Source organism: Ischnura elegans, chromosome 3, assembly GCF_921293095.1.
Source record: "Ischnura elegans chromosome 3, ioIscEleg1.1, whole genome shotgun sequence".
NCBI lineage: Eukaryota > Metazoa > Arthropoda > Insecta > Odonata > Coenagrionidae > Ischnura > Ischnura elegans.
Window position 1 is genome coordinate 116,464,190 of NC_060248.1, and position 72,089 is coordinate 116,536,278.

Consider the following 72,089-nt stretch of genomic DNA (forward strand, 5'->3'; position numbering starts at 1 on the left):
CATGAGTTCACTGTATCAATGAAGGAAAGTTATGTTACTAAAAAAAACTACATAATATGTATGCATTTGCATATTATGAAAAATCACTCCAACCCAGACTCAGTTTTATAGGTAGACACATAAGTTACAGCATTGCAGCCATTCTGAAAATTTAATTGATTTCTGACATGTCCTTGCCTTCTGCTCTAGTGATCTAGAATGCCTATTTCACTCATGATTGTGCCTACGTAATAATTTTAAGTAGCTTAATTTTCCAATGAAATAAAAATCATATCGTCCTGGTTATTGGCTATTGCTAATAAGTGTTAACTCCTATGCATAAATTTGGGTAGTTTCCATGGTAAAAATAAGGCCCCTCAGTTGAAATCACAAACTCATAGGATCTCACAATTAGGAATAAAAAAATGCAAAAAAACAAGTTTAAGGGATTGACATTAAAAAATTATTCTTCAATTTATTTCAGTTTGACCAAGTAATAAAAACTTCATTAAGAGCACGCCAAGGTGTACAGGCTGTAAGCTGCAATGTTGAGAGATTTCATTTAAAACACAATCAGTTACAGCCAACATCAGGCCTCATTTTTTCACCTGTCATGCATAGCAATGAGGGAAGACAAAATAAATTAGGAAGAAAAACTAACATTAAGAATGATGCAACATTCTCCCAGTACAATAAAGTTATCGATATCACAATGAAATCACTTTTCAAGCATCAGAAAAATAAAAGAATTACAACAAAAGTATAAATCACAGGAATGCATAAATTGAAAAGATAAAAGCAATTGGTGATCAAAACTTATGTCAAAGATTTTTTTCACCTTGTCTGAATCAACAGCTGAAGTCTGCTTGGATTCTTTGGTTTTTATCATGTATATATCATCATTATAAACCACATACACCAGAAAGAGTTATGAATACATGAACCACAAATGGCAATTATGTACATTATGAGCTTTCAAGCCAAAAAATGAAAAAGGTATAACAACAGGATATTATATGTTAACAGTACGCAAATATTTCTTTACAATTCCTAGTCTGCAGTTTCACCATCACAGTCATGTAAGGTATTTGCAGCAAAAGGCAAAACCAAAGCCATTTTCAATCATTAAGTATTATTAACTTATATTAGAAACTAAAAACTGTTCATGTACTTTAGATGATTCAATGTTATAAAAAAATAATGGGCCAGTTATAAAATGAAGGTTCAATGCAAACATCTCACTCTAAGATTAGTATGCAAGCATGATATCAATGACTCTCTATACGAAAGACATAGACTAATGATTTGAACATTTTCAGCATGATTCAAGCAGTATAACTTTATGCAAATTTTACTTTATAGTAAATAAATAGATGATTTAAAATAAAATATCAATTAATTTCTCAACATACATTCTAACAACACCAACAACAAAAAAATCATTAATTTAAAAATATCTAACACTTTCACAATTCAAGCCAGTCTTAGGAATTATCCTTTAACAATGATTTTTATCATTAAATGCACTGAAAGGCAAATCATTTAAGTTCTTTCCACTCGATGCCTCAATTTTTTGTCATATAAAATATTGTACCAATAAGTTTATATTAAAAGACCCTATCTTGAACAAGATATAATTGCTTGTACATAACACATTCACAATTAGTGCAATGGTAAGTAAATCTAATACTAGATTAAGGTTTAATAGTTGATGAAGAAATTAATCTGTTCACCGGAAAAAAATTAATTTAAGTGAACTGATCCTTCACTGCTCACGAAAAATTTTCAACAAAATAACATATTAAATAAAGAAGCCAACCAAATGACTTGATTCAGATCCAAGATTATCTTCCACATTCTTCTCATAATAATGTATTCACTGACAGTCTCTGTGGTCTTTCAAGGAGTGATCAGAATTTATCACCCAAAACCACTGATGCACACACACCTCACAGGTCCCAACTGAATAGGTGGTGCTTGACAAGCATATCCCTAACACCATCTTTCAAAGGCTGTAACTGTTGTGAATGGTGGGAACGACGTGCATGAGGGGGCAGCTCCCAATCAGGGCTAAGGCTAAACGCAAACTGAGAGAGAACCCTCAGTTCACACTTCACTTGAACCCAACCAGGACTGCACACAAAACTCCATGGGTGAAACCTGCAAAATGAAAAGATTTCGCTCATGATAATCATGCAGTTATTCGACAATGAAACGAGCACGCAGGTTTGATTGATTTAAATCACTTGATTTTTATTTAAAAAAATCAGGTGATTTAAATCATAATGTGATCTATATGTTTGATTTTTAAAGAGTCAAGAAAAGAAAGCTGTAAGTGTATAATTTTGATTTTTATTTCTTAATTAATACAATGAATCGACAGTTATTAGCACAATGGTGGCTCTTAAATAGAAATGATACTGTAGGAATGCATGTAACGTGAAAATTAAAAAAAAATGGCTTTGGTTACAATACTAGTGTATCCGTTGAAAAAAAATTGTTTTCTGATTTAACTTCTAAGCGTAGGCACCATACAAAGTTGCAATTACAGAATTTTTCTAAACTTCATATGCTTTAGAACCGCATAATATTGCACATTTGATACTTCTAATGGCAATTTTATATTATGCTGGTGTAATTTTTAATTTGATATCATTGGCATTTCCATAGTTCTCTCCCCTGATTGACTAAATGTTGTATTAAGTTTAGAGTATGTTGCCTCTTATTGTTTCTGCAAACGATCATTCTCCAATATGCTGCCCAAATAGTTAGTTTTGCAGATAACTGAATTTTTGATAAATGGAGAATCATAAAAATCTCATTTAAATCAATAAAATCCGATTTAAATCAATAAAATCTGATTAAAATAAAAAAAATCAACAAAAATGATTTTTTTGAAAAAAAATCATGATTTTTATCAACCCTGCGAGCACGGTAGAAACTTACTCTAAGATGATTGTCCGTCCGTCTGGACAATTAATACAGAGAATTACATCACATAGAAAGAGATCATTACGTAATAGGAGGAATTGGTTATACAAAATCAACGTAAATGAATCCACTGCTACAAAATCAAACAAATGTCCGAATTATATTGGAATTTTTTATTTCAAATGTATTTAAACAGTTTTAAAAATGTATGCACAAGAGCTTGAGTATGAGCGAAATGAATTTCCTCTAACATGCCTAACCTGCAGATCATAGAGTAAAACCTCTGAAGATGAAATATCTATTGCTAATGGCTTATTTTTTAATGATTAAATGGGATTTAGCTTATTTTCACTGTAAATTCTCTTTCCTGCTACTTCAGAGAACCATTATCGAATCAATCAAGAAGTTCAGAGGATAATGAACTACCATGATTGTTTTCAACTTTACATGTTATGACGTACACCCATGTCTCATATAGCGCAAGGGATGCGTTCCTTGGGGTCTTTGCGCTATACGAATTTGCGTTATACGAGAGCGTTTTAACATTGGGAAGATAGGGATGCGTTCCTGGTAGCATAGGTCTTGGGTATTGAATTTCCTCTAAAACATATATATTCCCATAAATAGCCTTATAAAACATTATTTATATAAATTTTTATAGTTTAAAACATATTTAAAGATAGTATGCACGCATTTGAAGACTTTTATTCACGTTAAAAAAAATTCTTACGAGCTTTTGAAATTCCCTCCTGTCGTGCGGGTGGGCTAACATCTGCTATCTCAGGGGTTCGTAATGCATTGCCGGCAGTTGACGATTTTTCAGACCAGTCTAAAAACAACTATTTTGTCACCCAGGCCCTTTTGTCGCTCATCGAAATGACAGGCAAATGCTACTTTGAATGCCATTTCATAGCTAGCGGAGTTTATGAATGATAAATCATTTTAATTTGAAGTCCTCCGAGTCATTAGCAGCTACATGAAACAGTCTTTAAATGCCTTGAAACCTGACCCAGGTTTTCCTTCCCTGAAAATGAATGAACGAGAATGCATTCTTTTCCAAAAGAATATCGTCTCGTCAACACTAAAAACTAGTTGAGGGGGAAAGGAGCCACTTTCAATCACAGCTTGGAGTTCATCAGAAAATGTTGTGGTGACTGCGCTATCAACACTTGCAGATTCACCTGATATCGCCGTGCCGCACTGAAAATACCTGCTTGCCGTTTAAATTCTGGAACCAACCGGAGCTTTCACTAAATGTCTCGGAGCGATTACCACTCTCGTCTTTTTGTACTGATTCACTATGAACTTTCCGTATGTGTAGACCGCTTGGTTGAAGTTGGTGCGGCTGAGGTCACTGATGTTTTAACTTCGTATTTATTCAGAATAAGGCATCGTGCGTTTAAACTTCCGCGCAATATCGCTTTGACGTTCTCCATTTTCAAAGCAATTGACCTATATCAATTTCTCTTCTAGGTTTATGGTTTTTCTTGATTTTTCTACCCGCATTCCTATTTTTTGCCATTTTCTCTTGGTTTTTACTCTGCATGGCTCTATCGAAATCACCTTCTACTGCTGAACTGTATTCTTGAGACGCGGAGGGCCTACGACTGCGGGGAGGGAACGAAGCTATTGTGTTTGAGACTCTATACCGGACCCTTTTATGTGTTGATGCTATTCATACGCAACTCGGCCACCGCTCCATTTCTCCCCCGTGAATACCGATGGCCTTGAAGGTTTTAGCGTAGACCCTCTACCTGGAAGTCAATCGCCCGATAACCTATGACGGCAAAAATTACGTCTCAACCAGTATTGCTTAAAAAAACTCATTTCCACTAGCCCCACGCTTAATTTATGATCTAAATTAACTCATTCTGTTAAGGAGACGAGATAAATTACTTCGGTAAAGGCCGACTATCTGGACCCAATGACGAGTAATGCTTTTGGCCATTGCACAGCAATAGATTTCGATTAATACATAAACAAATTAGAAGATTTGAAGCAAGCAATACTATTAATATGCGTAAAATGATAGCAATTTCGTGTGTACTTAGCGCAAGTTCACGTTTTATCACGAGAGCGTTTAAGATTTTTGATTAGGCTACACTGCGTTGCAATGTTTCCCCGAGGAACGAATTTGCGCTATATCGAAATTGCGCTAATCAAAATTGCGCTATACGAGACATGGGTGTACTGTATTCAACAATCACTTACTACCTAAGACTCACCATTTCTGAACAACAGGAACACAGGAACATAAGACCTCAAGCCACAGGTGAAGAACTTGTTCGTTGAGTCCCAAGCAAATCAAACTCCTGAGCTTGACATCCATTTGAGCATGAGCAGAATCATGAGTGAGGTTGATAGCTTGCACACATCTATACAGCAACTTAAAATTAGATAAAAAATAACCGTTAAAGAATAAGCATAAATATAAGAATAACATATGCTTACTTATCATAAAAATTATGAATTCAAACTTAGAGAAAGAAGCAATGCTCACACCACAAATATGCTAGTATTAACTTTAACACTTTGAGTGCTAACGGCGTAATATTACGCCGCGCGAGGTGTTGCAGAATTTGCGGCCGGCGTAATATTACGACGGGCATTTTGCTTACATTGTAGCGGCTCCCGCCTCAAAGTTACACCGCTGGTATTACTCGGATTCATGCATTTGCTCTTATAGGTGAAGTTAATGCCACAAAGTCATATATTTCGTCATATTTTTTCCGTCAAGACAAAATGTGTCCGAAGGCTCGAAAATCCCTACCTCGTTCGTCATTTGTGTGTCCTTTCGCCAGTGATCACGGAGCGAAATCTCGCCGACGAAGACATTGCCAATCCGTTGAATTGTTTCGACAGCGATGATAGTGAAAGTGATTTTGAGGACTCAGAATGCGATGCTGATTATATGCCCAGCAAAGATAGTTCAATAGGTAATTTCCATTTCTTGCGTTTAGTAACGCAACCCGCGTGACCTTTTTTTGACTTCTTTTATATATTTTTTTGCGCAATATTTATTCGTACAATTACTGTTTTCATTGTTTATATGATATTTATTTTAGAGTCTGAAGGTTTGAACGAACCAGAAATGGTGCAAGAACTAAGTAAGCGAGGAGAAGTTCAAAAAATGATGTGCAATCGTTGAGGTGCACCTAGAGGCAGACGGTCAACTAACAGACGAGCGGGCCCGGGAGGTATTTGGAGTGATATTGACGCAGTTCCCAAGGTTTTTATTTGGGATATGGAACTTAGCTACTTTTCGATCCTCTATTCTAACGATAACCTTTCCATTATTGAAGTATGTAATCTTCACTGGTGACTATGATGTAAAATCAAATTCTGGGCTAAATAGTTCAAGTGAGATGATGGATTTTTTGAACATTTTTTGACATCGATTTGATAAATCGTATCAAGGAACATACGAACTTATATGCAAGGCAAAGAATTGCAAAACTGAGGAGAGGAAACTTACTATCCGCAAATGGCAGATTGCAATCCTGGAAAACAGTGACTCGAGGTGACGTAAAAAGGTTTCTTGCCGTTATAATGCACATGAGATTTAGCAAACGTCCTCGTATCCCTGATCATTGGAGCACTGATCCCGTCTTGGCGTGTGGCTTCTGTCTGGTGTTTTCTCTAGAGATAGATTTCTTTCAATCTTAGGAAATTTCCATCTTGCGGACAACCAATTATTCATTGAAAAAGGCGTAGACGGTCACGACGCCCTATTCAAAGTGCGTCCATTACTAAAGGATGTTCGAAATAAATTTCAAAAATCCTACCAACCTGCGGAGGATATAACTGTAGATGAAGGAATTTGTCCCTTTCTTGGTAGGTTTTGCTACAAAGTGTACATGCCTCAGAAGCCAAGCAAATATGGAATAAAACTCTACATGCTCTCAGAAGCAAGCAGTGGTTTTGTTTGGAATGTGGATGTTTTTCATTGCCACTTTTGGCTACGCTTGCTAATAAGGGTCACACATTATATACAGACCGATTTTACACAAGCATTGCCCTGGCCCGTGAATTGGAAAGCCTTCAAACGGGATTAGTAGGTACTATCATGAAAAATAGGGCGGGGATTCCAATGGTGATAAAAAATACTCGCCTATCTCGTGGAGAGCATGTTTTCGCGCGACAGGAAAATATATTAGTCCAGCGTTGGAAAGACAAACGTGATGTGTTTCTGCTCTCCACTTGACATAAAAGTGACATGATCACTTTCAAAGATCGCAGAGGAAGGGAGAAAACTAAACCTGCGATAGTAATAGATTATTACAAGAAAAAATTTGGTGTAGACCTAAGTGATCAACTAATTCGTTACGGTGCCCTGGATCATCGATCAGTGAAGTGGTGGCGTAAGCTGGCAGTCCACCTAATAGTTATGGCAGTGACAAATAACACATAATCATGTACAATCAGTTAAGCCAAAAATCTGTTGCAGTCACCTATTTTACGCAAAAAATTTGTTCAGAGTTAGTTACATTGGAAGACGAATCGCCCCTTGAAAACGCCAGAGCCGAGATAACTAGAATATCTGAAAAGCATTTCATTGAAAAAATTCCCATACCATCAGTACAAAAGAAGGCTCAAAAGAGGTGTAGGGTGTGCTCCGAAAAAGGGCGAAAAACAACTGGGAAAGCTGCCAGAAAATGTACTTCCTAGCAGTGTAATGCATGTAACATTGGTCTCTGCATAGAGCCATGCTTCCAGCTTTTCCACACAAGGAAGAACTTCGCGATTTAGCTATATAATTGGATTTTTATTATTGTTCAAATATTGATTATGATCATTTTAAATGTTGATTACTATGATAATTACAAATATTGGTAATTACTATTTCAAATTAGGGTGTTGTGATTATTTTATAAATAAATTTATGAAAAACAATGATTTTTTCAACTTTTTGAAAATTCAAATATGGGCTTTTTTTTAGCTTCTGCAGTTTCTTTATGCATTATGATACACAAAATATTTCAATATGAATTCAAAAGATAAAAGTATGGTCTTAAAACTAATGCTATTCACTCATGCATATCTTAAAAATTCTTTTTGTAACATCGCTTTGAAAAGTGCAAAAAATAGCCAGCACTGGGGTAAAGACCTGGGGCGGAATTCTGTACACCGTACCGACGATTGTCGCTGTCGGTAAGCCGGTCCTACCGATAAGTCTCGGTACGAGCGATTCAGGAGACACGTTTTACCGACGATTGTCGTTATCCCACCGACAGTTGTCGGTAAACCCGTCGGTACATACCGACGATTTCAAAACGCTCGGTAGGACCTACCGACAAATTTTTAGCAACATGGCGGACTTTTGTTTACACTTTTCGGCCTAAGCTGACGATTTTAAATCATAATCTACGACGCTAGATCCGTGTAAGCGCTCTAATTGTATGTTATTTATAATAAAAATGATTGATTAAACACTTGAAACGTAAACTTTACATAGGGAGAGCAGTATTTAACTTTGCCAATGTTACACGTATATTACATTATGCGTTCCAACAGCGTAAGGTCTTTTACATTATAAATATTCCGTAATTTTTAGTATGTAACGTATTGCTTTGCTTTTAAATTACTCACAACAAGACACGATAGGTATCTATTGTTGATTCGTAAAGTTTGGATCCGAAATTAATTTATATTTTCAATAAAAACGAATGCCTATTGATGCACTTTCAATGAAATATATACGTGGACATTTCGTTCACTTTCATATTAACTTCAATACCCTATGTGAGCATCTGAGAATGGGGTTTATAATGAAAATACCTCTCCTACCTTCGTAAGTACTCTTGAGAGTATCAGACAGCAACGACGAAATAGAAAAAGCATATTGCTACTATATTATAATAATAAGAATATAAATGGCATCACTTAACTCCTCTCACTCTTTGACGTCGTTACCGGTGCACAAAACTTCCCGTAAAATTAATGCTGAATTTACTTCACCATAATAACCAAACACCGTACGGGACTTCAAGATAGATTTTCATTATTACTATAAGAGCACTGAGTAGGTACGTACCGTGTATTCCATCGGTAGAAAGGGGCAAATAAAAAGAATGATTGCACGAAACAAGGAAACATTTAATGAATTATTCATCATAAAACTACAAAAATTTCATTTCAACACGAGAAAACCTTAATACTTTCAACGGTATTTCACAAATTAACACTGATCAAGCATATTTAGTCAAAGTCATATCAACGCAAAGTTTGAAATAACACACAAATGGTATCAAAATGCAAAAGTATGCAGTTCCAAATAGATAGCGTAAAGTATGTCACTCAAGTTCACAATCACAACACTTGACGCAATGATACTGATGATACCTTCCGTGACATCCGCGGAATCTCGGTGTTTTTCTCAACGAATGTATTTTAAATAGCCCAAAATGTGAATTCAAGCGACAAAAATGTTTTCTAATTAAATAATTACCCTTGTGGAAGTATCGGACTTGCGGCGAACAATGAGGCAAACGATGTAAACAAGCCGTGGCTCAAGATGAAGGTACATTGTTACAATACTAATAAAAATAATTTCGTCACTGCTAATCCCAAGAATACAATTATAATAAGCGTAGGTGAACATTTATGTAGCAGACAAAGTCCTCTTCAAGACAATTATACTTGAAAATTACAATACATTGAGCACCAAATGTTGCCGGTGTTCTTCTATCAACGACCGTTGAATCCTTGAATATAAAGGCTCTTTTACTTGGGCTAGAAAAAATCCGATGGTAAATACAGCAAAATCTCGGAATACAAGCCACATCGCACCAACGGGAGTAAGAAATTGTGTTCGCAGAGTGATTAAACATCGTAAATATCTCACAAAGCAGTGATCAACTCTGTTTAACTTCTTCGCGGGCTGACGAATAACAGATGGCGTTTTCGGAGCCTCATTTGTTTAATGGAAACAAAGGAGAAATATGATTGGTCGAGGCACCTAGCCTCGCGTGCGGGTGCCACTTTCGTACCGACAAAAGCACTACGTCACGAATTTGTCGGTTGCACCGACAATCTGTCGGTAGCGGCGTTTTGTGAATCACATTTCTATCGGTGCTACCGACGATCGTCGGTAGCTACCGACACCGACGATCGTCGGTATCCGTGTACAGAATTCCGCCCCTGGTGATATTCACCCAGCACCCAAAGTGTTAAAGTAATTACATAAGGCAATATGTAACAATTTTGAAAGCTCAACCACAATGCATGAAATGTTATGCCCTTTCTAACTAGTTCATAGAATAGTTCTCATAGATTCAAGAATGATAGCTTTCACAGCCACTGAAACATTTGAGAAATACAACATAACTGGAATAGAATACATAGATATGAATGCAGAAAGCACTTACTTCTTCTGGAGTTAAAACTTTGCCATCTTCATCAAGGCGATATGTTTTACATAAAACAAGTCTACTATAAACAGATTCAAAATCTCGTTCCACCTCTTTGGAAGCAGCTTCCTCGATAAAGAGCCAAGGATGGCAAGTACCTCCTGGTGGATAAGCAAATCAAAATATATGAGAATAAATGTCCTTCATCAGATATTACTCATGTAAAGACACTAAATATGTACATGTAAACCTTGTTAACCCTAAATTCAGGGTCTTAAATATTGTGCTTCTGTGCATGCTGAGGCATAACATTAAGATAATGACAAAGATCTTTGTGGCCATTTCACGGAATTTTCAAAAAGAATGCATAGATTTGGCAGAACTTATGGTAATAATCAATTTTTGTGATAATAGCAACTTTGTCCTCTTAATTCTTTGTTAAAAGCAAACATATTTATGGAACACACAGAGAAAACAGCAATCAAGTACACCTCCCACAAACCATAGATTTGGGTGAGATAAATATATGATGCTTTATTATTTGGACGCACGGCAAGAATTTTATAATTGTTTGAACGGTATCAACAACCATAACAACAACCAAGTTTACAATGGAGGTGGAAGAAGACGGAAAACTTCCATTCTTGGACATTCTTGTGGAAAAGAAGAAGAATGGAACATTAGGGCACACAGTATATCGAGCACCGATAGCAACCAATGCCATATCTCATCATCACCAAGCCTAAATAAATGAAGTGGTCAACACCTTGATTCACTGCTCCCACAAGGTAAGTGACCAAAACAACTTTCCCGAAGAAAGGCAGAAACTAAAGGCCATCCTGCGGGGAAATGGATCCGACGACAGAATTACCTCACGAACATTTAATGAGGTCCTAAAAAAGAATTGCGAAGAAAAAAACAACACCGCAGAAGCCGCAAACTCCTCAAATAGGACCTCAGCAACCCAACAAAAGCCTTCCTGCCATACATAAAGGGGACCACTGACAGAATAGGAAACATCCTACGAAAATTTCAGATAAGGACAATCTTCTCTCCTCGCATGCAGATAAAACATCTCTCAAAACCATCATGGATAGAACTCCACTACAAGTCGAAGGGGTCTACTGAATTCCTTGTCAGACCTGTTGGAAAAACGACATCAGTTTAACAGGTAGATCAGTCAAAACACACCAAGAGAGAGCATTTCGACTGTCAACGAAGTCCGCGGTAGCTGAAGAGACACAATCGACCTTAAAGAAACAAAAACTGTTGCTAAAGTGAAAGGTTTTGAACAGAGACTCATCAGAGAGGCAATTGAAATAACTAAAGAGGAAAAGAACAATTTTAACAGAGACACCGACCTTAAAATAAGTCGTACTTGGCAACCCATAATCCAGAAAAACACTTGACAACCTACTCCTCCAACCTCCCGCTCCCATGCCCCACCCCCTGACACAGATACCAATACATATGTATTAATAAAAATTCCTACTGCATCAGATTCCCTTGAAAAAATGACCAGCATCAGCTGGAAAACGTTGGGGCCACCCGAAAACTGATGCAGCCACATAGCCCAAAAGTTTTTATTTGACATTTGTAAAATGCCATCACTAAAAAAATATTTATAGCCAGAAGATAAAACAAACTGAGAAAAATAGTAACTCCCAAATGGTAAAAAATGACACCAAACCAGCCAGAAGTCCAACAATAGTGACATTAAAAATAATTACCACAGGGCCTTTACTAAGCAATTATGCATGAAACCACTGAAAAATATTTTTCACGCAAACTGTTAAGGCTTTAACATGTCCTTCAGGTAGTAATTTAAGAATGTCTATTTCTCTTCCACAGTGGAACAGAGATACCTTCACATATAACGAGGAATAGAGCTAAACCATACAATTGAAAGATGCTGAAACTATTGATACATATAACAGAGAACCAACGAGTGACCCACTTAAACTAAAGCAATAACATAAGGACATTTGAAAACAATACCTAAAAATGAAGGCCTCTTCATTCCATGTTCCAGGACCTGCTTTATTGCAGGGCAAAGTGTACCTCGAACTAGGTCAGTCACTGCTTGTGACACACTGTCATCGCCAGCACAGGAGTACTGCTTGCTTCTTTCATCCAGCAATTCCACAAATTTAGCAGGAAACCAGCCTAAAAGGTAAGGCAATGGAATTATCAAACTTTGGATGTAATAAGACTAAATTTCTTCATTAAAGAACACTGGTAATTTTCCACAACACTATAAACTTGGTTTCAATCATGTATCCAGTCCCATTTAGACATTACATAATTGCAGATTTGAAAGAAATTATCATGAAATGGTGAAAGCCTACCTGATCCTCTTTGTGCCCAAAATTATTGTATATTAAGGAAATTTGGTGTACACCAAAGAGTGGATAACCTTGATTGAGAGGTAATGAACGATATGATTTTTTCATGTTGCATGTCAGCCAAACATGACCCAACTCCATGACAGAAGTAGAAGGCCAAGTACACTGTCAAAGATGGAACCTTTCCCTAATTGAACATTAAGTGCTCCATATTCCCCCCACAATTTACCCCCTTCCCTGACCAATGCAGAAGAGCCGTCATCCTGAATATAAGAGATTTGATAGTGAGCTTGTTCACCAATTATCTTTTTATGTTAACTGTGATAGAGTGAAAAATAAAAACACCACTATTTTCCCCTTCGTCGATCAGATACCTACTTTTTGAGCTATTCTCAGTGAGAAATCTACACCCTTTTGCAGCCAGGTTGATTATGTCAGGAAATAATGCCTACTGAGTTCTCTGCCACTCCTTGGTCTTGTTAATGGGTTCCACGTGGTTCATTGTTGTTCAACCTAATGATAGCAATTTCTTCATTTACAAAAGCTTCTCCTCGATCACGTAAATGAACCGAAAGTCAAATGACATCATCAACCCACGAAAAGTGGGTGGCAAATTTTGTATTTTTTAAATTTCAAACTTATGCAAGGATGGCTGAATGACGAAATTTTTTTCATCCTAATTTATATTTCCCTTCCATCCACCAAAGTCTTTAACTCAATCTCGATTTTTGGTCAGAGTGAATGACCAAATTGTCAGCTCGCAAAGACAAGATGAGATAGCTTAGTCCTTCAGTGCGGTATTTAGATCATGTCTTCCACTCTGAAAAAAATGGGAAAATTTGGTGAGGCCTAACATAAGTCTTTTCTACTGCCACAAGGGAAAGAGCAGATAGAATACCCTTTGAATACCACCTATTCCTTTCTTGGAGGGCCTCAGGGAAGGATCCCATCCACTAATGGATGGATAAGTGGAACTTTATAAAATTATGAAAATCTATAGAACAAATATTGTAAGAAGTGGGTAATTTTCTGTTTACTAAGATGCCATGCACCCAAAGAAATTGGTTGATATTTACCCACACTGGTTAAAACTCTTCCATTCTTGCATTCAGTCTTCAGGGGGCAATGAGGGGATAGTGGAAGGACACGCTAGTACCTCAAGGGTGTGGGATAAGTCCACAATCAAGCAAAGGAGGGAATAGTTTGGTTGAGAATAGAGGGTTACCAATTGCCCATTCATGAAAGAAAGAGTTTGGGCCATAAAGATAAGGAGGGTTTGGCAGACTAGGTCAGATGAGAAGGTTGTATTTTCTTAAGCATTTTTCTCACAGTCACTGGTACACTCGTTTGAAGAAACTGTCTGGACTACAACATGGGCTCAAGAAAATGACTCCTTAACTGCATAATTCAAACAAATTGAGAGCATGGTGATTAATAGTTAGATTTTTTTACAGTGGTGACTCCATATTTGAAGAAAGAGAAATTAAGTGCCTCCAGCACTACGTTCCAATTCCAAATGTATACCGTATTTCTCCAAATGTAGTCCCCCCCCCCTAATTTTGAGGCTTCAGTTTCGGGAAAAGTTAAAAAAAATGCATTTGATTATTGTCCCCCCTTTACATTAACCACAGGCATTTTTGGAAAAAAGGCGGGACTATATTCAGACATATACAGTATTTGTTTACAATGAAAACAGGGAAAATAAATTTTGCTTAGTTTAAATTTACTTTAAAATTTGAAAGGGAGAGTGTGACAAACAATGGAAAACTGAAATATAAATAGCCCATTACATACAATGAATTTTCGAGTGCAATACTTTCAATAGACTGATACCATTTACATACCTCGTAATCCGTTCAACTCGCCAATCCAGCAATGCTCGTCTTTTTGACTAACAATAGTTATAATGTCATTTTTCCTGAAACCCAACTCATCATCATCATGCCTTTCAAAATCTGAAAAATGATATCAAATAGGATGAGAGGAAATCTTAAAAAAAAAACTTGGAAAACAAGTTTCAACAATTGTATAAATCAACTGCAAAATGCAAAATACTAAGCAGAATTTTGAGACTTTTAGTGAATTACAGTAGACTCTCGATTATCCGGCTGCGCTTTATCCGGGTAGCGGATTATCCGTGTATGATTTTTAATCTCGTTCAATTTTTCCGCGATTTCACAAAAAAATAAAATCGGACGCAAAATCATCGAAATTACTGCATTAATGCTAGGATACACCGGGCAAGAATTCCCTTCGTAAAATGGAAGCGATCGCGCGCTTGCTGCATTCACGGGAGCACCGTGTTCCTGTTTACCAAGCCTCGCAGTGCGCGACCGCGCTCCGAAAAAAAAGATTGCGAACTGGCAAAGAAAGCTCTCATTGAGCCCGGGAAGCACTCTAAAATAACAGAATAACTGCATAAATAATAATATATTGTATGTTTTAGGTAAATTATGAGCATTGCAAGACATTTAACAGAAAGTTTGGGTTATCCGTGTTTTCCGATTATTCGTGCCGTCTCTCCCCATCATTAGCCCGGATAATCGGGAGTGTACTGTACATATTACTTCAACACAAAATGTCAAAATTTTATCCCAACAACTAAACTAATGGTCGATTATTATAATTAATATAGTATCACATGAAAAATTACCGAGTAATGCCTTTGCTCTCCTGTGCCTGTTGCGCGAGACACTAAGGTAACTTTCATGATCTTTAGCATGGCTTTCCATAGAATAGTCAGGAGTCAATATAACTTTCGAACTTTGCTGCTGCAGATTCGGGTCAGTAGAAATAAAGTGCCTCGCAACTTGTAAAATTGCCTCCCTCAGGTCCACTAATATTTCTGCAAAATCAAAGAAAATTTTAAACCCCCAATTTATAAAAAGATAATGAACAAAATGATAACCCTAAATTTATACATGAAATGTAAAGATAGTATATGGCTGACTTTGCACAAGCAAGATGATAAAACAAGAAAAGTTTAAACATGTAAAGAACTATGAGTTCTCACACAATCTCTGTAAAACCCTATAGAACTGCTACCTATAAAATGTACACATGACAGAGTAGGTATTATTTTTATACTTCTTCTAGAGCACAAAAATAATGTTGAAATAATGAAAATATGGGGCACAAAAATCGTCCCATAGTATTCAACAGTCAAATAATATTTGAAAACCAGCATTCATGAAAATATAAATCTAATTCTTCTTGGGATACCGCGTGAGTAAGATTTTGTAAGAGCGCCGTCATTTCAGGTTCCGCCTCGTTACCCATTCTCATGGCTACCGTGAATGGGTAATGAGTCAGTACCCGAAACGTCGGCACTCTCACAAAATCTTACCTGTGCAGTATCCTGAGAAGAGTTTAAACATATTGTTTGCCAGAAAAGTGTAAAATCTTATATAAACCTAATTCTTTCCAACATGAATAGTTAAACACCGACTGAGTTTACTTCAAAGAGAATGCATCATTAAACAGGAGCCTTGTATTAGTAACAATGCAGTAATGATCACACTGTTTTAGGCAAAATACAACAAATATGTATAGTAAATACTGAGGTAAAAAACCTAACATAAAAAATCCATGAAACCTATAAAAGTTTACAAAAAAATATTTAAATCACCTTACTTAGATATCCAATCTCTAGTATCAAGCAAACACTTCCAAGTAAAATTTTCTGCAACATTGTATGTATATTGTGTTATTACAATATTATAGGAGGGAGAGAATTAAACATAGAAACATTTTTCAATATATCTGTATTCTGAAGACTGAATGCTAATTGTTAAAGATAGGCTAGCTTCCCGATTTGCAACTTCAAAGATAATTCGGTACAAAATTGTGTGATTACCTGTTTGACGAATGTTCTTCGACTTAATATCCTCTTCCCCATCTTCATCACCAAAAAGCAACACTTGCAGCATTGATTTTGATTTCTTAACTTGTCGCCTTAAAGAGAAAAAAATATTACCTTATAGCGGTACATAACACTATCACACATTATTAATAAATCCATTTTGATGGTACTTCTAACACCATGTACTTCACTCACCTTCACTGCACAAGACAGTATTTTCAAAACATTTAAGCCACTATTAATTACTCTTGATTATTTCTGCAGATATGAATGGTAATCTCCTTCATTGTAATTTATGTTGACCAATTGTACTACAAAATTAGCACTACCATGTATGCATAATTCAGTAGCAACACTGATGTCCAAATAAGAATACCAAAGGATCAAATTTGAAAAAAATAAAACAATAATTGGAACTAACAAATTCTAAAGGCCGTTTTACACGGTACACGGACTTGCGCAATCTGACGTATGTGCGAAGGCGCAATCAAAATTGCATCGTGTAAAGCGGTGAATTGCTAGAACACATGCGAGAATGCGTGGATGCGAGACGGCAAAATGGCCCCTGTTCTAATTTTGTTCATGAGTTTGCGCAATTCCACGCCATTTTAGAAATTAATGCAGCTCTAACCTGCGCAAATCTGTGCCCTGTGTAAAACGGCCTTAAAACTATGCCTGCAGTTGGGCTATAGTTAGACATGATGATGTTAACCTCAGTAACGGATACAGAAAAAAACTCAAAGGGGGGGATTGCAAAAGATATTTTGAGCTACCTGTATTTTTATTGTAATGAAAAATAATCAAGTTACATGCAAAATTTAAGACAGTTTTATTTAAACTGATTATAGGCATATACAAGACAATGCTATCTCATGATATAAAAAAGTTACATCTGCAGTTCGGAAATGCAGGCAGCCCTGTAAAGGGGGGGGGGGCACGTGCCAGCTGCACTCCCCATATGTATCTGCAACTGGCTAAACTGATTGTGAGAGGTGACATTGGACAAACTAAATAAATTTTTTCGCCATACAAACTGAAATCATTTGAGTTTGTTCTACACATGACTTATACCTTCGCATGATCTTAACTCATTTAGAGTACACCACAGGACGAAATATAAGAAAGGGAAATTTTAGATTATAAAATTTATCACGAACTGATATGGATGAAGTTCACACATACAAATTTTGAAAATTACAAAAGGTATGTAATAAAATAGGGAGCATGGTAGCCTAGTGGGTAGAGTACTAGGCTGTTGGTCAAAGGGTCCCACATTCAATTCCTCAGAGAAGCCTTCGGACACCCCTAAAATAAGATCCTCGCAGTGTGAAATGGCCCACGGAAAGGAACTTGCTCCCCCCAACCTGAATGTGTGATGACCACAAGCCTGTAGCTAAATCTGGGATCAGCTCCAACCTCATCAATGAAAATCAAACAATGACAAAAAACATAAGAAAGTTAACCTGAGTGAGTGAAACTAAAAAAATTGCTATTGAAATCTTCTTCTTAATTCCATTCTAATAAAGAAGCACCATGCTAATGATGAAATTTAGATTCTCCGCTCTTCATAAACTAACCACGGAAAATGCACACCAAGTGAAAAATGCACTGTATATGCACTGCACTGGAAATATAATTTAAAACTGTAATTGATCATCCCTAAGTATACGCTTCGCACCTTAAAAACACTTGGGGGTGAAACTGAAAAGATATGCCACTGACCAGTCCATCGCTATTTCCCAGCACAACGTCTACGGGGATCGCCTTAGCTTTCTAAGCTCTAGCTTTATCATTGGGACAGCAGTAATGTGCAAAAATAAGCTGTGTATTGAAAACATATTTCAGGCTGGACAACTTGAATGCTAAAGCCAACAAAAATCTAAAGGGGATGACAATGCAGAGCCCCTGGCAAGAATTAAAAAGGGTCTGGGTCCGTATCCTGGCCAAGAAAATAATTTTCTCCATGGAATGATGGTACTCAGAGGATTTAAATTTTTGAAAATCTGATGGAGAACAATCACCACATACTATGTATGCATTAGAATAACAAAAACACGTTCAATACAGATGAGTCAAATATTACAACTGGCTTTCCAAAATACAGGAAAAGGTTACTTTTGAAATATTTGATGGAAGAAAAAATTCCTCTGAGATTGAGTGTATTGGATCAACTCAGCAAAAATGGCAAAGAGATGTATATATAATACAAAACTAGAAATAAAAATTAGACACTAAATTAAACGCTTATAGAAACAATTTCCTAATCAGTCAGTTGCTTGCGAGAATGCCATCACTGCCTTCAAGCAGCAGCACAAAAAAGTCAGCAAAACCTATTAATAATGTTTGATGCATAAGGGGGCTTGAAATTCTGATCACTACAATAATATATTCCCACACCAAGAACCAGTTATAAAACATTATTGCATCCAAAAATCAAGCCCAACTAAACAATGGTAGCATCCATGCCATTTCACCTGAAGATTTTGTTCATAGCCGAGTCACAAAATATCTTACTCAACAAAATTTTAATCTAAAATATTATCAAAGCAAACAGAATACACTAGTATGTATTTATTTTCCAGTGCAATACAAAACAAAATAATAAAAGCAACTGTTAAAAAGCAATTTACAATGGACTTCAAATTATGATACATTATTTATATGTACAAAATATGTAAATCAATATGTACAAAAGAATGAACAGCACATGCTTAAATCACAAAAAAACTGCAACAAATAAAAGATCAAGGCAAAAATGTAAATCCTGACAGAGGTTAAAAGCGCTTTAATCTTGTACTGACAAATAAAAACTGGGTATGCAAAATATGCATTGGTTTCATAACTATGCACAGACAGCAAGAACAGAAATGAGCCCTATTCAAAAACAAAGTAAGTTAACAAACCCCACAAATTACCAGCTGTTACAAAGCCCACTGTAAATAAATAAATATGCAAATAAATGGAATTTCACAAGCAGAAGCACAAGGAAAACTGATGAACATAATTTCATATCAAATAAAAAAAGTGTACTCAAAAGAAGGGTACAGCCACCAGACAGGATTAATAATCTATTCACTACAAATGCAGGCAGTCAAGCTCAGGATATAAGATAACACATAGATACAAACTTGGTAGAAGGAGACTGAAATGTCATGCCACTATCATGTAAATATTTTCATATACAATATCCTATACCACCAAAGAAATTTAAATGCATAATTTACCAATTTTCATTGCTACTCCACAGTAAACTCAGTTTATTAATACCATAAAACAACATAACACTTGAAATATAAATAGCAACCATTATTATACATAAACAGTATCAATGGGTCAAACTCCATCTTTTTTCATGTCATTTCCCATTGTACCATTATGATTTTATTAACTCTGCTGCAATGAATTCCTAAAAATATGTCTCTTATGCATGTTGTACCAATGGTATGCTACTATGTAACTACTACTTCATAAAACTGCAATCAATAAAATACAGTGAAACCTCTATTTTACACTTTTGAATGGACCACTTACAAAAAGTGCAAAATTGAGGAAATTGTAAAATAAAGTATCATTGTTTACAGACGGTATTGTTTGGGACCTGATAAAAAGTGTGCAAAATCAGGGAAAATGTAAAATGGGGGAATATAAAATCGAGGTTTCACTGTAATCCTACCATGGGCAAGTACCATTAGTTTCAGCGAGCATGAGCGAGTACATATTTTTTAGCAAATTAAAAACACTGGATTTTTACATGGAGTGGTTTCTACCACAGAAAATGTGTCATGCACCTGAATCTACACCAATTCACTGACGATCTGTACGTGCTGGGTGAGAATAAGAATTATTGCGAAGTTCAAAGTAGTAAATAAATAATTTCACGGTACAAAGGGACCTTGTAAAATATGCAGCACGGTACATCGCAAAACAAAATTATTTATCCCAGGAGCGTAACAGGATTCAGTCAAATTGCAAAAATAAAACAAAATAAAAAATGAAAGCAGTCTTTGTTTAAAAATCTGAGATTATAAAAAATCATGTAGCATTTCCACTTCCTCTTATGGGACGCTGCATTCACTGAAAGATTAATTTAAAATTTCACATTCAGATCCAATGCCTTCAGCAAATTTGGATCTTAAGTATCACGTGAAGGGCATTATCTGCGGATATTTGGAACAGAGGTATCCGATCCGACCATCCCTAATCATAAACTTATCCTTGGATTACTGAATATTGCAGCAATCTGGTCAATTCCTCAACCTTCTCAGTTAGCTAATTTCACTAATTAATGACACATAAATGATCAAAAGTTAGCAATGACAGTTATTGGTGAACAAATGGTATAGCTTTTACGATAGTTTGCTCCATTTTAATTATTTTTTCATGATTTGAAACCTAAGCAGTTCAATCATATTTATTTCATTTTACATTTCGGGGAAACAAAGAACCTAGTAGCAGAAAAAACTCAAAACACAAACAAGGCACAAACTAAAAAAAGGTCAACTCCATGGAAAAATCACAGAATGACGTAAATAACTCCCTATTCATTCTGTGAGGGGCGAAATATATTTACTCGGACATCCCAGCTATCCCCAATCGATTTGATTTGAGAATATTTAATGTGACTATTCTAGCAGTTAAACAAAAATGGCTTTTCATGCTGATATATTCCGCCAATGGATATGCTCAATAACGCTTTTAGAGGATGAAAGAACAGATTCAGAAAACGTCATCACAATCATGCTGGAAGGATTCTCACTCATGCAAAGGCTGAGAGTATTGGTCTGTACCACAGAAATCGCAGGTCAAAACATCATCCTCCAAGGGCAATGAAACTCTTTTAGGCCAGAAGAAAAAAAGCCCTCGCTAAATGATTGGAGTGTTTGGTGTTCTGTGCAGCGGAGGCACAGTTCAGTGGCATTGCAAAGTCACCATCGATTCCGGACTTGGGAAATTTTCAGCACATCGGTGGTAAGATTTTTCAGTCTGGGACAGTGCATTCCGATGATTTGAAACACTACGTAGCTAATACACCGACATGTTTTTTTGCAGAATGAGAGAGCTTTGTACGGAGATGAAAGTGCCTCAGCAAAGTGTGTCAATAAAACTCACATGTCACTCACTGGAGAGCATAATGTTTGCGCTTGAGGAAAAGTATGAATGATTGAAGAATAGATTCACTCTTTTAAGGAAATGAATTCAATGCATATAAAACTGAAAAACCCTCCAAAAGGGAATACAACCAGCACTTCTGTGTCCTGCCCATAAGAACCAGAGACAACTGCTGTCGTATTGGGAATGTTAAATTTTTATAGGGCTTACTTGCCTAAGGCTGTTGAAGCATTGAAACCCATGTATGACAAAGAGCAATTTTCCTTTGGGTATGGACAAAGGGATGTCAAAAATCATTTGAAAGAAGTAAGGAGCTGCTATTACAAAATAAGTCATTCACTCATTACGACCCGAAGCATTCTATTGCGATAAGTACTGGCACTTCCCCTAATAGGATTTTTTAGCCATGAGAATACGAAAGAAAGAGAGATTTGTAATTTTTGATTATGCAGCACTTACACCTACTCAGCAGAAAAACAGCCAAATTGAAAGACCAGCTTTGGCAATTGTGAGTGGAGAAAAAGGCTTCTTATATATGCATACAGTCGCTATTTCGTATTAGTGACTGATAATTTGCCTTTACAGCACATTATAGCTCCTGACAAGCTTTAGCCAGAGTTAGCAGTACAGGGGGTAAACATGAGCTTGAGCTTTGAGCCTTATAGTAATCTGCCTACACCTATTCTGCAGAATTTCATAATTCAGAAGCCATGGGTCTAGCTGATGCAATTTCCATTTCCCCTTGTCAACCAAGGTAAGTGAGCTAATAAAATTTTGCGACATTTTGGGCAGAGGTCCACTGAATTTTGATTTGGTTGCTTATGAAAGTGCCAAAGACAAATATGGGTTGGAAATTATGGAAAAAAAAATTCAAGCAGACTTTACTGAAACTAAGCTATGCATGAGTAAAAATAAGCAGTTGGGACCAAAAACTGTAGCAGAAGCTCAAATAGCTAATTATGTATTGAAGAACGGGTTGATAATAAAAAAAGATAAATCACAATGATTGGTGGGGATTAAAGAAGGAAAAACAAGAAATTTAAGATATATTTTCAACCTGATATGTATTCAAGAAAAGATGAGTCAATCATTACAGAGGAAAAAATACCTAATTTTTCATTCAGCCACAATGTGAGACAATAAAGTAATTACTGATACGACATGGCTATGAACAATTGTTGACGTAACGGCAAGAATTATATCAACATAATGTGGCGACTTAAATAAGAGCTCCAAGTACCCCAGACCCGTCACCACCCAGAAAAATGAGAAAGAAACATGGTTGTCAAGGATGCCATAGAAAATATCACAGTTATTTGTTGAGGGGCACACTTAAATATTGAAGCACACATACACTGAATCAGAAATTATAATTTAGGAACCACTGATAGGCAATAGCCATTTTCGGAGTGAAAATTATATGCATTGGATAATAAGAATTTTATATATTAAATATATTTTTCAAGTGTTATGTAGTCCATGGCTAAAATAAACCACAATGAAGGGATTAACTAGTGACAAAAAGATGAACTTTGGCCTAAAAATCATAAAGTAATTATAACAAGAACATATACAAAAGTAAAATAATATGTATAAATAAGTAACATTTAGGGATTCTATCACAGCAGTGCTTCTATGGGGATTTTATGGGAAAATTCAGCAATATACATTGTGAAATAAGGTGAAAAAAAGGTAGTACGTAGTAGAAGAAACATATCAAATAGTACCAAGATGGCACTTCTTCTAGCTGCCTAGACTAGAGGGCAACAAAACCCCCACTTTGCCCGTTGAATGCAACAATTCTCCATGAGTTCAACTGCGATTTTCATCTTTTTAAAGATATCCAGACAAAAAGTCAACTGTCAGAGGTTGCAACATTGAAAGATGTAAATTTCAAAATGTCACAACTCAAAGGTCTCATAGATGGATTTTTCACTTTAAAAATGGATAAAAAAACATCACAGCTTAACATGACACTCTCAAAGGGAACAAGCAAGGAAATAAGGACATCCATGTACGTACTAACACACGTGGAATATCAACATAAGAAGTGGTCTGTAAAAAAAATGCTTGAAGAAAAGGAATAATTATGGGTGATACGAGTAAGAGGGGACTGTTATAGGCAACAACAAAATGCAATGAAATAATATACCCATAAACCCACACCAATAATGAATATAGACCCATCAACCAACATTAAGTAAAAATATGCAGAAAATATAAGTGGCAATTGATGATGAATCAATATTTTGTAAAAAAATTCCATTACATCAAAGTAGTTGACACCTAACACCTGCCACATAGTAGGGGGTGGTTTTTAATTCAGTCTTTGGTAAGTAATACTGCTAATAACTCGGTAACTATTAATCTTATTCTAGGCCAGAGGAAATTTCAAAAATATCAGCATATGGATCAAAAATAAAAATAGAAATACATGCTTCAGTAAGAGTCAAGCATGTGTATTTCATTGTTAAACCACACCACCCAAACACTTTATATATTATTATGAAATGAGTCCTAAAAAGGTACCAAAAACATGAATTCCGAATATTTGCAGAAGGATACTCCATCAGTGCTGTAGTCGGGACGGTACGGTGTACCCCCTAAAATCCAAACTCGTTATAAGCGTATCGGTTACACTACCTTTTTAAATCTGTAAAAGTAGCCCTACTGTAAAATGTTCAATGGATTTCAGAAAGAAAAATTGGAAATGATTATTTACTCGTTCAGAGTTATCTTGTGGCACAACTTGGAACTAATATAAGAGTTGGAGTTTGACACATCTATCGCAGTCGGATGTAAAATACACGCTCAGCTGTTGGCAAATTTTGGTGAGTACCGCCTAAATTTTTCCCAACTACAGCACTGTACTCCACCACCGTTAACAGGGGTACAATTTCAAAATAAATAATTTTCACTTTCTTCCTATTGAAAGGCCAAACACTAATGTTGATACAAAGCAGTTTTTGTTTGGATTAATGGTGACATTATGATGCGATGGACTGATTTCTTCATAGCATTGCAAAGCACACAACACCACATTTAAAACAGCATAAAAAAGGTAGGTTTATTTCTAGCCATTTCCTCTCTCAGTGGGAGGAATTCGCTTTGCTCTACAAGGCATGCAACCAAAAAACAACACGAAGCGGATGGGAAAAAACAAAATTGACCACAAAGACCAATGCCATCTACTGCTGTTACCTCCTCCAGCATTATTACTAGCTTGCGGTTGGCTCCCTTCCTTTGTCTCTACACACCTGCTGAGGTGCTGCTTCGGCAAGTTGATGGAAGATCCGGAGGCAAGAGCCGCGTCTGGATTGCCGACCAGAGCTCCGGCATCGGCCATTAGATACGCCAGATGACGCCTCCGATGAGTGTCGATGGAAACATCACTCAAGGATGATGCCACATCCATTGAAACCTGGTGATAAAAATCAAGATGATGATCAACGACATTAGAGTAGTTTCCTTCATCAAAGAAAACGAAATGCATTGATTGCGATTCATTACCCACCATAAGTGTATTCATAATATACAAATTATTTGGTTTTAGAAATCCCAATTCAGACGAATGGCAATGGTCAATTTTAACCGCATTTGAAAAAGGCCAGATTAGCACCCATGCGATGCCACTCCACGTGACGTCACAGGAACCTAGTTTCTATACGAGTAGATAGGAGTTTTACATCGTCTGAGATTACCAATGCATGCATGAGGCACATAGCTCAGGGAAACATGTCTTAATAATTACTTATTAAAACTGGCTAAGGTCGGAAAGTTTTCTTCGTTTGATAAGGTATTAATCATCCTTATTTAAGCCAAGCGCTACCAGCTAGCATCCTGCGTCGTATCAGCTCTCAAGCCTTGTCCCAAGGTCACCTCACTTGCGGCAGCGGGAACCAGAACGATGTCACACGGGTTTTTCCTAGCATTCATACTTAGCCATCACGTTTTCGCGCGCTTGAAAATTTTCCCTTTTCATTTAATCGCGAAAAATAGATATCGCCATTTGAAAATCTAAGTGTGAAATTCGTACTCCAGGAATAATAATCTTGCGATTTAAGCAATAAAAAAATAATAGGAAACCACCCTATTGACCGATTAAGTATATAAATATCCGCTCTTTTACTTTGATATAGCAAATTCACAACAATGGATTCACATAGCATACAGTAAACTCTCAATTTCACAATAGGATAACACAAAGTTTTGAAGCAAAACTGTCGGTTCCCACAAAAAGCCCATGATAAATGCTTGGTCAAATTTGAAAATATGTAGCTGTGTAAATACTAATTATTTTGATTTTGCATTGGATGATAAGATTAGAAGATGGAACTTCCACAGAATGACTGGTGGCAGTTGAACATGGTGGAACAGAATCATGCTCAAAATTTTGATTTAGTAGCACTCCGACTCTATCAACGTCTTTTGCAACATGGTCACATGAGGCCCAAATTTTGAGCATGCCAGGTAGCAACGTTAAGAAGATTATATTAACCTACTAATGAGAGTGACACCATATTACCAGCGGTGTTCAACAAGTGATAGGGAGGAACACAAAATGTAGAATAGAAGCTAACAATAGATTTCCCCAGTATCTTTAGGTGATGACCTGACAAAATTTGTAATCATATTTTTGCTAATGAACCTGAAAAATGCTATTCCCTTCACTGAACTCTTTGCATTCGGAATTTAGCAGCCCATAAACCAGTAGTCCACTTGCAATTTAATTTTAAATACCTGGAATGGAATATCATGCTGGTTGAATATCACTCGACATGCCTGTTGGTAATGAGCTAGGCGACGTCAAGTGTCACTCAACATCATAGTGGAAAATATTAGCAATATTACATTCCACAGCAGCAAAAATGCCTCTGCCGGGCTACTTTATTCCACAGCACTTTATTTACACAGCATGCCAGCAAGCATTTATGGCTCTGGGACTGGGGCAGGGCTCAGCCGCAAAGTAACCTTGACTGACGTCAACTCTGAACTCTTACAAAATTTTTATATCCAAGCGTGGTATTTATCTTTAGAGAGTTTCTAGTGCCTATGTATTAGTCATACCTAATGAATGGTTCTGAGATATCATTGCTAAATAAAATAGGACAATGTATGATTTGTTTACATTTCAAAATTATGCGGGAATTAAGACAACTAGGAGATTGTAAATTACGTAACACAAGGTTGAATACTATTAAACAAGAGTTTATGCCCTTAAAATGATTCTATAAAGACAAACGAAGGTAGAAAAACCAAAATAAACATTTTCTGAGACTTATTGAAAATTCTTTAGAAAGTTGCATAGTTCAATAGCAACAAGTTCCGATTTTTCAGTCCCGATGACTTTGTATCATCAAGGGTTTACTATCACGCCCTTTCGCAGTATTTTTATCAAAAGAGCATACCCTTAGAAATTAGGAATGGAGTAACTGGGAGGAGAGATTTTGATTTGTGAGAATTCCAATACCCTTCACCATTGACAAATTTGAGTACACAGGTGTCACATGCAAAGGATAATTGAAATGGTAAGTAGATAGTGGATAACAACATTGAAACTTAAAAAAGTTTTGTTAGACCATACATTTTCCTAGAACTTACTCGTGATTATGGCCTTTGTACATAGTTCAATGACAGCTATTGTCTTTGAAATGCTGCGTGATCAATAATTTGAGAGAAATTGAGGTTTAAAAGTTCTACATATTGAGCACCAAAGGAAAGACTAATTTCCGATATTTATAAGGAAATAAAACTTCACATTTACCTCAATTAAATGATCAACGTCATCGATGTCACCAGGGATATCAGACAATACATTGAAGATTTGGGCAGAGTTTTCAAGATTTTTTAAATCTGGTTCTGGAAAAAAAAGGCAAATACACCAGTTAATTATGGTGACTGCAATAGAAAGAAACAAACACAATAAAATGTGAGATTTTTATCCCCCAGTAATAGCTTAATCCTCAGTAGCATCATCACAATGAAAATTACTCCAAAATTTCTCACAAAATGATTCTGGAATCTTTTTTTTTAGAAAATTTAAATTCATCACCAAGGGGAGTAAGGAGAGGGGTGATAAATTTGGAAAAAGTCTAATGTGTACCCACTCCATATGAACCTCCTCCCCAAACTGCATTCCCCCCTCTTTAACACATTCAGCACGGAGCACGTCTCTTTCTCATTCATTCAGCACGGAGCTCTGCTGGTCGGGCCGGGAGCCCTTTCTCCACCTCCGTACGCGACTAATATCCATTTCAGAGTCTTCCGATCATGTGCAAGGCCTTCAGCAAGATTCCCTCTTTTGACCCGTGTGTGCCACTTGTAAATAGCAGCATTTGAACGGAAGTTATGGCGCGAAAACCTCTCTCTATTTTTCTTTCTTGTTTTATCGGCCGATTCTGACGACGTTCATGAACATCAGGCCCACATTGAATGTGTTAAGCAAACCTTCCCCATTATTTTTTTTTCTTGTCACAGCCCTAGCTTTCAGATATTTCTGCATAGTGCTAATTTAAAACTCCCCTTTCAATTTTTTATACTGGATACTTTCAGATTGAAAAAGCACTTCACTCTGTTTCCCATGAGTAAGAGGAAGAGTCTATACCAAATTTTACGCAGTGAAGCCCAAAAATTGTTCACAAATTTATTATTGACATGAGTAATTTATAGATGAGCACAATAACAGCACGCTCATTCACACAGAAAATTCAGATAATTAATAAAGACAATTGTCTTTATATACAAGAAGATGATATTCTACTATTACAAAGAATAAAACAATTTTTCAGATAAAAATTTCATGAACTACTTTTTCATGATATTAAGCTTTCAATTAATTCTGCCATTCAGCAGACGAATATACTGTGAAAATTGCAAACTATCTCACCTTTAATTTTAAGCATTCCTAAGGTCACTTGGAATAGAACAAGAGATCCGTCAAGAAACAATAAATCCCATACGCGAAGCAGAACTTTCATGTGAACCACTGATGCAAACAGGGTCAAAAACCAATGCAAAGTAATGAGCGATATTTCCATGTCATGTTCACGAAGAGCTGCATCAACATCGGGCAGGTAACTTGAAATCAAAGACCGTAGAACTCTCTGATCGGCTTGGATACCTGAAAAAATAATTGTTTTAAACCAACGAACAACAGGAAACATTGCCATAAGAAGTATTCGTAATTATAAAAATCTAATAAACACCAATCAAAGTTGAAGAATAGTAAGATGCTGGTAACAAGTCTTCGACAATCGCACACATCATCCAGAATGTGTCTTCCTCTTCCATCAACAAGAGAAGAGCAGCAGCCATCATGCCAGTTCCTTGACAGTACCTAAAATATCAAATTAATGACATTTATAAAAAGTTAACATTCATCTCACCGGTACAAAAGTTGGCCAAGTTATTCTACTTGCCCTATATCAGGATACAGCCAGGCCAATGCCCGTAACACACGCCTCAGACGTGGTATACCCGTACTATTTGGGTGGCTAAAACATGCATTGCCAGGTAGAGTACGAAGGAGATCTTTTTCAATTTGCTTTGATGTCATTAAAGCATCGTTACTGGATGCTCTAACCACTTCTTTGTAGCTCATTTCAGCAGACAATTTCTTTTGAAGGGCTCCTGAATGAGATTTAAGTTCATAAATTTTAGTACGTAAAACCAGCCAATTTTAACATGCAAGCAACAAAAACGTTAATTTCAAATACCTGATAGCCTCATCCACATTTGAGGACGCAAGGAATGCGGGATACCGGCACGAATCATGGATCTTAATTTTTCAGTTCGTGGCAAGCGAACTTCGACTTTGTCCCATGTAAGATCACAGACTTCTTTGTTGTGACTGAACTCTAAATATGCTACCCATTGTAACCTATAAGATTAAGACATAATGAAAATTAACCTCCCGATAAACGATTTATTTTTTAAACCTCAAGGTAAATATTACGATTATTAATGCTACTAAAATACCTGTGCTGTGGATCTTCAACGAAAGGAATCCCTAAGAGTTTGTTGGAGCTCTGTTCTGGTCCATCCTCTTCTTCAACGCGAAAGCCGAACTCGTCAAACCTATTTTCCACAGAGACAACAGAAATAATTAGTATTAACTGTGCAATATACTCACATAGTATCGCAAACACACAATTACACAACAGGTAAACACTAATTAATTACCTGTAATCAGGCTGAGAATTTGGATCTTCAGGTTGCCCAAGTTTATTTAATATATCTTGAGGCCACATTGACGGTGTAAGTGCTGAAAAAGGACCTCCTGGCGTAGGGGATAATCCATCAGCAAGAACACTGACTCCCTCAGGAATGTCTTGTAAGTACGAATCACCTTCATCCTCCGAAATAGCATGATCGACTTTTTCCTGATAAATAAATTTCGAAGATACAAGTACTTGTACAACTTATCTGAGTTAATAGAAGTCATTTCTTATGAATATGATATGCATTATTAAATCCGAAAACATACGTTAAAATCCTCTCTGCCAGCGTAACCTTCCGGAGCTCTTGAACCAAAAAGAGATTTTGCAATATCCATCTCAAAGAGCTGCAGTTACTAAATAAAAATTCTACTTTTTCCTCTCCATCAGTAAAATGGCGCTCACATATGATAAATACGATAAAAGCTAATAAGCAGACCTTTAAACACTTAACTTGTACAAAACACTGCCTTCAAAACACATGTCACATCAGCTATTTCGTTATTCGATTCTCGACAATCGCAAACATCGCTGGTCGGAAGATCTGTTGAATCGAATGAGAGCGAGAAGTGGCGATATATGACTACGCCAATGCAGCTCAATATTCAAAAAGAGATAACGCACGTTAAAAATTTCGAACAAGCATAAATGATGGATTGATTCTGAGATAGTAAGTGTTTTTCACAGAAAAAGTTAAGCTGAACTGAAAAATTACTTATCACATTTTCCCAGCATTTATCGAAGTGCAATAGAATTTAAGGGTACTCATGTTCATTCCCTTATATATTCCACTAAAAGAACAACTTATGGAAGATGAATGCTGACTGAGGGCTTTAAAGCTGGATAAATTTCTCGTGTTTTATAACAAACGTATTGTGGCAAAGTTTTTAAATTTTCAAAGTCCACTAATAACAGGCCTATCAAGCATCAGGTAAAAACTGCAATGAATTCTGCAACCTTTGATTCGACACTCCAAAACACCAATGGGTATAAATACAAATAGGGAAAATATAACATCACAACTGTGGTAGTTTATAAATACCTTGGAATTTTGATTGTTTTCATAGAATTCTTAGTAGCTCTGACTGGTAATTTTTCCAGAGGGAAAGTGTAGTTCATTTCTTTCATGGGTGAGTTGGTGGGAGAGTTTGCTCTTCCTCACAACTCAAATGGGGATTTAGGATGATCTCCATCTGAAATTCGTGAAAATAAATGAGCTGCATGCATAATATATGAATTTTATATTTGTCTGGAGGAACAAAATATAGCTTTTGAAAACTCATTAATCCCTTCAGCTGTGAGAAAAATGTACAAAAACAGTCGACCATCTCTTCTTACCTGTTCTCCCAAGCCCTTCATATCTTCATGGCTCAAATTCTTTATTCATGAACGCAACAAATGGCAACCCTCCTTTCCAACTCAAATGTCCATATCTCTCTCCCCCTCACCTGTCAGCAGTCGCATTTCTTTACTTTGAGGTGAAAAAAATGTGCTTCCAATCATCTTCTCAAGACTAGACAAAAAAATTAGGACTTTGCTTAAAAGAGTTTTAACCAATTTGGGTGAATATCAACAAATTTCGTTGCCGTTTGGAATCAAATAGAACAGAACATTTTACAAAAGAACTTCATATAATATTTGTCATGAACATTTTGATCAATGAAATATGTAATTTCACAAAATTTTCCAAAATTCCTCTTGGGGCCATATTTGGGAAATGATTGAGGGAGGGGAGGGATTAAGAGGGCCTTTCTTTACCTTTTCAGCCCCTACCAGCAGAAAAAAAAAGCTCTGTGGTTTCCTTGGAAATTTATCCAGCACAGAGTCCAAGACTTGCGATCTAACTTCCCCATCTGAAGGATCAATGAATATTTTTATGATTTTTTTCCTCAGGAAATACAAATTACAGGGGGTGTCAAGCCCTCCATATATGTCCATCCCCTTATGGGCCTACCCAGAATCAAAACTAGGGGGGAGACTACACTAGCCGTGGTCGTTCAAGTTGTAACTTTTTGGCACAGAAAAGGTTGATGAAACCAAAATTTTAAGGAAATTATGACAGCATTAGGGTAGTTTCCTTCATCAAAGAAAACTAAAGGCATTGATTGCGATTTGTTACCCACCATTAGTGTATTCATAACATACAAATTATTTGGTTTTAGAAATACCGGTTTAGACGAATGGCAATGGTCAATTTTATCCTCATTTGAAAAAGGCCAGATTGGCGCCCATGCGATGCCACTCCACGTGACGTCACAGGGACCTAGTTTCTACACGAGTAGATAGGAGTTTTACATCGTCTGAGGTTACCAATGCATGCATGAAGCACAGAGCTCAGGGAAACATGTCTTAATAATTACTTATTAAAACTGGCTTAGGTCGGAAAGTTTTCTTCGTTTGATAAGGTATTGATAATCCTTATTTAAGCCAAGCGCTACCAGCTAGCAGGGTACTCTGCTACCTGCTAGCATCCTGCATCGTATCAGTGCTCAAAGCCTCGACCCAAGGTCACCTCACTTGCGGCAGCGGGAACCAGAACGACGTCACACGGAGTTTTCCCAGCATTCATAATTAGCCGTCGCGTTTTCGCGCGCTTGAAAATTTTCACTTTTCAATTAATCACGAAAAATAGATTTCGTAATTTAAAAGTGTTAATGCGTGAAATACGTACTCCAGGGGTAATAATCTTTCGATTTAGGCAATAAAAAAATAATCGGAAACCACACTATTTATTAGTTTTTCTTATTATTTTCTTGGAAAAATAATGATTTTTTATTTTAGTTCCATGTCTTATTCTAAAATCATTTTTCTTCAAAAGGAAAATTTGTTTTTAACTTTTGTTTTAAACTAAATTTATTTTCGCTTCTTGGAGGTGGCAGTTTGAACCCTGACCCCTGCTGGGTTTGCCCATGCATCCGCCTGTAATCCCGTGTAAAGCATTATGATTGCATGTGTTGACTGAACTAACACCATGGAAGCTGAACTCTGAGAGATATCTACTATGGGCTCAGACCAGCAATCCAGGTGGGTATTTCTTGTTACATATTTGATAGATACAACCACCATAACACCCTAAATCATTTGTGACTTGAGGCTAGATAATAGGAAAGGAAGGGTGCAGGGGATCAGAGTAGTGTGGTGGCTGGAATGTTGCTTCCCACCAGTGACATAGCCAGGGGGTAGTTCCGGGGGATTTCGACCCCCCTCCCAAAATACAAAAACCCAATTACATACATTGCTTCATAAAAGAAAACAAATTATTGAAAAATCATGCATTTACAAAAGATTTCTTTGACAAACGAAGTTTTTTTTTACTATGAGAAGTGTTAAAATTAGTTTTAAAACCCTGTACTTAGTACCCTGCTTTTCAAAAATTTTCCCTCTGATTTTGGACCCCCCCAAACAAAATTCTTGGCTACCCCACTCCTTCCTACCCAGTGGGTCATGGTTCAAATCCTGGTTGTGGTGCAAATATTTCAAAGACTGCCCGATCCCTGCTTGATTGCTTTGTGGTGGACACTTCAAGTGCAGCATTCTGTCCATCAGATGGGATGCTAAATGTAGTCCCCTAGGCACTTCTTCCTGAGAGCAGGCTAATGCCAAGTCCAGATTTTTATCCTCTCCTCCTTCCCAACCCTTTCTTTTATGGTGCATATGAAATCAGCTGCTGGTTGCCTCCAAACACCATACCAGGCAGTCATAGGCGGATGCAGGGGGGGGGGCACGGGGGCACGTGCCCCCCCCAGACCCTCAAAAATATGCAAGATTTTTAATACGGTCCCATTATCATTGCGTTCGTTTTGTATTACGAGATATCCTTGTGCCCCCCCCTGAACAAAATCCTGGATACGGCCTTGCTTGTGCCCCCCCCAGAAAGAAATCCTGGATCCGCCCCTGCAGGCAGTGCCCCCCCCCCCATAGATCCGCCACTGATACCAGGAATGGTAGAGAAACCCAAGGATTAGCAATGACCTATTCTTGACAGAAGGGAGTAAGTACAGCTACACACAGCATCTCATCCACTTGATAAGAGTCCAGATTGCAGCCAATCCAGGTTCGGGCAAAATATTTGTACTACAGTCCAAATTTAAGCCCCAGATGGAAAACCAACATGCCAGCCCTCGAAAAAACCTAATCCCTTTATATGAAGCTACCAAATGAGCTGTGGCTAACAACTATTACAGTGTCTCAAAACAGTATCTATATGTAAAATTTTAATCAATTTTTTACAAGAACTTAGTTATTTACTGAAAAGTGCATACATAATTAGAATTTGTGGCAAAAACATCTTGGTGAGAAGAACAAAAATAATTTTGAATAACGGTCAAATATGATTGAATTTCATTAGCACCATTGCCTTTTTTCTCTTCCTTGTATTGAAATTACTTGTGGTTGGATTCCATCAACAAAACACGCGTTAAAACCTTGCTGAATCAATGTTTGGCCAGAATTTGGGAGAAAAAGGAAAATCGTGTAAAGATCTCAAGGTCAACTTGTAATGTTCCCACTATAGGTAAAACATTGTAAGGGACTGCCACTAAAGATGCAGAGCTAGTGAGTCAGGCCAACAAAGGGGGAATGACATGGGATGCATAGAAAAATGATAGAGAGCAAGGGGAGTAGAAGAGCTATCCACAGGAGGAAGTGGGCGTATGTTGCAATTGATAGGTTAAGCCAGTTGTAAATAAATGTAAACCTCTACAGTAAAAAAGAATTGGAATAATTATATTATTGAGGAAGAGAGATTGCTTAAAGGAGAAAGGACTTGAAAAGGTACAGTGTGACCTTAAAAAAAGACTGCCAAAGGATGCGGACATTGTGTGAAGGAGAAAGGGCCTGATAAGTGGAAGAGTGATCACAGTAGCGAGGGTGCTGTAGGATTGGAAATGGGAAGGAGACCCTGGCGTAGCATTGAGAGAAAATAAGAAATGTAGCCACGGAGATCATGGATCATCGCAGAGATCATCATGGAGATCATATCATTTTATAGGAATAAAAACATATATGTATGCATGTATTGGCAAAATTAAAAATATGTACATACATCGTTTTTGACCTTGAGATACATGCATCCATACATGATTCATGCATGCATGTAAATGACCTAACTCTGGGCCTGATAACTCTTTTTGAATAAAATATTAGAATCTAAAGTTAAGTCTGTGGTAGTGCAGGGGCGCAGCTAGGAATTCAGTCTGGGGGGGTTTAGGTGCAACTAATATCGGGGTGTGTGGGGGTATGGAATATCCACCATGATAAGCAGATAAATGCTTCAAATGGTGAGTTTTACGGCTTTCTGAGGGATATTTCATTAATTCTTACACTATTCTATTAGTAATATCAATCAATCCAGTTAAGTAAAATGGATTAAACTTAAAAATTTCTGTGAGCTCTGGGGGGGTGGGGGTGGGGGGAGGATTTAACCCCCAAACCCCCCCCCCCCCTTGCTGCGCCACTGTGGTAGTGCACACATTTCCTTCTATATTTTGGGTATTTTTTGTTTCCCCTTCACAACATCAAGAGACTACAGTGGAGCCACGCTAATCCGAAATAATTGGGACCCGGCCCATTTCGGATTAAGCGGACTGTTATTAATTTAACGATAAATTATTAAATACAACGTGCAACTACATAAATTAATCGCCGAAACGCCATTTCACGTCCATACGGTATGAGAAACAACCAACTTCATTATGTACGCCGTATGGCAATGCTCTGCACGGCTACCGCTTGAGTTCGTAGTTGCAAAGAAATCCGATAGGTAGCAGCACAACCTACGTTGTAGAAAAAAAGTTACAGACTTTTTTAAACCAATGTAGTTTTGTTCTGTGACACTGTTTTATTTTGTTTATTACATTTTCCAACCTAAAAACATACTGTAATTTTCAAAAATAAATTTTACCATGTTTTTTCTAGATTTTATAAAGTTTTGTTTTTTCCTGATTTAGATTTCAGATTAAGGGGATTTTCGGATTACCGGATTTCAGATTAGCGGGGCTCCACTGTATATGATCGTAATAAGAATCTGTTAAGAAAATAGAGGTAAGTTAATTTATTCAGTGGGTTTAAGAAAGAACAAAGAGAAGTGGAGAAATAACCATTTCAGAACAGTAATATTCATTCACTAGACATATTTCCAGATACATATTTTTCCAAGATTCTTTAATTGCAATCACCTAATATTTTGTCATTGAATTTGCACAGGAAGTCAAAATCAGTTGATACTAAAATAATATTTGATGGTTTGTAAGGTGAAATGAGTCACTCCATAACTTAAATAGTATTAAAGTCTGACTATTATTAGAAATAGCATCCGATTACCCTGATGGCATTTTATGTGTAACCCAGTGTTAAGGTAAAGTTGCCACATCAATGAGAATAGAACTTTAAGTTTCACCAGTGTCTAAAATATCTAGTAATGGATAAGCTTTGGCAGGTAATTTTTGCCAAATTTCTTCAATTCTATTTACACACACACCTGGTTTCATTCAATCATCTTCTCCTAGGAACGGGAAGTGGAATTAGATCAATGTAAAACAAAACGACTAATAGGCAAGATATTTATTGATCATGGGTTGGATGGAAGGATGAACATGCAAGAAGGGCAACAAGTAAGTGCATAGAGGGTTGGAAAAAATAGCTGAGACCCTCTTTACAATACATGCAACTCTGCCCCAATTCATTCCAACATTGGATCAAACTTGATTATTCAAAAAATTATCTTTGAAGCATATTCTTTGTTTCTCACTTCCATTATAACACAGGACATGTTAACTCCCTTGGCAGTAACTCCATATGATTGATTTGAATATTATATTATAGGAATAAAAATATCAGTTGAAAACCACATGCACTCTAAACCATTGGTTCACTGCTACCACTATGTAGGGAGGGCGTGGGATGAGCAATCCATCCCCTGATTAAAGTCACATTAAAATATTCTTCGCAAATTTTGCCCATACGATCAATGCTGATGAACTGTCCAAATTGTCATAACTCTTAATGTACAGAAAACACACATGATTACAAGACTGCAAGATATCTTACAGTGTAAGAAAGGTGAGTAAAAATGGAAGTGTCCCAAAACATGGAGGCTTTTCAAAGGATTGGATGACATTCAGAGAGGGATAATAGATATGGTGGAAATACTTAAAGGCTCGTCAGAATTTAATTGCTGTTGCTAGACAGGTTGACATAATGCAGGAAAACTATTTAAACTTTGATCCCAATAATGGATTGCTCATTCCATATCTACTCTGAACACTGAGTGGAATATTTCTGACAAATTTCATTTTTTCTCCATTTTTACCACCATGCTCAGGTACTGCAAGAAACTCACATGAACCAGTACGATGAAAGTTTGAAAAAAATCAGACAGTACAAAAATACAAGTTTTGAAATGCTTTTTTTCTTCTTCTTCTAACCTACAACAACATCTAATTCAGCTATGAAACAGTAGTAAAAATGTGCCTATTGTTTTGCATTGGTCATCAGCTAAATTACAAGTTTCCAAAGCATTTTTTTAAAATAAGTACACTCAAAAGTAGAATGTGAATACTATCCACTAGAATATGATGAGAAAAAATATAGTGATGTTTCATAATTCTTGCTTCAGTAGTTTATCATCACTCGCAGATAAAACCCATGCCAACTGTTTTCAAAACTGTTTTTTTTCCTCTGTGATAAGTGCAGTAGAAGAGGGAATAGATACAATATATTCTGCAGGGAATAATTTTCCTCATCAAACCTCAGGTCGAGTCACAAGGTATTCAAGATGATGAAAATAAATATTTCTTGGCTGCACACTAAAACAAACATAGGTAATGAATATGCATAAGACTGACCCGTACTACAAGTTTTCACATGCAGTCTTTCGCACACAGATCTATGCAAGAACATACAAATGCCATCTAAAGCTATGAACATTGCTTCTTGGATGCTTCTCCTTTTAATGAGAAACGGAAGTAAACACACCATCTTTTCACAACTAATGTTAAACCACCACAGTATAAAACAAATAGATACATTCTATAATGAGTATTTAGACTGCGTCATGCACATAATTTCAGAAGCAAGATAGGAATATCATACACAATAACAAACAAAAGTAACAATCAGTGTGCCAATATACTGGAGACATAAAGTAAAGCACTAAATTTTAGCCTTTCCTGATTGAATTTTGCAGAAATAGAGTTGAGAAGAAATCAAGAAGCCAATTTAGCAAGGAATTTTAATGCAATTGCCACCAGCAAAATTTACGTACAGTGCAGCAACTAATTTTCAGAAATATATCTTCTCTTTTACCCACACAAGCTTGGTATGAGATGACAGAATATGCAAAAATGGTGTTGCATTAAAATTCCTCACCCAGATATCAATATTATCATATCCATTGTATTTGCACAAGTTGACAAATATATATGCTCTTTTCCAGGTGACTCAAAAAACAAAGCTGCCTTTTTTTTACCTTCTCGTTACAATCACCATAGATTACAAGAAATACCACAAATAGAATGGAGATACAGAGTGCATGAGAATTCAGAATACAGCTCAATTGGCTAGCACCTTGTCAAACCTTTCCATCTACTGGACGGGCTTGGCTTGGGTTTTTATTATTCCATTAAAAGTGGGATCACTTTTCCCCCATACAATTCAATCAGTGTCACAAAAGGAGCACTTGGGAAGAGGATTGGGGGAGCTAAGAAGAGGCAGTTCATTTCCCTTAAATGACCTGACAGAGAGTAATACGTACAATGAAATGAACGCCGCCTCGGAAACACCCTACACATCCACCCAATTCAACTGATCCTCTCTCAGGGTGATCAGAACTGATACCTAACTAAAGGACTATCCTATTCAACAACACCTCAAAGTGTACACGGCATAGCTACTGTTTTGTAATTATCTCAATTTTTTTTAATGAACACATTTCTTATGGCTTCCTGAAAAAATCCTCTTCTCCCAGATCGTCATCTTCGTCATTTCAGCTCCATCTATCTCTCTCTCTCATTCTTCCATCAAAAACGTTGACCAAGCTTGAATACCATTCGATTTCAATCATCCAAAGGCTATTGTGTCTATGATTCTGGCACCTTTCCCATCTCCCAACGTGAACAAAGTGGACCCCTTATAGAAAAATTCAGTGATGAACATCGCACCAATCTGGGGAGGGGGGTTGGCATGAAGGCGTCAAGATGGTGCGGGAGGCAGCGCCAATTGGCAGTGACGTCTTACTTGGCTCCGGGAACTTTGGAAAGGACCTAAGAAAATAGAAAGAAATATAAATGCAATTTAAAGCATTGCAAGGTAATAAATAATTCAATGAATGCCCAGTTGAAATGAAAAATGTCAAGAAAGCAGAAAGACCATACGACATCAGGAAGAAAAAATTTTCATCCATGCATGTACGAATTACAGTTTTTGGGAGGTCACAAAAGAAAATAATGCTTTGGGATATAACCACCATCTGTCCAATGTTGAATCAGTATGAAACCTGGCTGAGCAATCAAGTGAAATAATACCACAGAGCATACCATTCACCTCCAGGCCATGCTCCAAAAATTTTACCCAGAAAAAATGAACTTGAATAAATTAACAGGGCATCCTTCTCTCCAATAGGCTAATGAAGAGCATAAGGGGCTTCAGCCTTTGCATTCAAAAAGCTTAGAAAGAAATAAATTATCATAATATTGCAAATGTAAAAAAAGCTCACAAAGGACAATCAAATACTTAAAGTGACCGAAACATTAACCTACACAAATCTCATTCACAAGCAAAATCCCACTGACTTGTTGTCATTGGTATAAATACTACTTCAAATACATAAAACATCCACATATTAAAAAGTTGATTTTGAAGGAACTCATGCAACAGAGAAAGTATTTATTAAAAGTTAAATCTTTATAAACAAGATCTGCATTAACAGGCATGAAATATGTAGTAATGGATTGCAGAAATCAAATTACCATATGCTGTACAACACTGGCCATCCCTTCACATTTATATTCTAGTTGTTTAAGTGCACAGATAAGAAAGAAGATTAGAAGTCTAGCTCAATTTTTGGATGTAGAAACTTTGGATGCAAACAACATTTAAGTTTTGGATTACATATCATATTAATCTTCTTCATCCTATTGAAACCTATCACACTCATATTTATCTGCATCTTGATTTGAAATAACTTTTTTAACATTAAGATTTCTCCGTAGGGATCGGACGAGAATCGTGGTCCCTGCCCTATGGAAAACAACGGAATCATGAAATTTATGCCTGAAAATCAATAAGCCTCCACCGAAAAATCTTCTAATTTACCTTTGATAAGTCCACCCCGGTGAGTGCCTGCACAGCTGGGGGAATTTGGCCAACCAGACGGGTGACTTCAGATGTCGTGCGATCATCGCCACCCAACAGAACGATTTCTTCTGTTTTTGCCAATGGGGCCGAGACCTCAGCCGCAATCTGCAGACAAAATAACAGGTTTAGAGACAACAATTGACGAAGCCCCTTGCAGGGAAAAAATAAAGTACCAAACTCTTAAAGCATGCAAATTTTGCAGCCTTTTTATGAAGTAGAACAGATTCCTGCAAACACCCACCTTAGGTAAGGCTTCAAGCACCAGCGCCATAATGGCAGCTTCCCCATACTGCTTGTACACTTCAGCTTTCATTCGCATGCGCTCTGCATCTGCTTTACCCACAGATTCAATGGCATACGCCTCTGCTGATCCTATCATCTTTATCTTCTCACCTTCTGCTTTGGCTACCTCAACTGTTTGCGTTCTGTAAGAGTAAATGTGAAATATCTTTTTAAGAGCATTTAAAATAATTACCATACGAAAATTATTACCTTGATAAATATGGTAGTTGGTAAAGTCACTGATAATCACAGAATCCTTTCTTCTTCATTCATTCACCTTCATTAGGCAAACAAAAACATTTAAAATTTTCTACTTCATATTTTTCAATTAGTATTCATATTGTGTGGACCTTATATTTTTTAATGACTAGAAAAAATATACCTGAGCTTACTTAATTAGGTACAACTGAACTGATGTACAGAGGAAAGGGCACCTCAAAAGTTGTACTTAGTAGGACAATAGTATCATTTCACGGCACAGATGATGAAAATTTAATGCTCAACCCAGAATTTTTTATAGGTTTACATGCATTGATATGTCCTTAAGTATATTGACATCTCAGTAAAAATTAACTTCTTCAAATTGACAACTGATAATATCTATAATAATTTCCAATTTTTTGGCAGCCATCAATGTAAACAGGACATCCAAATGCTTATAACAGACAAGTTATCACTCTATTATACTTAAACCTTAGATGCTCAAGGTGGCAATATAATGGCTTTCAGTTTTTGCCTTAAAACACCCAATGATACAATATATTGCCCTTGTGTTTATTCACACGTAAAAATGTTTGGTCATCATATTTTTAGTTAGTTTCACTTCTATACTGAAGATTTTATAAATATTAACTCCTGATGAAATAGTATTTCTTAAAAAGTATTTAGTGCTCTACATGAACAAAACAATTTGCCACCTCTTCCTAATGCTTGACGTACTCTTGAATCAGGCTCGAGCTTTCTGGGAGTGAAAACAGAATTGCCGTAAAAGCAAAAGTGTCAAATTTTTTATAGAAATATTACCATTGCAAACTATGGCTATTTTACAGTTTACACATTGTTTTATGATAAATGAGAACTTATACAGAACAAATCCTTTATCATTACTGGTTGCATGGTAAAGACAAGTTTGAATACTATTTGAATGTGAACACTGACCTTTTTCCTTCAGCAATAGTTTGAACACGGTAGCTTTCAGCTTCAGCTGGAAGTCGAACAGTACTGTTCAGTTCTCTTTCTTTCCTTTGCACCTCTTGTGCCTCCACTTCTATCATCTTCCTTCTTTCCACAACCTCGATTTGTATTTCTTCGTTTCGGATTCTTTGACGGATCTTAGCAGCCTGGAGTTCATATGCAAGCTGAGCTTCAGCTTTCTGTAGTAAATAAAACAAATTGAATGACTTTCCTGATTCATATTTTGTTTGATCTCATAAAATAACCAGAAGGAGTTGATGGTGTATAATACTTTAAAAATCAATCATAAATTGCCAAAAGACACATGAAATGAGTGCCCTTCTGAGATAGCCCATGCACTTTGGACTAAAGACCAGACAAGTCTACAAAGCTAACCAAAACAGCAGATCACGATTCAAATTAATATGGCGTTTTCACATGATATGAGCTGATTCCTAGGTATTTTTCAGTTGTACTACTTTAGATGTTTTTTGTACAGGATTTTTAAAATCCTCAAATTCTAGACTCAGAGACTGTGTTGGTATTTAGGCTGGGTGCAATAATACGCCCACAAGAGTTAAAAGTATAACGTAGCACATAAGTGGGCAGGAACACAGTTCTTAATTTTGATGAAAAGACCTCTTTGTTTCAAAGAGATAACCATTATTATCCCAAGAATCACTACATAATGGCTCGTACATAAGACATCACAGTTAAAATGATTTTAATGATTACTAGGAAAAGGTAAAAAAAACGTTTACTTTTTACCAGAAAACCAGATGTATATAAATTGTAGAACTATGCCAACAATTATTATTAATCTCATTTCAAACTCTTTCCTTAGATTATAAAACTTGAAGTTTTCTGATGAACAGAAAATAAAAAAATCAATTAAGAAAAATACGACTATTAAAGGTCAACTTACAGCTGTGTTTGTCTCCTTATCAAAATTAGCCTTTTGGAGTTTGTACATTCTGGCATTGTCTTCAATTTTGGTATCGGTGTTGTACTTAATGTCCATGGCTGATTTTTCACATTCTGCTTCCTATAATTTCATAAGAATAAATGGTGTGATTATTAATTTCCATTAGAAATACATTCAAATTAAAACACTTACTCCTTTTCCTGATGGGGTAGCATAAATTGAAAGGACAACTTTGCAAAAATTTCAAAACATGTGTTTCATGAATAATCATTCAATGAATTTTTATGCACAGATTGGATGAAATTAAAGTTATTTTAGATACATAATTTAAATGTTAATCATTGATCCCACAGCATTACATGCTGTAAATCGAAGCACAAATTTGAGTAATGATAAAAATATAATGAAAATTTATCCATTTATTGATTTATCCCATATACAGGGTGAAATACGAAGAAGTGGGGTCCTTGAAATCCGTATGGTAAATCTTGTGATTCCTGACGACAATACCAGAAGAATGGTTGGAAAAATGGAAAAAAACGTATAAAAACATAGAATCCCATAGACTATCCAAAATTTTCCCGGCAATAATTACTACATAATTATTTAAGGCCAATTTAAAATATAACAAGATATGTTGCATACGAATGTTTGGAGAAACAGTTACTCCATTTTTGATAACTTTGTTATTTGGCATTATTAATTGAAACCATAATAATTTCCATCCCTATGGGAATATACATTTGAGATGAGTAACCTCGAGTTAGATTTTTTTTCACATCGGTCCCATCTGAATCCAGCTTGCATCAGTTCAGGTAATACTTGAAAATAGGTCGCAATGCATGAAGTGTTGCCTACATCTAGGGTCAAAAGTTGAAACTGCTAACTCAAGGAAATATTATAGAGCACATATCCACTAGACACTTCCATTTGTGTTTTAAATCCAACTAATTGTTTTCTCCCCTCAGAAATTTACCATTGGAGGTGCAATGGTAACTTTTGTAGAAAATACCAGGCAAAAAGACATAAGACCGACATAATCGAAAAGTATATATCGGACCCAAAAAGTCAGATTTAAATAACAATTTCACCCAAATTTCAAATTAAAAACGTAAAAACGACCTTAACACGGAGTAGGCATTTCGTTTGTTCTTACCCGTATCCCGGCATCCCGGTTCGCTTGCGCCACGCCGATGTCAGCATCTCGCTTGACGGCGGCCGTCTGAGCCTTGCCGAGGGATGCCAAGTACTGCACGTCGTCGTATACGTCTTTGATGGTGAATGAGAGGATCTCAATGCCCATGCGACCCACGTCAGGAGCCGCTACCTCGCGCACCAAAGCTGCGAATTGATCTCGGTCTTTGTACACTTCTTCGACTGTAAGCGTACCTGTAATTGAGATAAAACAAGAGTGGTGAGCAAAAGACTTTCTTATTATTAAATGTGACAATTTCTAACATTTCAAACACATCAAACTTTCACAAAAAAACAGGAAATTAAAAAGGAGACGTGAAAACACGCTATTCTTTAACTTTAACTATTTAACTTTAACTATTATTAACTTTCCGAAAGAGATGAAAGATATCGCTCATTGAAACATTTTGTAAATGCACATACAAAAGTTGTTCTACCACAGGATTGGCAAACTTAGATAAATTGTTCAATCTAATAATGTTAGATGTTTTTTCTTCGGCGGTTCAACCCCAATATTTTTTAATACTACCTTCAACCAACATGTGCATTAAAAATAATGCATGTCATTTCGCTCACAACCAAAACATGGAATCATTGGAACGGTATATAAAGGAAAATGAAGGTTTTCAATACAAATTAAATTAAAACTAACTTTATGTAAATTAATTTTTTAAGCCTGTGAGGCCTTTTTAAGTCTGTCAGACTTACGTCACGATAATGTAAGCCCTTTCGGAAAAGAGTCCGCACATTAGTTTTTCAATTGAAAATATCGACTAAGTTTGCGGATAATAAAAACTTTATTTGGAGAGGAAAGTTCATAAACTTTGATGAAAATAAATAAAGTCAGAAATATTAGTCAACACTTTTTGGGTAAATTATAAGTGAAAACCATCCGATTTACTATCACGTAGATGAATGAGTTCTTCGGCTCTTTCTTCTACACGGAACTGATGGGAGAGATGAATTTGAACAAGTGGCCCAAACACAAGTTCAGGGCCAATTCCCCGTGTTGCCATCATGAATGGGAATAAGCCCATTATATAGACAGTAACCTTCTTAAGTGTCTCAGTAGGCAAGGGCATTACTATACCGAGTCTGCGACTTACATAAATCCACATATTGCAATTTCAGAATACGATACGATGGAAAAATTCTATATTCTTCATATACCAACGAGTTGACTAGCTCTAAAAAAAAAAACGGAATAATGAAAAATAGATATACTAGAGAGGAATTACGCCGCTATGAAAGCTAGCGGATAGGAGAGAGGAATGGAGAGCTACGTCAAACCATTATTAGGATTGGTGACTAATGATGTTGATGAGATATCTAAAGGCTGGTGCCAATTATAAAAATATAATCACCAATTCCATAAGTTCACACTTTATTGAAAAAATTGCTAAAAAAAAGATTGAAAAAGTTGTTTGGGTGGTAATTCATAATGCCTTTTTGAGCACGAAAAAGTGAACGCAACGTCAGAAAAAGGGTACCTCACATGCAGGTGCGGGTTGATGTTGCAATGATTTAAAAAGTTAACTTTGGGGCGGGTTGCGAACGATCCTTTCAATTAAGGCCAATAAAATAATAATTCAAGACTAAAAAGCACGCTCAATTATCATTATTCCACGTTTCAACTAGCTCATATAATCACAGTGTCTCAATTATTTCGTAAAACATGCAAAACCTATCGGTCATTAGACCAATGTTGACAGTCTTTACATGATATCCATAAAACATAAATCACAATTGCCTAGATTAGAGCTAGGAACATCAATTAGAAAGAAAAGTGTTTAGGCATTTATATTACAACCTTTCAAGGCCAATTATTCATAATTGTCAGAAAATTATTAATCAAACAATGATTAATCCATTTAAACCCATGAATGAAGAAAAAACGGATTCCGTAAAAACTGATGAACGTGCTGAGAAGTATGCCACTCATAATGGCAACAAGTACGCATTTTATAAGAAAAAGACGATTAACCTGAACTAAAAATGATGTAGGTAGCCGATTGCAATCTCCACCCGTTATAGCAAATGCTTTTCATGAAGGAGAATGGCTCCCAAGGCTCAATAATAACAGAATTGATTAAAAAAATTGACAGATTCAAAAATTAACGAAAGGATTGCGTCCAAGGACTCAACTTTACAATTACATATAATCTTGCGAGGTAAGAATGCTAGAAAGCTCAAATTATCACGAATTATTTCCCCGGAAGCGTTCCCGGAAATTCATTGAAGATATTATACCTAAGCGTGAATCACGTGAGACTGAGTAAGTGTGCCAAGGACAACTGCTTTCCTGCACGGAAAGCAAACCAAAACAGTAGCGACAAACTAAGTTTCAGGTCAATAGCTAGAGGGGCAAGCTCGCGCACATTTGTGCGAACTATTACTTATGATTGAAAAAGATGTAAAAATTGCTTGGTCTGAAAGTGCGTATATAACTCTGATCCGCAGTAAAAAGTATGATTGCCTTAAGACGACGCTTCACTCCCTCTCTACCCGTCGAAATTCGTCTTTTTGGTGACTAATTGCTCATTTAAAACTTGGGTAATAATTTGAAACTTTCAGGGTGTGAACGATAACTTTTGCCAGCATCTTCAGCATAAATAAATTACATCCGAAAAAACACCGAGGAAAAATATTCATGTTTGAGGTACAGGCAAATTTCGACCAGGAGACTACTTTATTCACAGTGAAAATTTCATGGTGATAATATAAGTTTAAAATGAGAAAATTATAATCACCATCAGGAGATTAGGCGCTGTCAAATGCGATACAGATGAAATATCTTCTTCTCTGGTTCCTTCCTTCGAATACACTCGAAAAATTGAAAAAAAATGTACTCAGCGTTGGAGAATATTCCAGTGGTAATGAAGAAAGAGCGCGTTTCTTTTACTGCGGTGGACCTCGACCGCGAAATTATTTTTATCAACCAACCGCGAGAATTCATACTCAGCAGCGAAGTTTATCTTATGGAGCAGAAGCACTATTCATTTAAAAACTTTATCAATCCGGAGGTGGATTTAATAAACCTTTCCTTGCCTCAAGTGCTACGAGAGTATGGTCGTGTTATTTAATGAATAGGGTGGTTTCCTATTATTTTTTTATTGCCTTAATCGAAAGATTATTACTCCTGGAGTACGTATTTCGCGCTTTTAGATTTTTAAATGACAATATCTATTTTTCGCGATTAAATGAAAAGTGAAAATTTTCAAGCGCGCGAAAACGCGACGCTCAAGTATGAATGCCGGGAAATATCTCCGTACGTCGTATTTCTGGTTCCCCCTCCCTCCCGGTGAGGCGACCTTGAGGCGAGGCTTAGCGCTGATACGTCGCAGGCTGCCAGCGGGTAGCTGAGTACCTTACTGAATGGTAGCGCTTGGCTTAAAAAAGGTTTATTAATACCTTATCAAACGAAGAAAACTTTCCGACCTTAGCCAGTTTTAGTAGGTGATTATTAAGACATGTTTCCCTGAGCTCTGTGCCTCATGCATGCATTGGTAACCTCAGACGATGTATAACTCCTATCCTCTCGTGTAGAAACTAGGTCCCTGTGACGTCACGTGGAGTGGAGTCGCATGGGCGCCAATCTGGCCTTTTTCAAATGAGGATAAAATTTGACCCTTGCCATTCGTCTAAACCGGTATTTCAAAAACAAAATAATTTGTGTATTATGAATACACTAATGGTGGGTAGCGAATCGCAATCAATGCCTTTCGTTTTCTTTGATGAAGGAAACTACCCTATTATGCATTTACATGAAACATATCCTGGTGAGGAATTGAGCGGGGCCTTGTGGGATAGTGCTGTCGCGTTTCATTTGTCAACTTATTTTGGCACACCGTTATAGTTTTCGACTCTAAGTTAATAATTATCAATGTAATTATTAAAATTCAAGGTATTATCGGTTTTGTTGCTTTTGGCTAGCCTGATAATGCCAAAGATTGCCGTGTGATATTAATTTTCATCTAGGGTAGGTTTTGGGCTTTCAATTGTTTCGATTCTAATGCAATTTCTCGCCGCCAAACAACTGAGACGCACTTTAAAAAAGCACCTCTGGTCGCATGAATTTCATCACTCCAAAAATCAAGCGTAGCCTTAGTACCTCAAATATTGCCATTCCTGTGGTAGGTGCAATCACTAGGTCTACACACTGAGGTGGATATTAGAACTTCGTCCCTGTACTCCACGAATATACGTTATCAAAGTGCATCGAGTGGTTTTCAAATTCGTATTTGTGAATGTTTTCTTTTTATATTTTGACCAAAAATTTCGATAATTAATCTAATATTGCTGTTAATTGCAGACTTTATGCGTAGTAATTTTTGATAACAAAGAGTTGACCATGATTCTTTGAAGCATCATCCGAACTTCTCCTAACCAATCCCGGCGGATAGTGCAGTACATAAAACTCATATTTATTCGAACTATTTGTAACTTTTTGCAATTTGTTAATGGATTCGGCCTGGCACTCTGCAGCACTGTTCAGTTGCCATCGTATCGATTATCTTTCTATCTTGATTAGGATATATCCCATTCGCAATTGCCAGCTTAGAAGGAGGGTTATTTCAAGTAACATCTACAGTAAAACAAAATTTTTCTTAAAAATGAAATATATTTTTACGCGCTAATGGTGTACCTTTTTTATGTGAAATTAATTTTTTTCGCGGATTATACTTTTTTATGTTCAGGTACACCCCTGAAAGTGCGGTGACCATGACAGAAAACCTTTTTCAATCAACCTTTATCGGGGTCGTTTTCTCTAAAGAAGTAGTACGTGGATACGAGTTTGACTATAATGTCACATATGGTCTCGATGTTAATTTATTTTGACCGATTTATTTATGCTGTTACAACACTGAATCATCTTCTGATGTTTGATCATAATTAGACTTCTTAAAAATTGTCGTTTCCGTGCGTAACGAGGTTGCACGTCTCGTTCATTGCGGCGACTGTCACCACCTGGAAATGGCAGCTAGTGATAACTCTTCCGTCCTCTTATCACCTTCTTTTCAAAATAAATGCGACCGCGGTGCGGTGATGAATCATTTAGCCCCTGCTCAAATTAGACCAAGGCGAAAAGAGTGGTTTTTCACGCCCACGTCAACCACTGCGGCACACCGCACGGCAATGAAACTAATTAGTCTCGTGGCAGCGTACGTATTAGTAAGTCCTTCCGCCCATTTCCATTCAATTTGCACTGCGTGATCATGCTTTTCTATGTTGTCTTGTGATACCCACCAAAAACCTTATTACCATTATCTTCCTTTCTTGAATACGAAACTATTTCAATTCTAGAACTAGTTCAATTTTTTGCTTAGTTAGCGTTTTTTGTTTAGTTAAGAATATGTGACTTTTTGTGTTTGTAGAAAATCCGGCTTCGAAAATAGTTCAATTTGCCATTTTTTACTACAAGTTTTTCCTGGATATACACAATTGCTTATACAACCATTTTTATATTGGATCGTGACCCGGGTTTCAATGAATAATCATCATCATCAGGCGCTAATTATTATTTCATGATTTTTAAATCATAATTAGCGCCTGATGATGATGATTATTCATTGCAACCCGGTTCGCGCTCTTATATAAAAAAGTGGTATAAGTAATTGTGTACATCCAGGAAAAACTTATAATGGAATACCACAAGGTTAACTAAGAGTTAGTGAATTTTTTTTACTATATTTCATGCATTTGCTTAATCGGATGTCATGAAATGAAACATCATTGTAATCATTTATCATTGCAATCATTTATATTGAATTTTATGCACATGAAATACCTTACATAATGAAATATCTTCTTCTCATGTTCCTTCCCTCGAATGCACTCGAAAAGTTCTTGCCTTGAAAAAAAATGCACTCGGCGTTTGAGAATATTCTCGCGGTAATGAAGAGAGAGCGCGTTTCATTTACTGCGGCGGACCTCGACCGCGAAATTATTTTTATCAACCAACCACGAGAAGATGCATCCGTTGCGTCTCCTCTAATTCCGTCCGCTCGCTTCCGCGCGAAAATAATGGCTCACCACGACGGCTAAGTTCAAAGAGAGATGATTTACATGAATGCGACTCACTGGAGCACAAAAAAGTTTCCCTCCGAAGGACAAAAGGATGTGTATGATGACAATGACAACTCGCCCGTCGTTGGAACAACATTAGAGGTCACGCGAGCTTCGTAATTTCTGCCGCATGTAGGTCATTCATAGACACTATAAATAATGCGCAAAAAATGAGAGAAATCCACTCTAATTTTTTCCTATCTCTCGGACACCAAAAACCCATCATCTGTAGCAGTGGCGGGGGCGGGGGGGGGGGAGCTAAGGGGGCTATAGCACCCCCACGATTGGGTCGAAACACACACTAGGTAAAATCGAAATATTTGGGGGTTACCACTTTGTACAAAAGTGTTTAGTTATATTTTCCTACATATTAACCTTCTTTAATGAATTGAAAAAAAAAATTATCTCTAAACCGAGGGCCTATTTTACATACTTTTGGTATATTACAATCTAGAGGTAGATTCAGAGAGGGTCTAGGAGGGGCTTTAGGCCCCCCCTTGGGTATTCAATTTACACTAGATAGAATCGCAATCTTAACCCCCCCTTTTCCCTATCCTGGATCCGCCATTGATCTGTATCAACGCTCGGACATGTTTTAAAATACGCATTTCTTTAGCGACCAGAAGTGAAATGCTATAACTAAGACCGAAAATCAATGAACAATTATGCCAATAGTACGCTTGATTTATGCTTCGCAGGATCTAAAAGGAAAGAAAGGAAGAACGGACTAGAACAACTTGGCTGTCATTTATTGTTTTCCTTCTCATTGGAGATACGCGCAATCATTAAATATGAGTCATGGCTGATGTGACAAACCTCTGTCGTGAAAAAATGAGGTTGTTCTACATAAGAAAAGTGCTTTCAAGTCCCAATAGATTTTTGCCGCATATATCAAGATAATAGATGTCCTCTTAAGTTTATCCTGGAGCTCAATTTTTAGAAAAAAACGACGAGTACGAAAAAAACGACCATGGTCGATGTTTGCCGTTCAAAACAACCAAGTTGAGCTTTCTCCTGTCGTGGCTTTAACATAAGTCAAAATTCCTTAGATTGATTAGATGCAGCTCTCCACTTCACTCTCCCATCTGCAGGCGTTTTCAACGGTTGCCTTCATAAGTTAGCCTCGTAATACGGGCACCAAATACCATGTAATATTTTGTACTTGCTGCTTTCCAAGATAAGAAAGTAAAAACAATGATGACGAAATTATTTATTCCTCTAAAACGTAAATTCTACTAATAAATTACTCCAGCACGGGGGGCCATTCAAAAAGGAAAACAATGAAAAGTTCAGAGGCTTCAACCGATCAATAATGAGGGCCAATACTCCCTGATTTGCAGCGTGAACCTGAATTGATATGATAAGTAATGAAAAAGTCCAGCGTTCATTTGATTTTAAAATATTGACCAATATAGCCATTCAATATATTTCAATGGTTTCATTCAATGTATGATAAGAGATAGAACAATCGAGATGTCTCAATTCCAATTCATTCAGATTAAAAAAAAATTCGAAATGAGTGATTAGTATGCATCAAAAGTAGCATTATTTATCAAAAAGCGGAAGCATTTTTGTACTACATGAGTTATAAGGAGACCAAGAAGTGGCTCATTTCAAATGGTGTGATTGCGTTGTAATAACAAACGAACTCGGTTGCCACCGCTACCCCGAAAAATCACCTAGCAAGCGGAAAAAACAGTTCGCATAAATGTGTCAGAGAGGTACGCGATGATTTCCTTCGGCAGCTAAAGCTAGCCTGTTGAAATAATTCAAATGCTGATTCACGCAGTAAAAACCAAGCTTGCGGCACTTTCAGTACAAAAGAAAGCCGCGGAATGGAGAAAATGCAATAGCCCGGAGGATTCCGATAAGGTTGAAGAAGGACAAATGACGAATGATTTCCGCAGCGTTTCATCAACGACGGCTCGCAAATAACACAAGCCTCCATCATCATTTTACAGACAAGTGTCGCCAAGGAGTCTCAAAAAAATGAGTCAGGCGTATAAGAAGGTTAAAAAATTATGCAAACGACTGATATGTGGATTCATTTTTCGACTAGCAAGACAAAATTAAGAGTCCAATACTCCTTGATTTGCAGCGTGAACCTGAATGGATATGAAAAATAATGAAAAAGCCAACCGTTCATTTGATTTTATAACATTGACCAATACGGTCATTCAATGTATTTCAATGGATCTATTCAATGTTTGATAATAGGGAGAAAAATCGAGATATCTCCATGCCAAGTCATCCATATTTAAAAAAATCGAAATGAGTGATTAGTATGCATCAAAAGTAGTATTAAATATCAAAAAGCAGAAGCATTTTTGTTTCGCATACGTTACAAGGATACCAAGAAGGGTCTCATTTCAAATGGTGTGATTGCGTTGTAACAACAAACAAAATTATAAACAATAGAATCAAGGAATAAAAAAATGTATAACTGAATATTTAATGAGACGATCTACGCTTTAAGGCGACAAAATGCAAATTAATTCCACGGAGAATAACTTTTTAAGGAGTTCATGGACTCATTATAATTATTGATTTTGATATTTAATTCGCCATTAGGTATTATCTGCTGTTAACTCAACATCTTATATTGTTCATTACTTATTCCCGACACCCGGATCCTTGATAAGGTAGGCAAATGAATTATGCGCCTCTTTGGAACATGTTTCAACTAGACCCAGGAAAAAATATGCCTGAATGAATTGCCATGTTCTATTTTTTCTAAGCAATCCTGTCAAAACATATTAATCCATTACTTAATTATTAAATATTCATAAATTCTTGCTACGCCTTATCATTCATTAGCCTTCATCAATCAAAGTTCTTGCTACTCGAGATCATACCACTTCATCAAGTTTCCACTTTTCCATTTCATACATTAGTCATGAATCATCATATAAAAAATCCTCTTTAAGCTTGGAATAAGAGTTCATTTACTTCGAAACTTAGGGCGACAGTTTTTAAGCGAGTATTTCCTGGAAGAACTCACGTCTCGAATTGTTCCGTCTTATTTCTCTTCCGCCGATATCAGACCAAGACAAATTACTGGAAAAAAAGGATCGCTACAAAATAATCACTTTCGGCCTGACTTCAGAGTAAAAAAATCTATTTCACTGACAGATAGCCCCCTGAGTTACGATGAAACCTAATGAGAGAAGTGTGCAGCGGAAATTTCCACGAATTCTTCGAAAAGAATTATATTTTTACCTGCAAGCTACGTCTCCGATGACAACAGAGAAGATTATTATTTAACTCAGCCACCGTATCATTAAAATTCAATCTTAATTTGGAGAGAAATAAACTTTTCTCCATAAAAAAATCCCCGCGTAAGCTGGGTTCACTCAAGATACAAAAAAAACGGGCCCGTTTATCAGTTCTGAAAGTGAAAATTTTCTTTTGGCTAATAGGCCACTTTATTGTGAAAAATTTCATAGCTAAAATGATTTTAAACCACAAAAATTTCAAACACTAAGTATCATCATCATCATCATCACAGGTTAACAATCCTAAGAATGGTTTGACGCAGCTTTCCACCCAATTCTCCTACCAGCTAATCCCTTAACACCTACTTATTTCCTCTCTTTCACGTCTTTCTTTATCTGTTTCATATATTTTGTTCGAAATCTTCCTTTTCCGGTTTTTCGATCCACTTGTCCCGTGATGATTTTCCTTATCAGGCCATCATGCCTCAAGATGTGGCTTATAAGGTTGTTCCGTCTCCTTATTAAGGTATCCATAAGGCTTCTCTTCTCTCCTACTCTTCTCAGGACTTCCTCATTACTAACTCGGTCGGTCGATCCATTTGATCCTCATCATTCTTCACTAGTACCCGATTTCGAAGGCCTCTAACTAAGTATCAATGAAAATAATATTGAAGAAGTAAACGATATATTAACTAGGTGTAACTCTAATTCCTGATATAAACTTAGAAATCCTGAAAATTTTGGGAAGGTGCTGCAAGTTATAGGTTTTCAGAGGCCAAAAGAGTGATCGCTAGACCCATCCTTTTCTGAATTACACAGTCATTCCCACCGTCTCTTTTTCCATAGGTTTTTCTGTAATTTTCCTTATTTACCACTGTCATTCAATAAAAAGCCAAGATTAGGGTTACAATCGCTGTTAGTGGCCGTGCGTTCCACTTAGCTGGAAGACGGTACCGGTCATGATTTCAGCGACGGAAAAAGTAATGAGCCGAGCAATGGAAAAGGGGATAGCATTTCCATCCCTAGAGCCATCATGGCAAATGATTATGCGATACGGCCATTTTGCCACCATCATTGTAGCGATTGCTGGATCTATCAATCGGATGGGACGGAAAAAATGTTAGGACGATTTAGGCTTACTCAACATGGCCAATATAAAAAAAGCATGTGTCCGATAAATATAAAATATTAACAATTAATAGAAAAAAATATACATAAAAATACGGATAAAACTATAAATTCTAATCTAAGTAATTTAGAATACAAACGATTTAGTTTACTATTAACTTAACCACTTAAAGGTGGCATTTGGAAGAACTGAGCGCGCGATCACTCTTGGGGAAAACCGCGTGGTCTCGGGTTTAGCATTCGGCCACGCCCGCGGCGGCGTCGCACAGGGGGCGAAGAACGAGCAAGGAGACTCCACGGAAAGGACCTTGGTGGGCAGACCGTGCTATTGGCCTTGGGAGGGAGGCGCATGAGGGAGGGAGGGTCGTTGGGAAGAGAGGAAGGTCGGAAGAGAGCAGTTTGCGGGGGGGATACAGAGAGGAGGCCACACGTGGATCGAGAAGTTTCCCCAATTTCAACAATTGACTTCCGAAAACCAAAGTTAATCACTGAACTCTAAACAATCGAATACCCTTTTCCCAAGAGAAGCCGAGAAATTGCGCATCTGGACATCTTGACCAACCTCTATTCCATTAAATCCATCTATTTTCATTAAATTCGTAGCGAGTACAGTTGAGACGTTCCAATCAATTTTCGAGTGAAGAGACATGAAGTAGGCAATTCTCCAGTCCGTACAAGGGAAACTTTTTTCCACGCAAATTTGAAGCGTTTTTTTTATTCCACCATATGTAATCCGGATATGATTGCGACTCTGCAGATAAACTACTTGGTTCCCAGACGACAGTTTCTTCACCTCAAAATGTACTACCCTTCAAATAGAAATTTGGGGATTTTCCAATTTTAAATACGTTGGAGTCAGCCATGTTTGCAGAGCTCGGACGGGATTCGGTCTAGCTTCAACATTCCTAGTGGGCGGTACGTAACGACAAGTAGAACATTGCCTTGAGTTCAATGACACCATCGCATCATCGGCAACCAAAAAGATCGATGCCATTACTCGATAAATAGATCGATTGCAAGGAAATATGAGGCATTAGCGGAGGGTAAACGAGGGAGGAACGTCCTACGGAGGAGAGGTATGATTAAAGGTCAGACAATTTCGCATGGGTCAAAACCTCAAAACCAGAGGCAGAAAGGCTTGAAATGAAGGGAAGCTCGGCCATCCTTCATCCCAGTCCGTGGGCGATTTCGATAGCTAAACGCTCACCGGCGAGTGGAAAATTCCCCCAGCGATTCCGCGAAGGTGGGGGCGTGGATCAATCCCCATGGCCAGATTACTTTTCCGGTTGAGACACACGAAAATAAAGCGGGGGAAGTTCTTTGGGATTTGAATCCCTACAATGTACCCCCCTCCTCTACTGGGGTGAACGACCAAATTACAGAAAACTTGCATTCTAGGCACTAAAGAAAAGAGTTATTTACTTCATACGCTGAAGCTACGATTCGGCTACACCCGCACACCGAAGAAAAGAATATTACGCAGTTGTTCATGATACCAATGAGGCACGCATTAAAAATCTTAAATCATTATTTTCCATTTTAAGTTAGCAAATACCTACATTAGTTACGAATGGAGAATTCTATTTTTTTATACAATACATAGGGTTGAAATCAAGTATTTAAGCTCTAAATAATTCGAAAAGCAGAAAAAATTACCTTTCGATCTATTTAAGGCTATTTTCGGCCAGAAAGATACGTAATAATGAGATAAAAATACCTAACAGTGAAAATATCGAATTCCACCACTTAAGTTCTTCGTATTGATACGTTACGTAACGAATAATTACGCTCATTGTGCAATGAGAAGTGAACGGCAGTACTCATGCTCCAAGGTTTCACAGGAAAAATTTAGTGATTTAGACATCGAAAAAAGGGAGTAGGATTTCCACGAAAATCTGAAATCACAGCCTTCCAACAAGGCCATTGCGGTAAAACACATAATCAGTTTTAGAAAAAACGTCAATAAGAAAGGAAAAGTGGACTTGGCCCAAAAATGAAGGACATACCACTTGCAAAAAACGCTGGAAAATGCATGGAAGATAGCAGACATTATAAGTATTGTGAAAGTAAGGAAAAAATGAACTGAAGCCATTATGTGGCTCATTTACGATAATCCAAAATTTTAATGATATCTTTATAGAAAGGCATCTGAATAATTGGAATGCCTAGACCACAGTAAATGATTGTAACGGGTCCTATTAATAGGGGCCACGAAAATAACAATAAAAAATACGCATTATGTAAGAAAAATAGGCGTCGAATACGGGAGTTTTCTGTTGATTTGTTCTGCTGATCAGTGAGGGCGAGGGACAAAATACAGGATTGTGATAAGCACATAATACTATGTCATATTTAGATCGAAGTATTTCAGTTTCATTCGATAAGAAGGCCATTTTAAAAATCGTTTCTGCGTCTTTGATTGCCATTTTGGAGTTACGACACAGCACTGTGTAACATACTTTCGCCTTCAACACTGGTCCAAATGCATACAAGTTTCATGTGGCACCCACGTTCGCCCAAAATGACCCACATTCGCCGAAGGAAAAACTAGATTACAGCTTGTTTGAAACCTTTCACTTCAAAGAAACGAGTTTGTATGATGAAAGGAGGGAAAAAGGGGAATTCTCTCTGATATGACATATTGTGCAGCTGCTCCAAATATTGACTCGTCCTTCGGCTTCCAACCCCATCTTTTAAATTCCATATTGTACGGCATAAAAGGCATAACGCCACGCGGGATTAATCGAATCATGAAAATAAAATAAGTAGATATTTTATCGATCCATTCCTTAAAACAAATGTCTCCTTTAATCGGGCAAGTATAATGTACAAGTTAAAGTTTATTTACCCAATATAATACATAAATAAATTTGTACGAGAATAGCAAAATGAAACCTCACTGTGCAAAAATTCGATTGTAAAGTGAAATGTGAATGATCCGAAACGAACAATATGGATAAAATCGGAGGCAGTTATGTCAAAAGATAAAACTGATGAAAGTAGTAGAGGATTTTTCCGGGATTCCTCAGTGTTTACAAAACATTTGAAACATTATCAAAGCATCTGTATACAAAAATAAGCATAAACACCGAATTTTTCCCGCGACGATATTAGAAGTCTGGCGGCAAACATCTGATATAAAAAAAATTCAACTTGCGGATGTATAACATTCCTAAATCTCAAAAGATATGCTTGATTCGAGGAAAAGGCGTGCGTATATTTACACATGGCAAGAAGAATTTCATAACATATTGCGATCAAAGAGTCAAATTTAGGCATGAAAGCTGCAGGAGTTACGATAGAAGGGTCGAAAAGCAGAACTTTGTTCAAGTGACCAGTGGCGCGTCTCAAGTCCAGGCTCGCATTGTAACGAGTAATTTTCCACAATGAGGCTCGCATCTCAGCGGGCGGAGGGGAGGAATCGGATTGGAGGCCAAGGTTGAGGACTCGCTGCCATTGGCCAATGCTCGCTCGCCCCCCTCATCCCATTCTCAACTGCACACTTCCGCGATGACCTGCCCCGGGGTCGAAGTAAAGTGACGGTATCCATTGCAGCACGTGGGACAGATTGCATCCTATAGTTGCGTCAGACTGCGATAAAAAAGAAACCCTAGTCGCAGAATGAACACTATCTCCGCCGCCATCAATGATAACGATCGACCTTCACGTCACGACAGAGGACAATTTAAAACCATTCACGGCCCGTGCTGGTGCTGCGCCAAGTAAAACAAATTTCGACCAGTATTCTTTCTTCAGTGATACCCATTTTTTCACCTTACGCGTTACCCCAAACGTTGACAATGTGAAATGTTTTATTTAATCTCGAACGACTTGTTTCATTAACTGATATTTTAATAATAATATTTTTTATTACAAAAATTAATATTAAAATAAATGTAACGATCCGTTACGAAGTCTGAATTAATCGGATATTAAAATATAATTTCCATTTTCCAGAAAAACCTTGTAGCTGACAAACGAGCCTATTAGTTTTCCTATAAGGAGCTTAAAAAATTGAAAATTAACGTTAAAAAATCTAAAACAGGATAGACAGGCACGAGAAAGCGGAATTTCCCGCTGAGCTTAGAGAAACAGTTTCTGAGGCTTAAGTCGGTCTCTCGGGAGTATGAAAAGAACGGGAGCTGTCAATGTCACGGCGGGCCGGGCGCCCGTCATTTGAGCTTCTCCCTCCCCGTACCGATAATCGCCGACTTTAACCTCGATAGCCGCTAATCAGTCGTTAACTGGTGCGTCAAGCAGACGACACAGTTTGCTGATCTTTATTCGCGCCTCCCTTGCTAATCTTAAAACGTAAAAAGGCAAAAAAAGTGTTCGCAACTCAATATAATTATTAGTCTCATGTTGGAATAGACTGTGCAGTCATGTTACGAACGGAATGAATCATAAGATTTGATTCAAAGGGCACAAATCAGCAAGTCAGCTGGCTCGAGATTACCGCAATACGTAAGATGATTGACACATTGAGCAACTTGAAGTACGCCACTGGAGTCGTTGATAAATGAAAACAAACGAGTCACACAGCAAAAATGAAATATTTTCCATATTGGGATTTTTAAAGAGAGATGGTTTTCCATATTGGGAGTTTAGAGGAGATTGTGAGAAAAATATTTTCTCCCACGATGAAAATTTTGAAAAACGCCGCTTTATTGTTGGATACTGCATAATAGCATATTTTTTATGGGTAGTTTATTCTACTTTGAGTCCGATTACCAAAGGAATTCCGGAATTAAGTTCCGTCGCATAACTCAGAATCCAGGCTATTCGATTGCAAAACACATGCAATTAGCATTACGTAGGCAGGTACCAGTTAATAAAAATACGATTAAAATAAGATACCCGAGAGATAAACATAACTCGACATTTAAACACCGTGAAAAAATGCCGCCTGGTTGAATCAATTGCATACATGCAAGCACACTGCATGTTGCTTCGTGAGAGAAATTCGACCCTTAAAATTTACGAGGAAGCAACGAGTGGAGAGACTGCAAAGGAAATATTTACCCATAGCAGCGTAACTTTAGCGAATACGAGGAGTTAGCTGGAAATACAGAGTTCATATCAATACAGCGCCTACACTCTAAATGTCATCGGCGAAGGAGTAATTAGAGTTTCAAAGCAGTCTCAAGTCCCCTTGACGACGTTTGACAGCGAAGTTCGAGCGCTAGGTGTCAATGTTTACACGTGCATGACCAAGTGCCTTATATGCTCACATTTAACAGCTGACAAACACTTCGGTGTCACGTTGTTCATTCGTCATTCGAAATGGTGCGTCACATTCAAAGAATTTCACAGAAAATGAAATATTAAACTATACAGAGTCATACGATTCGTTAATATTCTTTCACAAGTAATAGATAAATGCGCACGATAGTTAAAGGCCAATTGAACTCAAGTGATTAAGTGAATTTGCCAATTATCGGTTTCAAATTGGCGAGAATCACGTTTAAGGTCACCATGAAACTACTTCCCCTCCCTTAGTCAAAAGCTCCTCATTCTGTTATAGTTAAGTACCATGACACGGGGCACGAGAATTGGCAACACGCGAATATCATGGCTTGGAAAGCCATTCTTGCGCCTGGAACGGATCTAAAACCACAAGTTTCTCGAATACACGAATCGAGATTAGCGAAGACATTTTGAGTCAGTCGATCTTTTCATGGGTAACTTTGCTGAATCGCGTGCAACTTAACTCATGGATTACTCTAGAATGAATTAGAAATCTTTGCGCATAATCCCGAAACGAAAGAATATTTAAAACATCACGAAGGTATATTGGGACAGTAAAGTACATAACATTGACGACACTAATGTTACGAACAAACTCAAGTATAAAAATAATATAAAGATAAGATACTACATTTTCATGAAATTAATTAAGAATAAGCATCACAATTGTATTTTTAACGGTTTTTAAAAATCAAGATTTTATTGGATACAAATCAATTAGCGAGCACGCACAGACTATAATAAGCGTCTGATTTTTATTTGTCTTTAAATAAATAAATAAATAAGGGAGGGTCAATTTGATGATGGATAAAATCAATTTCAATTAACTAATTAACCTGGTACATATTTTTATACATTAAATTTAATTATCGTTCATGAAAATGGAATTAATTACTAAAATAAACCCAATCTACAAGCTGCACTGATTGAATGTGCACCTGCATTAATTGCTTCCGAATGTAATACATATTCTTTATAAATTCTTACTCACATTACCAAGAGCCAGTAACTTATTCCAGTTATTAAATCAATAGCTAAAGCCTTGGAAATGATAAAATGTAAAGTGTGTTACAGAAAAATAACATTCGTATTGGAAGTGAATTGACTTTTTATTTCCCTTAAACGTGTTTCAACAACAAATACCACTCCTTACTTTTTGTTCATCAATTCCTGGTATTTACCTGGAGAAAAAAAAGATTCTGTTTAAAAGCGATCCAAACTATACAACCGAACCCGAATTGAGTTAATTATGTGATCGTCCGAGAAAAAGGAACGCGAAATGCACAAAATTCGTTTTGCGGAATAACTGTCCATCGTATACCGATGCTTGCCTAGGCAGCGCCGTTTTATCAATCGGAAGGCAAAGGAATGGGCCGGCAACTCCGAAACAAGAAGTACTGCACGAGCACGGAATACTTTTCAACACAAAGGAAACATACATTTGATTGTTCGTTTATAACCGCAGATATAGCTATATTGGATTCTTATTTTCAATTACAAAATTAGGATTGAATCACACTACCTCTTAAGACATAGTTAGGGTTTATTTATTGAAGTGGAAAACAACTGGAAAACATACCAATCCGCGTTTATCGCGTATTCCAACATTTTTATCAGCGATTCATTCAAGAATTAGGGAATTCACTACATGACAGTTTTGGTAGATAGCAGTAATTCGTGACTCGCCGAATAAAGAACCGACCTATTCACTTTTTTCATGGCAAATAGCGGGAGAAAGTTTTCTTATACCCTCACACCCACATGTTTCATTCCCATTGAAACAACTCGACCAAGCCCACGGTTTATTTTCGAGAGAGAAGAAATGGCGGAAGTCCGAGTTTTCGGAAGCGGGCGCCATCGTCAGGGAGATACGCAGTTTCCCCAAATCAACCGACCTTTCGAAGCTCCATTTTCGACCGAAAAAAATTTAATAAAAAGTGACCCGCTTCTTCTCTGGATTATCACCAAGGTCTGCGGACGCTTATCCCAACGGAGCTACCTGCTTCAAAGATGACTCAGCTATCATCCACGGCGAATTGGCTAGACTTTCAAATTTAATTTTCAAATTTTTGAACCAAAACGTACAATACAACATAACTGGAACTAAAAGAATCACGCACAGCCCTCATAAATGGTGACATTTTATTTAGTTTTTAAGGATGTAAAATTGATTAATGGAGATCATTCAGGTATTCCTGCCCCAATGAAAACGAACGTAATCCAGCCGGCGCCTTCGTGTACTACATAATTATAGAATTGGTAGCGAAATTTGAATTTCATCCAACGAAATCCTTAACCATTATTAAAGGAGTGAATTTCAATTGACCCACGTATAACATAGAAGTGGGACACAGAGAGATAGCGATAGAAAATGATAAACACCGAAGTCAATGTTTCCTACTCACACAATAGTTGGGGGGAAAATGTGTGAGGGCCAAAATGATTCACTTCACGGACAAAAGTGTTTCCGCTGCTAACAGCGCAGTTTCTTCATTCGAAGATAAAACAATTGAGAATGTTTACCTCTATGACTCCCGTTTCTGACGTTACTGCAGCTAAATTTTTTTTCACTCTTGTAGTAACCGAAATAGTCACGGTCGTGAAAATAAATGTTCTAGAAGAATATTCTCCATTTTTTCCAATCAATTTAGTGGGAAAGGTCATAACGGAAATGCAGATGGGATGAAACATTTGAAAGAGCAATGCACACAGCGTTCGAAGGCAATACATGTTCTGAAGGGCGTAACCATTACCATTTCCGGAAAACGCCGATTAAGAAATTGACTTCAACAACCCATCGTTAACATACGCCTCCATAAAAGAACATGGCATCAATAAAACCTGCCACGACGCGACCCCTAAAAAAAAAAGGACGAGGATGGAATACATGCAAAGAGATAATACTTTTAAGTAGGGGGCGTCCAAATTTTGACCAAGGATGATTCTGAAGAACGGCAAGGGAATACTTATTCGCGTCCTCACATAGCGGCAGAGGGGGGCTCTAAAAAAAGACAATCCAAGGTGAAATAATCACTGGGGGTAGAAGGAAAATTACCAGCGAAGCAGCGTGCGAACAATACTTGGGCGAGCCCATTCGAGTCTAATTTCTGCCTTGGAAAGAGACACTGAGGACAGAGGGATGGCTATGGAAGAGCGACAGCCGAATAATCATGGCTTCGAATCCCGGGTGAGGCCCCCAGACACCTAAAAACAAAAAAATCTCTAAGTACGAGGTGGCCATGGGAATGTAACTGACGTCCCTGAATTCCCATGATATAAATCGACAGATTCTTCAGGGATCCCTGCTACCATCATAGCGAACGTAATCCAGTGTATCCGTGATTTAGTTCGTGGTGATCTCTACCTTCACCAATCTCAATAAAAATTCGAGTGGAAACACCTGAATTGAGTAAAAGAACTCTTATTTCTATGGTGAAGGATTTTGATTGAAAACGATATTTGAAAGTCAATGGCTTCCGATTGCGGCCCTTCGTCGATTATCGCGGAAATTAAAAACTGCTAGATTGACAATCGTTCTACCCTCAATTGACATACAAGTTATGAATCAACCTTCGGATAGTGCTAGGCAGCCGAAAATCGAACAAACAAAAACAATTTCGAGAGCTATCGTAAAGTGAGTAACTATAGCGAAGAATCGACTATATCGGCAATAGTATAACATCATCGATATTCGATCGCCTATTGTTAGACAGAGAACCCTTGATCACAGTCAATAGGTTGACCACCTATAATCGAAATTAAGTCGCAGACGCAGACATCGAAAGTCTCCATCGCAAAGGTTGATGGTGAATTACATCCCCGATGGCTCCCAACGATCGCCTAGTCGAACAAGTCCACCTAGTGGTGTGGAGAGGGGGCTCCTTAGGTCTCGCATAAGAGCCGAGCATCGAGGCGCCCTTGACCCAGTAAGCGAAGACGGGTGTGTTTAAGTGTGCGTGAGTCGTCGGTGGTATGGGCTGGCAAATTGGCGGTTCTCCGACGCTATGTTTTCCGGGTAATTGCTGATTGGTGTTGAGCCAATAAGGAATGAAAATTGGTCCAGGGAGATAGGCATCAGGAGGCTGATTCGAAAAATAAAATGCTACAAATATCGATCTATCGAAATTTCCGCAGACATTAAAAAAAAAGTTAATAACAGCTCATTCACCTGAAGAGATTTGAGGAGAACATAAGTGACGAGAAAAATGAACAATGTTAACAGTTTAACTTGGTCACACAGACACCCCTGAAGTGTTTGGAAACTGATGGATGAGTTTACCCCAGCAGGCATTAAGTTCAAGATTATTACCATTTAGGTACTATCACCATGATGTAAACGTATTTTTTCAGCTATGAAGTTGACGAGTAACGGTGAAACATTTACAAACTAAAGACCTATAATACTAATGCTGTTTGTCCAGTGGAAGCTCAAGGTAAATTATATTTATTAAATAGCAATTATTAAATATAAAAGGATGAGAAATCGAATGAGACTTAAAACTTCACTTCGACAGCACCTTAGAACGGGAATTACACATTCGCATCCGACCTCACAAAATGTTTTATTCACGGACGAACCTGAGATATATTCGATATATCTTTCTCCTTCCTTACTTTACATCGAAGTCGTAACTTTTCAATATATTTCCTTGCAAATGCAAACACAGTATTGCACAAATTGCAAACGGATCAATCGGCTCTCATCGCCTTGCTGTGGACATTTTTGAGAACCGATTAAAAAGCGAGCGAAGGAGCAGCGTAAATGAAGTTTCTATGGGACGGAAAGGAGCCTCTCCTACGAAGTATCCTTGAAAACACCAATGGATACAATGTTTTAAAGGTAAAATGCTGTCTAAATTATAACTGAGATTGTTATCATCAACTTCTTCGCCATAAACATAAAACTTCACTTCGACAGCACCTTAGAACGGGCATCACACATTCGCATCCGGCCTCGAAAAATGTTTTATTCACGGACGAACCTGAGATATATTTGATGTATCTTTCTCCTTCTATATGATTCATCGCCGCACGGACAAGCCGAGGCTTTGCGAGGCTTATCTATCTCAACATCTCGACCGCAATTACCATTACGTATTATCAAGAATATAAGGCGCCACCACCGGCCGAAAGCGAGTCTTTATTCCCAAGGACGTACCCATGGAGTCCCCCATGATTGTCGTACGGAAATGAAGGTCCGACGGAAGTGGAGGCGCCAGCTACAATCCGTCATCCTGCCGCGAACGATCGAGTTCAGAACGGAAACTGCATTTCAGCGATAAATTCAACGATCAGCACTGCCGAAACTGAGGAAATTTGCGCTTCTAAGTTCAACGGATGGATTAGTCAAAGAGTCCGCTTGATTATGATACGGGACTACTTATTTTCTGCAGAAAGATATGCTGCAGGGGGCGAAAGATAAATATTTTCATATCCTCTTCTCTGTGAGAAAATCAAATAAAAATTTGACTTGCGATTGATCCCTCACAAGTAATAAATTGTAAACTATTGAGGCCTAACTAAAATATTTGCCTTCATACGTTTACGGTCTGCGGTAGATACATAGCCATCGATTTCTTAGGAGTTCAGAGTTGAACGGCCACAACATCGCTAATCGGTTAAGATCGACCACGTTCTCAATCGATTCGTATTCTCTGTCCCATCACTGCCTATAGGTGCGAGCGGAACTATAGACGGCTGCTATTGCACAAAACTATGACACGTAAATAAGGCTTTATATGAATGAGGATATCTTTGTAAAATTTTCACAGATTTTTATCAGATACGATGGGTTTTGACGTTCAATTTCAATTTGAAAATTCATCATTTCCAGTTTCGAATGAATGAAATTTCCAGTTTCAAATGCATCATTTCCAGTTTCGAATGAATTTTCACCGAGTGAAAGTCGAATCGATCGATATCAAACGTTTTATTTTTGGCCAAGCAACATGGTTAAGCATTAATCGAGAAATATGCAGCTCGCAGAATATTTGTACCGAAGATGGCGATATGGAAAATTCAAGTCCAATGGATTTCCCACTTGTTTACTCATCGCGGCTAAGGCATTGGAGGGGTGGAGTGAGAGTTAAGGTCAGGCGGGGGAGGGGGCGTGTCCTTCCGCATCGGTCTAGAAGGGCAAACAGCCTTAAGGAACGATGCTAGAGATATCTCAAGCCGCAGCCTTATAAAAGGTTAGACGCAGACTGCATTCGGAAGATCGAAGCTCGGAAGGGGAGGGACACTTCCGGATACTAAGATGACTTCGAAAAGAAATGAAAAAAATATATAATTGCCTCCGAAAATCATAGGCCCGGCTTAAAATCATAGGAACCGGTTTACCATCGAAAAGCTTGAGTCCCAAAAAAGGTACGGCTGCCACTGAACCTTCCAAAAGTTGTTCCGCGTACAAAAATTATTTTAGTTTTCTCAACTAACTTTTGTTTCGAACGCAAAGTAAGGCAAAGAATGAAAAGAAAGTAGAATTTTAAATTCAAACTAAAAACCTACGAATCCGGAGATGAGCCACAGCTCTCGCAAAGATGCAAATTCGACCACAAAGTTAAATTACATGAAGCAGGTGAACTGTAGGATTTTTGTATAAAACACCAACTATAACATCCAATTCACGACCATGGCAGCTACATTTACTGCCTGCAAAAGTATCGCTGCACAATTTTTGCGTCTAGCCAGAAAAATATTCTATTTATCAATATAATCCATAACGTTGTCTTCAATTGCATTCAAATAACGTTATAATTATATTGTACCCTTTCCCTTTCGAAAACAAGCTATTGAAAGAGCTATATAAAACACCGATAAGGTAAATTACACGATAAAAATACCAATTGATAAAGGAAAATTTTCACTTCCTCAGCAGCATCCATACTATTCTCCGAGATAAATTTAATTAGCATTTAAATCAAACCTAATTAAAAAACTCTCGAACATTTTATTGGAGTACTTAGAAAGCATTAGAGGGGTTTCCTCTCCCCGGTGTATGATACTCCTTTCAAACGCGACAATAAAAACTCGTAGAATGCAGTTGCTATGCGATCTGGCCATTCTAGGAAGGAAAAATACACCTGATGGAGAGGGGATAGCTCTTGTTGTTAAGCAATGCAGGTGAGTTAGCAGCGACGAAGGTCTTGGAGTTGGCACACTCAACACGTAGACCTGATTGGTTGTCACAAGTTATCTCCGTGGGTAGACATGAGAAGAAGGAAGCCATCGAAGGCCTTCTCGTGGGGAAGAAATGCTTAGCCACAAAAACAAACATGTAATTTCATGCGGAAAATCTCCTTTCACACGCTCACGGGGTGGCGCTAGGTTCTGCATATGCAGTTAGAGCATGTTTGTCACTCTATTTTATGCAGTTAGAAATGCGGGGTACGCCTAATAATGACATCTAATTGTGCAATGACACTCACGACTCCCAAGCATGGATATGCATGCAAATAATTGAAAAATTACATCAAATACGTGAAGAAAAAGTCCAATTGGAAAGTAATTCACTGGCTGGTATAAACGGCTGCAGTGGAACACAATTTTTCTCTTCATTATTTTTTTTGGAATTGCAATCTTTGGAAAGTTTAACGTCGGTACAGGTAGGCATAGAGAGGCTCTCCTTCGCAAAAACTATTTATTTTAAACGAAATTGATATTTAAGCATCTTCTCATGAAATCAAAGTGTCTTAATTAAGGAGTAAACAACTTCGATACTCTTTGCGCTCCTTTAATACACTGGCATGTTCCCATGTAATGTCACTAGTAAAGTTAGAATTACTCTTTTAATACTGTTTTTTTTTTAATCCATTGATTTCTTATTTACCACGAAACTGTTCACCGAATTCGTATCAATGCGAAAATAAATATGTTATTACTAATTAGGTGTAATTAACTCGATTATACTTAGTCACTTCAGGAGGAAACTAAAGGGCAAAATTTGAATTATTTATGACGTTGCAATTTAGTCTACCAGTACGAAGTCCAGCAGATTAAAAACTTATTACTACTAGCGCATTCATTACAAATAAAAAGAGTAGGATTATTGAGGGGTCTTGTTGAGTACTACTGAACTTAACCCTGACAAAAAATAATATACTCCTTGACCCCCGATCCGATCTCAAATGCTGAAAAATGGCGGGCTACAATTTTAACGAATGCTCATGGCGAAAGCTATTAGATAAGGCCGCGCCTAACAGACTGAACTAGTCTCCATTCAAAACTAGTCGAGGCTCGACCCGAATTCTAGGCAACAAATTCGACCACCTATGGGATTAAATCAGGTCACGGTTTTCGGATGATGCAACCACGCGCGGATACACGCTTTAAAAAACCAACAAAGAAAGCGTCAACAGCGCTCTGTCAGCGTGGATCCATTGATTAAATGAGATAATGTGACGATTGGAATATCGGATTGGGATACAATGTCATGAGTCACTCAGCCAATATTATTAATCTCGCCTGAGAATCGTCATCTCCACGGTCAAGGAGAGAGTTATAGAATTAGATCAAGTCCATGAACGCTGACAATACCATATACCGCATATTTCAGCTAAGATGATAAGAAAACGATACGATTAATGGTAAAACCTTCACATTCTTGTCTCCTGATTGTAAATATGATACCAAAAATTGTATTCAGAAGTTTTAAACAGAAGCAGGTACGGGATTCAAAAATACGACACCGAGATATAGGATTATACGAAATTAGATTAATATACGAAAATTCACTGATTTCATGGTATTTACCTCAGGATTCTTACACTGCAAATACACTCTTATTCGCCCGAATAAAGAATATTAAAAACAATATTCAGGGACATTTATCCATCCTTCAATGACCAAGTGCTCCCTTGTTGGCCATTTCGTAAAATTCATTGCTTCGTTTCACAAATTAAAATATTCACAATGAAGCTCTTCGACGTGATCGCTCAGAATTAATGTCGATAATATTGGATCAAAAATACCTTCGGCCAGAAACCATGCGTACGGAAGAATTCAGAAATCAATTTTAGGCAGGAGAAGGAGAGATTCTCGTGCCTTCCCAACAGAAAAGAAAAAACAGAGCCCGCATCAAATCGGCATTGGGGAAGACCCGAAAAAAATACGGGCGTCTGATGAATTGATCGACATGGACTTTTCCTGTTTCCCACGAAAATCGATGTCCACCGGCACGAGAGAATATCTACTCCTAACTTCATAAATTATCATAATGTTTATAAGTGTTTGCGACACGCTCAGTCACCAACAGGCCACGCGTCGGGGACTCCCATGGAAGGTTCACGAATGACCGAGTGTTCACGGCCATTGTGTATCGCGATGGGATAGAACAGACGAGAAGGGTCGGGGTGATTTTCTCCCCGGTTGGTCAGGGAAGACAAGCTTGATCGGAGATTTCACTGGCTGGTGCGAAATCATTCGAGCGTTTAGTGCCAGGATACAATTTTTTGTCAGTGAATCATAAAGAAAAAAATTGAGTGGGTTTAAAAAAATGTGGCCGTTAATGTTAGAGTTTGGTCCCGATGCATGCGAAAAAACCTATAGCGAGAATGTCATATTGAAAAAATAACGATAAAATTGGATGGATGTTCACCGTGCCGGGTGTAGCATTTAATAAGTATATTAATGCGAACAGACGCCCTCATTATTTAAGCAGAGAAATAACTATTCCCCCATCGAATTCGATATTTATCCATCAAAATAAGCGATTTATCGATTTATATCGAAGTGGTTGTAGCGCAAAAACCGACTAAGGAGGTGAAGCAATTTACGGCAGACGACCAGGAATGGGATTGCATTCATATTTCCAGTTCTACTCTAATGTTCTCTCGGTGGATGAAGGTGAAGCCTCTTTATAATGGGTTCCAATACCTGGCAACCTATTCTGAGAGGAATTCAGAAACGAAAGGTTTCCGAGGTAAAAGGGCTTGGAAGGGAGAGAGTAATATGCGAGGAAGGGAGGTAATAGAAAAGCTTAAGTCCGTCCGTCAAGGAACTTCGATCGTAATTTCAAGTCACGGACAGCGCACGAGGGTAAAGAAAGATCTTTGTCGGACATTGTGTAACAACATCCAGGTGTTCATAAGAACCTAACCAATAAAATTTTAAATGATTCCTCAAAAAATGATTAATATTTTGCATTTACACCTCACTCGGTGAAAGGCGACATACTGATAAGATAACAAGCTGAAGAAGAGTATTGATTGAATAAGAGAAGATTGATGCGATCCGATAAAGTCCAAAATGCATCCTATAATTCGTGAGAAAACGAAAAAAAGTGAACCGGGTATACCTCATTTTTAATGTACCATAGCTTCCATCTTTCTAGACTATCTATTTTTTATTCGCCGTCCATTAAATTATACAGACAAATGCTCATGGGATTTTTATGTAAACACAAGAGAACGTAAAATGTAAACAGGAGGCAAGGTTAAGCAATAAACTTTTCTAAAAAAATCCTTAGATAACAGTTGCACGGTTGTAAGGGGATGAATCTATTGAAAATTAAAATTAAGACAAGCCTTAGAAGAGCGCCATAATTTCTTTCTTACAACGCTATGTAAATTTCGATAGGAAAAAACGAAATTTAAAGGTGAAATTTTTAAACATACACAGCAATTAACAGCTAAACGTGAGGTCACAAAGAGACTATCCGGATAAGCTTCCACCAAGGATGACACCAAAAACAACAGAAGGAAGGACTAGATGTAATTATTTCCCGGCGAATCGTTTGCGCGAAGTATTTTCGGAATTTCCACCGATTTAATTCGTTGCGTATCAACAACGCTTCGACGGACCACTCGTCCATCATCATAAGAGTTTCACTTTGTTTACGTGATATATAACGAATTGAATCGGTGGAAATCCCAGCAAGAATTCACGCAACAGAGCGATGTTAGAAATTATTAAAGAAGTTGTGAGCAAATTTCCCGCCACGGCTGATGCGAGATTCATCTGGAAGCTAGCGAAAGCTCTCGAATTTTCGGAAGCGAGTCACGGGAAGCGATGATATAGAATACGAGAGAAGCCATCCCCTTGTTCTCCGAATCAACAGCTTCATTGCCTTCACCAAATGAGTCGTAATTGGAGGACTCCATGATCAGCTGACGGACCCCAACCTTCACAGTTTAGGACGACTGCGACCTTGACATGCATTTTTCTCGCTTCCCCTCGGAAGAGATGCGTTCTTAGGGTCATATATCAATAGGGTAATTTCATTCAAGATGAAAAATATTCGACAATTAGCCTCTTGGAAAGTTTCATTGAGACCACGGCTAGTTAATGGTCCAATCGATAGCAGAAATCAGTATGGGTGCAACTATGATAGCGTTACGTAAGTTAAAATTTTTAGTTTCTGAATTACCTATTCTAAAGGCCGACAATGAAACTGAATATTTTATCCGTCAAAATTAACGTAATAAACACATTTTCAAGTTCCCTTTGCATGATCAATTACACAGGTGGTTGTCTGCGACAAAAACAACTTGAAATAACTTTTGTATCATTATTTATACCCCGCAATAATTTGCTTTGGACCCGTTTCAGGGAGGGAAAAAAATACGTTCCTCAGTCGTGGAATGTATATGCGTTCATAGATGAAAATTCACCTAAATATTTAAAGTAATAGCTAGATTACAAGTTTGGTTTCGCATAAAAATCGCAAGAAAATAACAAATAAAGCGATCGCTATAGCAACTATTTTTGAATTAAAGAACATAGGACCACCGGTGTTATCTCACATTATTTCTGAAGCCCTCACTGAGACTGGTAGGCAACTTCGAATACGGATATTTTGAGCACACAGTGTGATTCACTAACGGCAATATATTTTTCCAGTCGATAAGGGAGCTTTCAATATGATGAGCAAGTATGTAGAAAGATATGGATAAAAGGATTCCAATCAAAGGAAAATTATTTCCTTTCACCTCCTTTGCTCTGCTTTATTGAGGAAGTAATATAAAAGGCGTTGGGAGCATACAGTGCAGTAATACAACAATCTCGAAAACATATATGATACAAAGTAAGCAGTCCATTTAAGAATCGATTTTCCGACTAAATTTAAGTCCATTGCCTCGTTAGGGACGGTTCACAGAAAAGAGGATTTTTCGCAAACGGATAAGATTCGCCGAACGTGAGGAAATAATAATGATTCTTCTACAAAAAACTTTGCACCTCACCCGGAGATGCTTCCCATTCATGGACGGTTGAGAAATAAACGAAGGACCAGTGAAATACCATTCAAATAGGACGTGGACATTAACGATTTCGATTTGCGAAATAAATTATAATGGAACCAATTTTAGCACAGCCTCGGATAAATATGAATCCCTCTCATTCCAAATACAGATACAAAGGCCGAGAGAAGATAATATACAGAGATAACAGGTTCGGAAAGAATGTAGGACAGAAACAGCCTACGGCTACAAGGATAATGATCCTGAAATAAATCATTCGCCTAAGCAACCGAAATGGACCCACAAGGAAACAAATAATTTTCCTAGGCAACTTGAAACAATGCCGACGAAAGCTATATAGAGTGATTTTCTTTCGCAATTCTGCGGAGTCAATTCAGATAAAACAATCAGACTGAATTACCAGAGCAATGGGAATACACATGGAAATGACATTGGATTCATCCAGATTTAATATACTTTTGAATGGATCGCAAATTTCTCTTTACTAAAAAATACGACTTGCTTCCCTACATCGCACA

At 37.4% G+C, this 72,089-nt stretch overlaps 2 protein-coding genes across 3 annotated transcripts in view; both read right to left on the reverse strand.

Annotated features, from left to right (window-relative positions):
- Nucleotides 1–428: 428 nt before the first annotated feature.
- LOC124156406 (small G protein signaling modulator 3 homolog) lies at nt 429–30,293 on the reverse strand. Its single transcript, XM_046530948.1, has 16 exons — nt 30,061–30,293; nt 29,757–29,956; nt 29,553–29,651; nt 29,291–29,454; nt 28,994–29,204; nt 28,781–28,911; nt 28,462–28,695; nt 27,340–27,434; nt 24,833–24,996; nt 16,461–16,558; nt 15,258–15,449; nt 14,449–14,559; nt 12,258–12,425; nt 10,278–10,420; nt 5,136–5,296; nt 429–2,139 (listed from the first exon to the last, which is right to left on the reverse strand). Exons 1-16 carry the CDS (start codon nt 30,127–30,129, stop codon nt 1,929–1,931), a joined length of 2,451 nt encoding a protein of 816 aa, XP_046386904.1. The 5' UTR covers nt 30,130–30,293; the 3' UTR covers nt 429–1,928.
- A 6,044-nt stretch (nt 30,294–36,337) lies between these two features.
- LOC124156407 (flotillin-2) overlaps nt 36,338–72,089 on the reverse strand; it is a 129,107-nt gene continuing 93,355 nt past the window's right edge. For both annotated transcript variants that reach the window (XM_046530949.1, XM_046530950.1), the window contains 6 exons: nt 43,681–43,913; nt 42,525–42,644; nt 41,585–41,799; nt 40,386–40,569; nt 40,103–40,249; nt 36,338–39,051 (listed from right to left, as the gene is read on the reverse strand). In XM_046530949.1, coding sequence (XP_046386905.1) covers nt 39,022–39,051; nt 40,103–40,249; nt 40,386–40,569; nt 41,585–41,799; nt 42,525–42,644; nt 43,681–43,913 — 929 coding nt within the window. In that variant the 3' untranslated portion in view covers nt 36,338–39,021. The remainder of the gene's footprint in view (nt 39,052–40,102; nt 40,250–40,385; nt 40,570–41,584; nt 41,800–42,524; nt 42,645–43,680; nt 43,914–72,089) is intronic.

What these genes read in the sequence shown, in the direction of transcription:
- LOC124156406 (XM_046530948.1), bottom strand. Translation starts at nt 30,129, where the DNA reads ATGGATATTGCAAAATCTCTTTTTGGTTCAAGAGCTCCGGAAGGTTAC. An exon ending in GTTGAAGATCCACAGCACAG is followed by an intron (nt 29,455 to 29,552) that starts GTATTTTAGTAG and finishes TTAATCTTATAG; the next exon opens with GTTACAATGGGTAGCATATT. An exon ending in CCGAAGCAGCACCTCAGCAG is followed by an intron (nt 16,559 to 24,832) that starts GTGTGTAGAGAC and finishes TTTCTCTTTAAG; the next exon opens with GCGACAAGTTAAGAAATCAA.